Source organism: Papaver somniferum, unplaced genomic scaffold (genome assembly GCF_003573695.1).
Source record: "Papaver somniferum cultivar HN1 unplaced genomic scaffold, ASM357369v1 unplaced-scaffold_10, whole genome shotgun sequence".
In the NCBI taxonomy this organism is placed as follows: domain Eukaryota; kingdom Viridiplantae; phylum Streptophyta; class Magnoliopsida; order Ranunculales; family Papaveraceae; genus Papaver; species Papaver somniferum.
The window spans coordinates 2,715,529-2,776,476 of NW_020618825.1; the positions used below are offsets into that span (position 1 = coordinate 2,715,529).

At 36.6% G+C, this 60,948-nt stretch overlaps 3 protein-coding genes and 2 pseudogenes across 3 annotated transcripts; 2 read left to right on the top strand and 3 right to left on the bottom strand.

Moving 5' to 3' along the window:
- Positions 1-10,154: 10,154 nt before the first annotated feature.
- Positions 10,155-12,154, bottom strand: LOC113326881 (probable monogalactosyldiacylglycerol synthase 3, chloroplastic). The gene is made up of 5 exons (XM_026574547.1): positions 12,016-12,154; positions 11,035-11,113; positions 10,689-10,870; positions 10,421-10,527; positions 10,155-10,307 (listed from the first exon to the last, which is right to left on the bottom strand). The coding sequence occupies exons 1-5, from the start codon at positions 12,152-12,154 to the stop codon at positions 10,155-10,157; spliced, it is 660 nt and encodes a 219-aa protein (XP_026430332.1).
- Positions 12,155-16,586: 4,432 nt separating this feature from the next.
- Positions 16,587-17,584, bottom strand: LOC113326882. The gene is made up of 3 exons (XM_026574548.1): positions 17,348-17,584; positions 16,937-17,165; positions 16,587-16,846 (listed from the first exon to the last, which is right to left on the bottom strand). The coding sequence occupies exons 1-3, from the start codon at positions 17,582-17,584 to the stop codon at positions 16,587-16,589; spliced, it is 726 nt and encodes a 241-aa protein (XP_026430333.1).
- Positions 17,585-34,568: 16,984 nt separating this feature from the next.
- Positions 34,569-38,667, top strand: LOC113326883 (annotated as a pseudogene).
- Positions 38,668-46,547: 7,880 nt separating this feature from the next.
- LOC113326884 (probable S-adenosylmethionine-dependent methyltransferase At5g38780) lies at positions 46,548-48,401 on the bottom strand. Its single transcript, XM_026574549.1, has 3 exons — positions 48,147-48,401; positions 46,973-47,635; positions 46,548-46,895 (listed from the first exon to the last, which is right to left on the bottom strand). Exons 1-3 carry the CDS (start codon positions 48,399-48,401, stop codon positions 46,548-46,550), a joined length of 1,266 nt encoding a protein of 421 aa, XP_026430334.1.
- Positions 48,402-50,126: 1,725 nt separating this feature from the next.
- LOC113326885 lies at positions 50,127-51,939 on the top strand (annotated as a pseudogene).
- The last annotated feature ends 9,009 nt before the right edge of the window (positions 51,940-60,948 follow it).

Sequence of the window (60,948 nt, forward strand, 5' to 3'; positions counted from 1 at the left end):
TCCAAAAATACCTACAAAGACATAAAATAATCAAATAAATACAAAAATGGGTACTAACAATATAGAAAATCGAGATGAAAATAGAAACATAAATGCGTCTATCAACCACCGAGCCGGTAAGTCTCCCAAGCTCAACTTGCCAGAAAACAACAACGTGCTATATGTTTTCCACGAAAACACTCGAGACATCAACGCATGTCACAAACTGGGGGATGATCATTGGGTATTGATTTGGCGGTTTACAGCGTGCGGCGTACACTACGCCCATTATAAGAAAGTGTCATAAGTATGAGGCGGTTAGTAAATACAGGGAGTAATGGTGAGAAGATTTCTTTTATGGAACATCAATTCCAGGCGTTACCGGTTACCACCTCCTCCCATTTACTCACCCGTTTTCCATTTCTTAATGAGACCAGAGTACGTTTCACTTCGACTTGTATAAATAGGCATTACGTATTTCCACCGAAAACAAGTTTTTTGGTCAGGAGCATACAACACTCAGAAATCACCTGTTAGATTTCCCATATGTTAGCTTACGCTTTCTGATACAAGTCAAAACAACTACTCTTCCAGAATCAACTATTATGGTCTCAACACTCTCTTTGCTTCCCTCCCCAAAACCAACCCTTCTCCTCCACTTTGTGACCGAAGCAAGTCTGGAACGACCATTTCTTGGTTTAGGCCGGACTTGTACAGATTGATCTCTCGAACCTAAAGTACTCCCTTGTAGTAAATTGTTTAGGGTTTAGACTTGTTCCTCACCCAGATCACACGAAATTACCGAAACCAGCAGAAACTGTTTTCACCCTCAAACAGAGACATTACAAGTATTGGAAAGTCTTGAAGATGTGAAGAAGCAAGGATCTACAACGACAACAATCATCCTTCCACTTGAGGTTAGTGATATTTGACTTGAACTGTTTCATTCCCTAACGTATCTTTCAAGTCGTGCATAATGAAAACATAACTGCGAAGCATATATGAACTCTAAATAGACATAGTATTAAAGAATACAATACGAGGTTTATTTCTTAACCATTAAACTTTGTAGATAAGACATCGCCATAATCATTTGAATGCTACTGTGATTATGTATGGGTATGAGGAGAATATTTCATCCTAGGGAACAATACTTACATTTGTTCTAAGGAAGTAAGTTCATAAACTTGTTTGTGAACCGAAAAGGAAATTTCCAGGAGTTATTGGTTTTGTTATTCATTGCATGTATTATGAACAACCAATATGTGTGATAGAGCATAACCGCTCACAAATTGTTGTGTTCTTGGTAGAACTATTCACAAAGTCCTGACTTATGTATTGGTATAACTTTTATTAGTAAAACCAATCTTAAGTAATCACCTGTGGTATGATCAGATTATGTCTGACCTTGGGGAAAGGGAACCGATCCTAGTAAAGGAAAGGGAACCGATCCTTGTAAGGGAAAGGGAACCGATCCTAGTAAGGGAAAGGGAACCGATCCTTGTAAGGGGTGCAGTACATCAAGGGGAAGCGATCCTTGTATGGGGTGCAGCAAGGTTTATAGCAGAAAGGGGAACCGATCCTATGGACATGTGCAACACATATAAGTTAGATACCATATATATGTGGGGAACCGATCCTAGTACCTAGTCAACCGAATCTTTGGGAAGCTAGTGTGACTATGCGTAGTACTCACATGGAGGTAGAACCGAAACTTTTTTTAGTAGAACCGTTAAACCCATGATTGTGATTGAATGTTGGTTTGATCAATCACATAGTTCTTGAAAGTCATATGAACCAATTATAAACTTGTTTGGAAGTGTGTCAAATCGGTTTCAAGGTTGTAAGTGTGAAAGAGAACTTACAAAGTAAGATGTCGACAAACTTTGAACACGTGTTGTGAATATTTATTTTTATAATTATTCAAAGATATTCCTTAACGGATAAGGGAAGAGAATCCCAGGATCAAAACATAAGTAAGTTAAGAATCTTTTAATTAAGGTTATTAATTTCATTTTGTAGGGAAATTACAAAATTAGTAATATGCATTTACTAATTAGATTTTCCGAGAGATATCAATCGTTATTTTTGGATAGAGCATTTCCAGGAATTATGGAAACCGAATTTGTGCTTCAATGAATATCTTGAGAATATTTTCGGTTTTGGAAATTCCATGGTGTTCAAACTTCCTTGTCTATGAATACACGAAGTTTTCTTTTCTAGCAAACTAATCCTTCGTAACAACAGATTTACTCTTTTGTTGTTGTTACTGGTGTAGCCTCCTATCGGAGAGGAAAGTGATCTAATTAGGTGAAATCTCTTACGGCCGCTCAGTTTAAAGTCTTCTTTGGGATTGAGAAGCTCTAGCGCGACCTGTTGGTGGGAAACTAGATAATTGCGGTTTATCTTTGTTTTCGATTGATTTGATTGATTGATTGTGGTTGAAATATGATTGCACCTAGTTTGTTTATTCTTGAGAATATTCTCTTATGATATAAGATTCACTCAAACTAGTTCAGAGTTTCGACAGGGATCTTTAGATTGTTGTTAGTTCTAAAGAGGATCTTGTGATAATCCATTGTTAACAGACTCTGATATGTGCGTGATTTTGTGCAGGTTTTTATTGAAGATTTAAGAATATTTGAAGACAAAAAAGATATTGAAGATGTAACCTGGGTTTTACAATATTTGGTGTGCACAATACTTGTTTCGGTAAAAGAGGATCCAATTAATAATCGGTTTATCCTTGTGGTAGATTGGATTGATTAATTGAGTATATCGACATCAACAGGGTTCTTCGGATTAAAGGTGTTGTTGGCTTAATCTTAATCGATTACCTTTGGGCGATTGAACATAAGATAGATCTAGACCTGACGAAAGAGTTTATGTTGAGATAAACGGAAGAGCCTTTGTCTGACTCATATCACTTGGTTGAATAGAGTTGATACCAAACAAATTTCTTGTTCCTTTACTGTTTGGAATACGAACCAAAGGCATTAATCCAAGTACATGACTTATTTATAAGTTGGAGGCGTGGGAATACAGACGGAACTAGGTGAACTATAGGGTTATTTACTTGGTCTCAACTATACAAAGTTAGTGTAATTTTGTGTAGCGTCTTAATCCTGAGAGTATTCAATTCTGGACTAGGTCCCGGGATTTTTCTGCATTTGCAGTTTTTATCGTCAACAAAATCTTGCTGTGTCATTTACTTTTATTTTCCACATTATAATTGTTTTATTATAATTAAAATAAATTACACAAACGTTAATTTGTATTTACTTGATAAGCAATCCTATTGTGTTTGGTTAAGTTCGAAACTTTGTATCAAGTAAACATACTTCGTTGTTGTATTGTCTCGATCTCGTATCCATAGACGATCACGGGAAGTGTGAACCGATTAGTTGGTTTGTCTCGACTCAATCCATAGACCATCACTTTCGGAGAAAGGACTTATAGATAGGAAAAGTTTTAGATTGAGGTATATTTGGGTACCCTCGCCTTTTCACCTAGGTTGAGATCATATTTATTATTCAATACACAATTCTCTGTTAGGGTTCCTCCTAACCATCTTCCGCGCGATTTCAGCTAACGTTAATTATCCTCTTTATTATTCGACACTCGACCGCTCGGTGTAAAAAAAAAAACGGTAGGTGTAGTTTCCACCGCCAGCGGTCTAGACTCGACCGCTTATATCATCTCATCTAACGGTCATCATCTCATCATCCTATAAATACAATATCAAAATTCATTTCAAATCATATCGTTTCTTCAATCTCCATTCTCTCACTCCACAAATCCAACATGTCAGGTCGATTTCGAGGTCGCAGATTTAGCATAGTTGAAGATGAATCCATTTGCAGGAGTTATGTTTCTGTTATGCAAGATATGGTCACAACATCCCCTTATTGTATGGAGTCGCTAATTTCATAGATTTCAAGAAGAAATATTGAACCTCAATAATCGAGATGTAAATGGGTTGAATCATTGCTTTCGAATAATCAACAAGGATGTGAAGTTGTTTATTGCTGCACTTACTGAAGGCTATCGAAACTGACAAAATGGCCAAAACACATTTGATGTGGATCAAATGTGTCGGATTGAATGGCGCAATAGAGTGGGAAAATATTTTCAATTTCATGGTTGTTATCTTATCTTGAGGGTGTTGCCCATATATGATGAGTTTAGATTAGCCCAAATATGATGCATCTTTCATTTGTATCAAATTTTAATTTTAAGATATTATTAATATAAAACTAGTGCATCTTTCATTAAAAGTTTAGAATTTTAATTTACGTTAGTGCTCTTTCATTCATCTAGATAATGACATAACTTACAATAAAGACTTTAAAAGTAAAAATTTGGGACAATGTTCTTCATCTTGTTTATCTTCTTCATTTCACCAAACTGCCAATCAATGCGCTCATGAAAGGAGATTCCTTTGTTTATCTTCTTATTTGCCTTCAAATTTTCCTTCCCTTGAACTTTTCTTTGTCTTTTATTATTAGGAGGTTTGATTTGGTTCATATCCAAAACCTGTAGACTTCTTTGGTTTTTAACTATTTCTTTATAACCTTCACATATCTTACTAACGGCGGCTTCAAGCACCACTCCAGAAAAATAAAGTTGGGTTTCCAAGTCAAGTTGGGAAGCAAACTTTTCCATTTTGAAAGATAAGATAGATAAAGATCGAAATTTTTTGTGTAAAAAATTTGGTGTAATTTTTTGAGTGTGAATGTCACATTTTTATAGCGGTGGAGAAAGAGCCTTTGGAGACTGCAGTCTCCACCGTTCGGTTGAGACTCGATCGCTTAACATTTTTAGGCTAAGTTATATGGTCTTTTAATCTAGCAGCTAGATTAGTAGTCAACGTCAGCAGATAGTCGCTGAATGGAACAGCGCCGAACGCTGAACAATATAGCGCCCAGGTGAATGCTGAATAGTTTAGATGATTAGTTTAGAGGTAAAATTTGTAAGTAAATTTGTATGATAATTTGATTATTTGTATGAATGATAATGAATTATTTTTGACAATTTAGTTTGTATGATTGATATTTTTTTCATGTATGTTATTGATTGTAGTATGAGTATGGATGAATTGCTAGATCGGTTGGATATGGTTTCATCAAAGAATTGTGATAAACATGTATGTCAAGATTTTATGAAAGATCATCGCAAACTAAGCTTTAGAGGTAGTTTGAAAGATATTGAAGTGTATTAAAAAATTATAGTGAAAGATAATCCGGTAGCACAACGATTTTGTGACAATTGTGGCTTTTCTTCTATTTTTGAGTTTGATTTCGCCAATGGGGATAGAGGCTTAGTTGAAGCCATATAGCTGAGAGATGGTGGTAAAAAACGAAGAGCTTTCATTTTCAGGAGTTTGAAATTGGCCTCCTTCCTTAGATTGGTACATGTTAACGGGAATTCTCACTGGTGACCCTAGTAAACGACCAGTAGTTATGCCGTCGTTGGGTAGTGATCTAACATATCCTGCTCTAGATGATTTATATTTTGGATATCAAAAATAATGCTGCATGGGATTCTAAGAAAAATTCATTATCCTTATCTATCTTGAAAGAGTACATTGAAAGTAGAAAAGACCATGATAATATTGGGTGTGCAGAGACATTGACACGAGCATTCTTTATGTGGTGTTTTGCTCATTTTCTTCTAGTGCATTCTACTGGAAGAGTAGATAAACATTGAGTTCTGTTGTTGGCTGGCTTAGATAGAGTTGGGGAATATGATTGGGGTTTAGCTTCGTTGGGTAATACCTATAAATATCTCGATGATTGGTCAACCAAGGGTACGAATTTAGCTGGCATGGTTATGGTACTTGAGTATTGGTACTACTATTACTTCCACAACGTACAACCCTTTCTTTGTCATACACCTGGAGGACATTATGATGTTTTCCCAAATATTTGTATTTTCAAGAAGATTAGGATTATATCAAGGAAGAGAGGACATCAAGGAGGCCAAAAGGATACTAGGACACACTCAGTCACAAGCGCAAGAATACAGATTGACACTAGAAGAAGTGCATCATGTATTTCGAAACCATGGGAAGATAATGAGTATTATGTGGGAGAACAATATGAAAATGTACTAAAGGTATCCAAAAGGAGAGTTCTGTTTTTTGACCTAAAAAAACACACAAGAGTTAGTTGTTACTTGGCAGAGAGATTCTAGAGGAAGATTACAGGTGAGATTGTAGTCCCAGCAAATCCTCCAAATTTGGAATCAATTGATGACAGAGAGATTGTACAGGTCACCGACTATTATGCAGTCACGGAGGATCAATATAACACTTGGTGGAAGAAGAAGAGTGTTGGACCTTATATTACTGAGTCATACCATGCACAGAACGTCGTTGAGAAAGCATTGGGTAGCTCAGCTGTTCCTCGCCGTGTTTTTCCTAGTCATTCACCTCCTGACATGATGTCGCAAACATATACTTATGACACACAGAATGAGCCCCCATCACAACTTCCGGAGATAGATTTCAGTTTACCATTTTCCAATGAAGTCGGCGTAGCACATCAATTACAAGTTCCAAGGGTTGCTTGTCCGTATAACTTTCGGGAAATGAATTTGACATTGGTAAGTACATTTACATTTGTACTCATTTTCATTTTAAGTTTCTTGAATATTTGACTAAATTATCTAATTTATATACTTGTAGGATGATTGCTTTAGGTTTATGGAACAACAATGTTCATTCCATCTTGGAGCTCGTCAACTCGTATGGGACGAGATATACAAAATGGATACAACTTCATGTTCCTTATCTTATAGATCTACATCTTCTTCAGTACCATCTATCAAATCCCAAATACCAAACAATCCAAATGAAGTTATTATATCACAAGACCTCACATTAGGTGGTACATATGAATGGGATACAAGTCAACAATTTTAAACCCCTACGGTCGAAGATGGAGCTACTACATCACACTATCAATAACAAGGAAATGAATTTACCGATGCGTTGTTGGCAGAAAGAGATACTAACATTGTTTATGATACTCAGTTCATCCAACAACAACCCCATAATTTCTTTGACCTGAATTAAATTACTTGTCGTAGTGTTTAAAGTACTTGTCGTAATGTTTATGAAACCATATGGAGTGTTATACTTTTAAGTTCTATTTATTTTATGGATTGTTATTTGTTTTTTATGGCGTATTTTAAGTTTTTTTTTTATGGGGTGATATAAAAGCTTTATGTTTTTGTTGTATTAGGTACATTATGCAGGGATCTTTGAGAAGAATTTTGTTCGGCATTCCAGATGATGAAGATGATATTGAGACGAATTTTCTCGCAGTGGTTACGCTTTTGGAGACACAGAGGAGGCATGGAATACATCAATCCGCCCCGAATGAAGTCAAGACCCGTCAGAGGGTGGACAGAAAACGTGTAGATGTCGATACTCGTATGATGCAACATTACTTCAACTTTAATTGTATGTATGTGCCAAAGAAGTTCAAAGGTCGGTTTGGTTTACCTCGTCCCTTTTTTCTGAGAATCTTAGAGAAAGTTTGTGAACATGACCATGATTTTCTCCAAAAAACGGATGCTTGCGGTATTCCTGGTCATACTCCATATATGAAAAGGGTTGCCGTCATGAAATATTTTTCCAAAGGTGTTGCACCCGATTCCTTAGATGATTACACCCAAATGGGAGCGACCACTATCTACTATTATCCTATGAAGTTTATGGATGCAATTATTTGGATTTATAATGGTCGATACATGCGTCAGCCTATCGCTCAAGATACAAAAAGGATTTTGGCAGAGAATGAAGCTTGAGTATTTCCTGGGCTTGGTAGTATCGATTTTTTTCACTGGGCATGGAGAGCATGTCTAATGGATCAAGCAGGATCCCGCTGCTGCTATAAGTTATATCCCTCGGTTGTTTTACAGGCGGTATCTATATATGATAGATGGATTTGACATTCCTCTTTTGGGTTGGATGGGTAGAACAATGATCTTAATGTCTTGCATGCTTCGGGTTTTTTCGATAGACAACTTATTGGTATATCACCTCCTTGTCATTATCAAATCAATGGAAGGAATGAAGACAAGGGGTACTACCTAGGAGATGGTGCATACCATATGTATGGTTAGCATCGGGCAAGGGTACGAACCCGCCTCAAACAATAGAGAATCTCTTTTTAATCAATACCAAGAAGCCAAAAGGAATGACATAGAACGTGATTTGGTGGTCTAAAAGGTAAGTTTGGCATTATATTGAAACCTTGTCGTTATTATAAAAAATCGGATATGAAGGCAATTATGAGGGGGTGCTTGATAATGCACAACATGTGTGTTGAGATGGAATACTGAAATGTGGATTGGGGGAGGATCACGGGAGATAAACCTCAACCACCAATTCAAGGAAACGTAAGGATAGATCCTCATATATTGTACAACCATGTGATTTGGGGGAACTTCGCTTGGAACTCACTACACACATTTGGAACCGACACGGAGAAGGTTTGTGAGATGGTGGTATTCCAAACATGCTTATGGATGATTCCTTGTGGGAAGTGCACGAGGCTACAACCGACGTGGACACCGATGAAGACCAATAAGACCCTCAAGGAGATGGAGCATTTCATGAGAATGAAGAGTAAATTTCATATTCACCAATTTATTTAACCATAATACTCATTTTTTCAATCAAGCACGTTTTCATTAATAAGTAAACATTTTAATTAGCTCTTGTAAACTCCATAATACTCTTTTTTTCACTTAAGTACGTCTACAATTACATTACATATTTAACTAAAACTTCATAATACTTCTTCATGCATATACTTCATTCAAATGAACTTTGAGCTCCACCAAATATATCTAAAGCGGTGATATGAATGAACGGCATTCCATGATCCGGTTGGTATAAATCCATAGCATCTTCACGATTACCATTTGATGCCCTTAATGAAATGAAAAAAAACTTGCAATAACGCTTGATGCTTGCTAACCGACATTTTAGTTGTTTTTGGCATCTTCCTTTAGCATTACCATTGATTTTCACAAATTCTTCAACAACTTGTTCCAAAAAGATGTTGGTTGTTAGAGACTTTTCGAAAGGATTTGTGTTGTTAATTTTGCGAAAACTTCTCACCAAGTCATTGTTTTCGGCAATTGAGAATGTAACCATGCTTGAATTTTGAATTGAGAATTTAGGAGAAGAATAAGAGAGTGAAACTTCATAAGTTTGGGGAGGGGATTTTGAGTTCATGCGTTGAGTTTATATATAGAGAAAAAATGATCTGAGTTTGGGCTGAAAATGTAGCCGTTAGACAAAACACTGAACCTAAAAGCGCCCAGCGCCGAACAAAACAACGCTTTGCCTAACAGACGCAAGATCAAAAACTAGCCGTTATTTTCAATGGCAGGGAAGGCAGCGTTGTACCATTTCGCGCTGTACCATTCAGCGCTGAGCAATCTTATCCATCAGATCAAATTTGACCCACTACGGGAAAAACATCGATCAACTACACCAGAAAAGAGTTGTCATACGATATACGACAACGGATATCCATGGGTTGCACAAGTAGGGGGTTGTAGAAAGTCTTCAATTCTTTGCAACTCTTCAATACTAGTCGTAAACAAGGGTCGTCGTTCCATTGTATACCACACTTTTTTCAGTTGTGAAAGTGAATCCAAATTACTGGGCAATGTCTCACACAACTTTTCAAGTAGTTTTCATCATTAGTTTCACAACTGAGTTATATATATGTCTAAGAAATTTCTAACGCAACTCCATTAACAGTTGTGTATACACTCTTTTCCCAACCCTTATTTTAGTTGTATGACATACTCAACTCTTGTTTCACAACCAAAGGTATGTGTAGCGGAAACTCGCATCACAACCTTTGCTAGTGTAGTATAACCTCTTTTCACAATTATAATCTTAGTTGTAATTATTTATTTCACAATTATGGGAAGAGTTGCATGTCACTTCTTTGACAACTCTAATTCTGAGTTGTGGTACATATTTGATTTGAAAAAAATAATTGAGAATTTAAATACAAAATTAAATCTATAATACTTTAATAACCATGTATTTGAAAACAAAATCAGATTTCCAATGATAATCACTATTGTTTGTTACTACATAAAATCAGTTTTACAGAACTTCAACACCAAAAAAAAATAATCTAATAACACTTCTGTTTTAGTAAAACCCTGCTAGCCCTTGGACACACCGACTGCACCAACACAACACCAGAACCTGCAATACAACTGCCTATCCATTGCTTCATGATTGGAAGGCCCCTTATCAATGCCTCCGCAATTTTTCCACGTCCAGCCTACAAAAAATAATAATCATAAGAACTAAAAACAAGACAATGCAAGTAAAGATGGATAAAGTAACCAATGGGTTTCCAGGAAAATACTAATAAGAAGAAATGTGTCTCCATACTTTGGTTATGATGCAGTCACAAGCACCCATAAATTTCTCCATTTGGGTCTCGAATCCTCTGACCTGTGGTGAACAAAGAAAACTGTTATCGACTCCAGTAAAAGCATCTAAAAGTGATTTTGTCAAAAACAAACCCACTTGACTACATAGTTAGATATACAGAACAAGTGAATTACCTTTACTGGGACTTTTCATGGAGCAGTTTCTAGTGTAGAAGCTAAGATTTTGTTCCGGTCACATATGATGATGATCTGTCCAATTGATTTACCAAGTTCTGCATTGAATAGTGCTTCGCCGAGAGCTCTTGCAGTTTTCTTTACAGGCCGACAAAATGAGGGCCTGACTGGCAAACCAAACACGCGAATCTGGGAAGACTCTAGGCCATCAACCAATGCACTCTTAGCAACCTCGTCCGAAGGGCAGTAGCATCGGTTGACACCAATGTTGAACCTGAAACAAAAAAGAATGGTTGTATAAGCTCACAGATCATCCTTAGGCAAACTATGGTTCGTTCGTATTATGAATAAACTGATCCCATACATCAAAGGCATGGTCTAAAATATTCTTCTGATAAAATTATTCACTCATTTGAAAGGCAAGTTTGAACAATTTACCTGATAATGTGAAAGCAACATATGCAAGTCAAGTAGGTGAGAGTTTCAAGAATACTTCGAGACACCAAGGGAGAAACTCCTGAAAAGATAGTCCAAAAAAGAAATTATATATTATGAAGTACATAAAAGTTTATCCAGAAATTAGTAACTAAAGCCAGACAAGAACTCATGCCAATCAACTTTGCCTTTCTCCGAACCATGTATACATAGATGTAAATTGCACACCATAAACCACATAGAAACAATGATTCGCATAATTATAGTCAGGAGAGACTGGATATATTTAACAATACACATAGAACTGCATATTTCAATAATTTGGAAGAGATCCAAACAGTATTACGCTCGGCAGTATCTCCCCAACCCTTCTCCAAACCAATATCTTGAAACTTGTGATAGAACTCTGGCACATGGAGTAGTTGAGGGTATAGCTGAGAGATAGTCATAGGCCTTCCTTCAACCGATTATTCGCTATTGAGGTTTTGTATTTTTTCATTCATCATCATCGCCTGAAAAATAAAACACAGTAAACATCAACATTTTGGAATTCAACAAGATCTAAAGTTGCATTCATCTCAATCTACACTAAAACTTATTCGCCATGCAGGCTTTCTTAAGGCATAAAAACACACATACATACAACTATGACCTTCCCAGTGTAGTTGTGTGCCATGATAAATTCAAGTAACGGGCGCATGCTACCTCTGGCATGGAACATTACGTAGAAGCTGTCGGTTATGAAATTCCATTTCCAATAGATTTTGATATCCCTGGCAAAGAAATGAAGCATTGGACGGCTCAAAGTCCAACTCAAGCATGAAATTTTATTAGTCCTGCAATACAAATAATACACATCTTAGCGAAAAATCGAGAAAATGCACGCATAAGAAAATGATACACCGAATGTAAGTGGTAAATGTATCCACATTCCTCTTTACTCTTTACCTCTCATCCATAAGTTATTCTTTTAATTGTAAATACTCAGACAAAACTCAACAATGAACACCACCAGAACCACAGCCATATACTGCAACATAACCAGCACAATCTCCTTCATCTTGAATTCACACAAACCCATCTTAACATACAGTTCCAGCTCAACCCACACTGCAATTCCCATACACACTGTCACATCTCTGTCAGTCCCATAAGCAGCTCACAACCAGAAACTTCAATTCATTTTAGACCCATCTTATATTCCTTCCCGGACTTTCATTAAATAACAAAACACAACAACATCATCTCCATCTCAGACCTGAGAAACAATTTTAGTATCAGCAAATAGCCAAGTAACACAGAATAATTACAGAACTAAGAATTAATCAATACCAAATACAATTATACCATGTAATCAGTAGTAATGAATAGGGCTGAACATGGTTTCGGTTTTCCGCTGGAACCGGACCGAACCAGACCAATTAGGAAGAAACCAAACCGAACCATTTACTAATGGATTGGTTATGGTGTAGAAAGTGGAAAACCGATAGTGTTGGTTTTGGTTTGGTTTGACCTCTAAAATCGAACCAAAAACCATTGGAAAACCGATTAATTTTTAAACTTAGTTTATAACTTGATTAACAAGTATTAGATTCTACCCATTGATTTAGAGGATATATAGAAACCCTAAATCTAATATTTCAGTATGATATTCTCCCTCTTTCTCTTTCTCCTTCTCTCAGTCGCCTCCCTTCTCCACCCCTAACTATAGCAGTCACTGCTGCTACTCGACTTTCTTCTTCCTTTCTTCATTCTTTTTTGTTTATCAGTAACTAAATTAAGATATATTATATATCTTCTTTTGATCTCTAGATTTAGAGTAAACTTTAACTATTCTTGATATTTTTTTATTTATTTTTTTTGTCTGTAAATTTGTGTAAACCAATACTATTGGCAGCTACGATTTTTTTATCTGTAAATTTGTGTATCTTTTTTTTTTGTTTGAATCGTTTGACATAACTATTGGTTAACCAAAAACCACTGGGACAAACCGAAACCGGCTGGAACCATTTAGAAACCGAACCAATGGTTAATGGATTGGCTTGGTTTAGATTTTTAGAAACCGATAGTATTGGTTTCGGTTTCGGTTTGGCTAGAAACCGAACCAAAACCGACCATGAACAGCCCTAGTAATGAATGAATCGTTAACAACAAGTTCAACATCATCTCTCTGCAGGGCTAGCATTGCCGACCACTGCCAACTTATGCTCCAACCATGTTAATCTTTGAAGCTCAACTTCTATATACATCTGATCATCAGGGTCGCCTCTGAACAACAAGCAGAATTGTGTACGATGTACTACTGAGTCATGGCACAGATGCCACAACATGATAATCTGTTTTCTTTGATCCTCAAAAACAAATCTCCACGACATTGGAGACTGAGATGATACACCTGATTCCGAAGCTGATGTCTCAATTTCTTCAAGTTGTAATACCTAACATCAGCATAACTAACAACAATGAGTAACTTACAGAATCAAAGGGGCTATAAACTCCAAACAGAGGTCCATAACAGCAGTATTATGACATAGTATAACATGATTATAACAGTTACTAAGCAGATGAAGAAGCAGCAAGAACAAACCTGCATCTCAGTTGGAAAGGTGGCACTGAAGAGCATTTTCAGCGGCTGACCAAGGGGGGAATGTCTTTGTAATAACACAATCTCTGGAGGTTTTACCATTCTTCAATTCAATCAAACCCTAACTTCCTTGTTTAACTCTGTCAGTTCAAACCCATCTCTGTCACATCACAGCTTCACTTCAGTCCATAAATGCAACTCATACCCATTCTCTGAAGCTCTCAACACCCCAAGTTCAACATTTAACCTAGCCATTTCAACTGCTAAACAACAGCATCAACCTAGTCATTTCAATCACCACCAGCACTTCATATCCTTAACCATTCATATCACCTGCAATAATCCACCATTTCAATTCAACAGAAGCACCCGTTTCTTCTTAATTTCTTCTCGAGAACTGACAATACCCATTTCCTTCTCCGCCAGCTCCAACATGAACTCAGTTCAGAACCCTAATTCCTATTAAATCTATTATCTAGTTCATCTTCAATAAGATTAGAGATGAGTTTTACTGAAATATAGAGATGGAAGAATCGAGTTCTGTGATGAAGATTTGAAGAAATTGAAGCTAACGAAAGCGAGAAGAGAAATTTGGAGTTCGATTTTGACTTTTAAGAGACATTTTGAAGAGATCTTGAGATTTGGTTTTGTTTCTTCAGATGTAGGATTTCTGATTTGCTTCATACTGAAACTGATTCCTTTGTTAAATCACTGGTTAAACAAATCATTGAGTGAGGGTTTTTTTTTTCCTGAGGGAGGCGCAACTTGAGTTAGGGTTTTTTTTCTGACGGAGGGGAAGATGAGAGACGAGGGAAAAGTGAGTGAATGAAGATAGGTGAGAGAACAAAATTTCGTTTTATCTAAAAGAATTTGAACGGATAAGATGTGGTAGGATGGGATCATACGGATTATGAAAATATTTGTACGGTATAGATTTAAGTTAAGAGTGTCATACGGATCAAGGTAAGTGTGTTTTCTTTGTGCTTTCTCTTTGGGTCTGTTTGGTAACTTGGAAATGGGATACCATATGCTGGATTAGGTTATCATAATTTAATTTATGATAATCTGGAAAATGATTAGTTTTAGCGATGTTTGTCTTAAATTTTATCCTATCCTGGGTTAACTTAAATAGTGTTTGTTTGACATGATGTCTAGCAGTAGGTTAATATAAATAATGTTTGTTTCAAACACCCAAATCCATATAAATTAATGTTGGACATTTTAAAATAAAAATATCTAAAATTATAAATATTAAAATAAAAATTCGATAAAAAATAAAAATATCCAAAAATTAAAAATAAAAATTGATAAAAATTAATAATAAAAAACTAAATAGTACAACGACGTCGTCGATAATTATTCCATATTGCATCAGCAATCGAAGTACGAAGTTCTGACACTAAATCTCGGTCTCTATTTCTCCCGAGTCTGGCACCTTCGTTATTGTCTCCTGGTATCCCAGGATCAGTTTCTGGTACAGTGGTAACATCTTCACCATCAAGAAACAAATCATTTATACACTCCCTGCGAATATGGTTATGGATGATGCAACAAGCTAGCACAATTTTCACTTGTGATTCATACGGATATTGAGGTTGTGCTTGCAAAATAATCAATCGCCTTTTAAGTATTCCAATAATACGTTCAACTGCATTTCGTAATGATGAGTGTCGAAGATTAAATAATTCTTTGGCATCTTTTGGGCGATTTCTCCCATACTCTTTCAAGTGATAACGAACCCCTCGAATCGGAGTAATAAAACTTGGCGTAAGAGCAAAACCTGCATCTCCAAGATAAAATTTTCCTACACAAGTAAAAATTTAAGATTATATTACCCCAATAGTAAAGGAAAGAAATATTTACCCCAATAGTAAAATAAAAAAATAATGATATATATCATACCTTCTGGTACTATTAATTTATCGGATCTTGTTAAGGCTGAATCTAGTACACGCCCGTCATGAGCTGAACCTTCCCAACCCGCAAGAACATAATGAAATTGCAAATCGAATGAGCATGCTACTAAAACGTTTTGAGAAATAAATCCTTTTATGTTCCGATAAAGAGGTTGTTCTTCCTCACTAACCATTGCCGGTATGTGAGTTCCGTCTATTGCTCGAACACAGTTCTATGTCGAATACATACAGTTTTTAATTAATAAAAATAACAAAAATTAATTTTAATTAATGAAATAACGATAAAATTTGTGTACCTTAAAGTATGGATAAAACCTCGGATTGTCTTTTATCTCATCAGGAGTACAAGGCCCTGCCGGTTGCAAGAAATCATCTGCAAGTTGAACAATAGCATCCAAAACAGCATTAAAGTGTCGACTGATTGTCTCACCAGAATGTTGAAAGCATTCTTGGAGTACTCTATTGCGTTCATTATGACCAACGGCAAGCATAAATATCGCCACCTTCTCCTCAACTCTAACTCCTTTGCTATGGCGAAGCAACTGTTTTTCTTGTAACAATTCACATAATAGCAAAAAAACATGCTTTTCCATTCGAAAATTGTTTTGACATCGCGCATCATGTCCATTTAGAACTTCATCTACGTGAGCTGAGCCACTAAGAATTGAATCATAACATACGGTCTTCTCCACAAAGTATTGATAATAACATGCTATCAATGACGTTGTCGCTGCTGTGACAGCTACTATGGCATCCTCGTCATCTTCGGAACTAGCCATAAATAAATTATATTATGAATCTAATCATGAAAAAGAAATACAAACAATCAAAACCAAATAAATAATAAATTTGAATTTATTGAAAAATTTAAATAAGTAATCATAACAAAGTTTCATAATCCATAAATAATTAAAAATCCGATACCGTGTTGTCGACTTAAATTTGAACCTAAACATAACCAGACAAAAACTCAAAATATCCACATAATTAATTGGAAACCAAACCATATAAATGCAAACTAAACTCAAATCATCAACCTAATCACTTATGCCACTTTAATAGTAATCGGAATAGTTAAGCTTTGACAATAACCAACATCGTCTCCTATCCCCACTCAACGCTATGAAAATCTTTGCTTTTTTCTCATCTTCCAATAACTCTAAACCTTGCATGAATAAAAAATCATCCGGTTCTGGTACAATTTCCTCAAGTGCAGCAACTACACTTTTCTCCAGAGAAGAGTTTCTATTTTCCTCTTTTTTGGTCGATATATTGATAACAGCACTTGCCATCAAACTAATTGCTTCCACCATCCCTTCACCAGTACTCTTTTTTGTCTTTATAAATGAACGATAACTAGATCCTATTTATGTTCTCAGCTTTTTTTGCGGTTCAGATGTATTACCATCGCTGACATTGCCGTTTCCATACGTATTCTCGTTATGGTCTTCAGGATTCTCATTCTGGTCTTCAGTATTATCATCACGATCCTCATCGACCTCATTATTATCCCGATTATTATCATCCCTAAACCTGCTATACTTTCCAGTGGCCCTACTGTCACCAAATATCATAGCTAGTTCATTATATTGTGGAAGAGACCTTGTCCTCCACTGTTTGCATTCCGGATGTTTCTACAAGTTCAAATTTATAATTTAGTTACTTAGTAATATGATGATTATATAATAAAGCTTTATAAAAGAAATTAAATAAAATCACAAACCTCGATATGATTACTCCATACAACATCAGGTGCGGTCACAATTTATTTTCCATCATTCCAACCAAAACCACTTTGACCTCTAAGACTACTTACAACATTAAAATTTTTCTTCAAAGTTTTCATGCGATTTTTCAGCACTTCCTTATTAAAAGAAGGTCCAAATCTTTCTTTGAATTTGGTGACAATGCTCACCCATGCAATTTTGCTAAATTGACCATCAAGTAATTGTTTACCAATGACTTGTTCCACCATAAGTTCTATAAACAGTTGATCCATTGGAGGAGTCCAAGTGGTTCTCCCATTTGCAACACTCGATGATTCACTCTCCATAAGTTCTATAAAGAAAAGCTAACACGTGAAAAATAAAAACAAGAGTCCAATCAATAAAAACAATAGTTGTTCTGTATGCCTGCTCAAGGTTCGTATAAGATGATAAGTGTGGATACATGAATACACTAGAGTATTACCTAAGATCAAACATGTTTCAGATGTTAAGGAACGTAATTGAGGAGTAAGTTTTATCGCCTGGTGTACATGTGGTTGAGGGAGAGCTAGTAAACAAGACAAGTGAGTCTCCATCCCTAACCTAAATTTCAAATGAGTGGATATTGACGGCAACAGATTCACTTGTCAGGTGGATACTTGCATCTATGAACAGAAGTAGAGCACAAAAAACGTATACACGTATAAATACTGACAGTGGTACTAAAACGTACATGATTGATAGTTCGTCAATGTGAAAGCTAAGTCTTCCATCGTACGGATCCGCAAAAGATGCGTTAATAAGTAGCCAGCCATATCCAGCGGAACTGCTGGTTTTAATATACCCACTAGGATGTGAAAAGTAAAATTAGTGATTTGTAAGGATTATATGCTAGCATATGAACTTTCCTATTACTTAATTAGCTTCCAAATAATTATTTATCATTATAATACAGTCAATATGGACGGCATTCTTGACAGATTTCATGTCGTCTAACTTGAACGTAGCAGTATCAAGCTTCATAGGCCATAGTTCAACACCATGTCCACCACTAATCTTGGTTTTAGCATCTTTCATAAACAATCATCTAAGTGACAAACCCACTAAATAAACAATAGTTAACCATATCTTCATTACCAATCCCCATATCATTTCACACATATTTTTGGAGTTGTGTTTAGAGATGCTGGGTAATTCATCAGGCTGGTTAACTTTCCTACATATAGTTAAAAATAAAGACATTATAGATACCCCATCACCTAAAGCATGATTAACTCTCAATACTATACAATGAGTAAGACAATGGGATTCTGGTGCACACACGTTGGTTTCTAAATCCAAACCGAGCCTAGTGTAAATTCAAGATAACGGACTATTCACTAACAAAAGTAACAAAATAGGATGCATATATCGGAAAAAATAAACTGAAGCATTCTAAAGTTGAATGAACAATAATGACAAGCCAAACACATTTCTCAAAACTAATGGGAAAAAAAAACATAAAATTCCCATTGAGGAATTTTATCAAACACCTATGGACTAGTGACCGTACTTTCGAGTTTCCAATCAAATTTTGACATAGTAACACGTGAAATCATACCATTCTCGTAAATCATAGATATCAACGATTAACATATTGCAATTTTCATGGAAAAAATCAAAAAAAAAAAAAATTGATAATGGCTTCAACAGAGGAAGAGAGATATTGTACCTGGTGCGATAGAGGAAAAGAAGAACCACTGTAAACAGAAACGAAAAAATAAATAATCAATTCCGTAATGAAATATTGTAATCAGTAATAATAATAAAAAGATTTAACTGATATTTCTATGGAGGAAGAAATGGGAAGCTTGAAGAAGTAAGTAGAAGAGAAAGATACTTATAAACCCTTCGTGAGTTTAACAGTGGAGTCTGTTACACTATTCCTGGCTAGGAAAAGGGGAGAACAAGTATACAGGAGAATAGTATAATCCTGCTTTTTTGGCGTTCGAAAATCACGGAAGGTTTTGATATCCCAATCCATGGCAAAAATATGCGGGAAACAAACACAAAATAACCGTTTTTATAGGGATAACCCAACCTAGGTTGGGATATCTTGGTTGCCAAACTCGCCCGTTGTGTTGATACGAACTCATGTTTTCGGTTTCATTATCAACCTTCGACATGAAATAAATCCAAGAAAAAAATATTAATAAATTTAGGACATTGTTATTGACATTATGATATAAAAAAATCCAAAAAATGTATAAGAATGAATGGGAAAATGAAAAATGAAAAATGAAAAATGAAATTGATAATTGGTGTGTTTATTTGTGCTTTCTCTTTGTGTTTTTGTGCTTTCTCTTTGTGCTTCCGGTTTGAATTTCCACTAGTCGCGTAGGTCATGAAGTAATTTTTACGAGTCATATAGGTTATGAAGTAGCTTTAGTTCACACTGGTAAACTCAGGTTATAAGATTACTAGAGATGGACCACGAAATTCAGGATGGTTCTGACTTCAAACTTAGCTGGATACATCATCAAAATCGATAAATATGAAGCTCATTGTTGATTCGAACTTAAATGTGGTATAACGACATACAAATTATGAACTTAGAATCTTCGGGAGGGTTCTGACTTCAAACTTAGCATGATACATCATCGAAATCGATAAATATGAAGCTCAATGTTGATTCGAACTTCAAATGGGGTATAACGACATACAAACTGTGAACCAAGAAGCTTAGGGAGGGTTCTGACTTCAACTTAGCACGATACATCATCGAAATCGATAAATATGAAACTCAATGTCGATTAGAACTTCAAATTCGGTATAACGGCATACAAACTATGAACCAGGAAGCTCCGAGTGGGTTCTGACTTCAAACTTAGCATGATACATCATCGAAATTGATAAATATGAAAATCAGTGTTGATTCGAACTTGAAATGTGGTATAACTGCATACAACTATGAACCAAGAAGCTTCGGGAGGGTTATGACTTCAAACTTAGCAAGATACCTCATCGAAATCGATAAATATGAAGCTCAGTGTCGATTTGAACTTCAAACGTGGTATAACGGCATACAAACTATGAACCAAGAAGCTCCGTGAGGGTTCATACTTCATACTTAGTCGGAAGCTTCGTAAGAACGATGAATTCAACCATTCATAGGTAAGATTCCATCGAAATATTCTCAGAAACCTTAAACAAACCCTTTTTTGGCGACTTCGAGAAAGAAAGTGGCTCCGAGCTCGAAACCTGGCCGGGAGTTGACTACTGTAAGTCGGAAACTTCGTAAGATCGATGAATCCACCCATTCATAGGTAAGATTCCATGAAATATTCTCTGAAACCTTAAACAAACCCTTTTCTGACGACTTCAAGAAAGAAGTGGCTCAGAGCTCGAAACTTAGCCGCGACTTGAATACTATAAGTCGGAAACTTCGTAAGAACAATGAATCCAACTATTAATAGGTAAGATTCCATGGAATATTCTCTGAACCTTAAACAAACCCTTTTTTGGCGACTTTGCGAAAGAAAGTGGCTCTGATATCGAAACTTGGCCGCGAATTGACTACTATAAGTCGGAAATTTCGTAAGAACGATGAATCCAACCATTCATAGGTAAGATTCTATGGAATATTCTCTGAAACCTTAAACAAACCCTTTTCTGGCAACTTCGAGAAAGAAAGTGGTTCTGAGCTCGAAACTTGGCCACGAGTTGACTGCTATAAGTCGGAAACTTCGTAAGAACGATTAATTCATCCATTTACAGGTAGGATTCCTTCAGAGTATTCTCTGAAACCTAAAAAAAACATATTCTAGCATATTGTATGCATACCTTGGATCCGAGATCGAAACCTGGCCGTGAGTGGACTACTATAAGTCGGGAACTTGGTAAGAACGATGAATCCATCCATTTACAGGTAAGATTCCTTCAGAATATTCTCCGAATCCTTAAACAAACCCTATTCTAGCATATTGTATGCGTACCATGGCTCCGAGATCGAAACCTGGCCGGGATTGGACTACTGTAAGTTGGAAACTTGGTAAGAACGACGAATCCATCCATTTACAGGTAAGATTCCTTCAGAATATCCTCTGAAACCTTAAACAAACCCTAATCTAGCATATTGTATGCATACCATGGATCCGAGATCGAAACCTGGCCGGGATTGGACTACTATAAGTCTGAAACGTGGTATTAACGATGAATCCATCCATTCACATGTAAGATTCCTTCGGAATATTCTCTGAAACCTTAAACGAACCCTATTCTGGCATATTGTATGCATAACCTGGCTGTGAGATCGAAACCTGGTCGGGAGTGGACTACTATAAGTCGGAAACTTGGTATGAACGATGAATCCATCCATTTACAGGTAAGATTCCTTCAGAATATTCCCCGATACCTTAAACAAACCCTATTCTGGCATATTGTATGCATACCCTGGCTCCGAGATCGAAACCTGGCCGTGAGTGGATTATTATAAGTCGAAAACTTCATAAGAACGATGAATATATCCATTTAAAGGTAAGATTCCTTCGAAATATTCCCCAAAACCTTAAAAAAACCCTATTCTGGCATATTTTATGCATACCTTGGCCGCGAGATCGAAGTATGTCGGAAACTTCGTAAGAACGATGAATCCATCCATCTAAAGGTAAGATTCCTTCGGAATATTCCCTTAAACCTCAAACAAACCATATTCTGGCATATTGTATGCATACCCTGTCCCCAAGATCGAAACCTGACCGTGAGTGGACTACTATAAGTCGGAAACTTGGTATGAATACATCTATTTAAAAGTGGAACTCAGTTGTCATTTCTAGCTTCAAATGTGGTTCAAGGGCATACGAACCATGAACCCTCAGTGTCCGAAGTGGTTCTCACTCCAAAATTAGCAAGAAAGTTGATAAAAAATTGTAAAGATGAACCCTTTACATGTAAGATTCCATCAGAATATTCTCTGAAACCTTAAACAAACCTTCTTTTGGATATTTCTACCCAATCTCAAAAGGCCTAAATTTCTAAAATTTAGTGGGGGTTATTTGAGAAAATAGTTTTTAGCAGAAGTGAGAAAAATTTAGCATAAGTGAGAAAAATTTAGCAAAACCGGAGACCAAAATAATTTTTAGCAGAAGTGAGAATTTTTTTGTAGAAGTGAATAAAATTTAGCAGAAGTGACAAAAATTTAGTAGAAGTGTTTATAACTCTACGACAACTCTTAAGGTGGGTTGTAGAAGGTATATTTATCTTTTTCTTCTTATCTTTTCAAGCTCGCATCATAACCATCTGAAAAAGCGGGGGTCTAATAACACCATCCAATATTTTGTTTAACAATCTGTATGGACTAACACGAATATAATTTTAAGAGAATCAACAAGACTCAATCAATTAAAAATACATCAACGAGTTTATATCTCTCTCTCTTGATTTGATTTCCTCAAACAGAAACTACGAGTACTAATCAAATACAAGGAATAACTTGGATGGTACCAAAGACCGATATCACAGGATCAATCAATGACAATCAACAACCAAAGGTTGAATTACTCTAATTGATGATCTAACACACAACATGTATTATTTCAATTATAAAGATAAAACAATATAATGCGGAAACTGAAATAACACAGACACCAGAAATTTTGTTAACGAGGAAACCGCAAATGCAGAAAACCCCCGAAACCTAGTCCAGATTGAACACACACTGTATTAAGCCGCTACACACACTATCCTAATCCAAGATAACTTCGGAATGGACTGTAGTTGAACCCAATCAGTCTCCCACTGATCCAAGGTACAGTTGTACTCCCTACGCCTCTGATCCCAGCAGGATACTGCGCACTTGATTCCCTTAGCTGATCTCACCCACAACTAAGAGTTGCTACGACCCAAAATCGCAGGCTTTGACAATAAACAAATCAGTCTCACACAGACAAGTCTATCAAAGGATCAATCTATCTCCCATAGAAAAACCCTAAATTTTTTGTTCCGTCTTTTGATAATAATCAAGGTGAACAAAAACCAATTGATAATCCAGTCTTATATTCCCGAAGAACAGCCTAGATAAATCAATCACCTCACAATAATCTTAATTGTATGGTAGCGAAACAAGGTGTTGCGGAATCACAAACAATGAGACGAATATGTTTGTGACTACTTTTTATATCTTGCCTATCGGAGATATTAATATCAATCCAATCAATCTGATTGTACTCGTACGATAGAAGTTGCAAGATCAGATCACACAACTACGATAAAAGTAGTATCCGTCTGTCTTCACAATCCCAATGAATTCTTTAAGTCGTTAACCTGGTTTTAGAAGAAGAAAACCAAAGGTTAAAGGATAAACAACTCTAGCACGCAAACTAGTATCACACGTGAAATGTGGGGATTAGTTTTGCAGAGTTGCTAGATGTCCCCTTATATAGTCTTTCAAATCAGGGTTTCGCCTTGGTCACAAAGCAAACAATATCCACCGTTAGATGAAAACCTGATTTAGATTCAAGCTAATATTTATAAACCGTTAGATCGAAAACTTAGCTTGTTATACACAAATGAAATGCACGCTTCTATGTTTGTTAACCGTACCCAAGCGTGGACATTGTTGGTTCGACAATAGTTAACGAAAATGTTAGCCATATGAGCATTTCATACCAACCATATTCTTCTTCACCGTAACCAGTTCAAATAACTCAAATGAACTAGTTAGAGATTTGTTCAATTGTAAGGAAATCTTATGTACTACACAAGACACAATTGAAGCAAAGATGATTTGATTCGCTCGAATCGGTTCATGAACTTTATAGCCACGGTTTGCAAATTGCATTCCTTAGTCTTTATAAGTTTAAGTTCAGAAATCATCTTCAGATATAAAACCTTCTTAAGTTCGCACACTAGGTTCGTGGACTTAAGCAACCGGGCAGAGTTTACGAACTCCAGCAGAAAATCTCGGCAAATACTTTCCGCCGGTTCGCGGACTGGTACTCACGCAACAAGTTTGTCAACTCCAACAGATCTCGGGATGAGAAGTTCGGCAGTTCGCGGACTTGGAAACAAGCCATTCTTCCGGTTTCTCTTGATCAACAAAGTTCACAAACTTTGGTTCAAGGGATAGTACTTATGCACATATGTGTTTCCACAACAATACTTATGTCTATCATTGGTTATGTAATTTAAACTCTCATTCCAACCATTGAAACATTCTTAGAGGACGTTATACAGTTGTTACACCATTTCTCGTCAAAGAAATTTTCAAAGTGATTGAAATATATCTTGACTTTCGTCACTAGGTAAAGATAAACATGGTCGAAGCGAAATGTTTACCAACATATATTTCGAGATATAGATAGGAGAGGTATACTCGACTCGAATACCAAATGTGCATAATCTAAGTCTATATATAGCATACGACTTTTTGTCTCAAGAAGTAGGAGATAGAGTAGATAGACTTTTGAGTGACAGATAAGTTTAAGGCTTCACATACCTTTTTGTCGAGAAGTTCCACCGCTTCCTTGAGTAGTTCTTCTTCTTGTATGATGAATCGCCATGAAGCCCTTGAGCTCAACTACACTTTCTATCCTAGTCCGAGACTTATCTATAGTAGACTAGAAATCAAGACTTATAGTTTTGATCACTAACATTGACAAACATGCTTGAGATAGCAACGCATGCGAGTTCGACCGAGCAATGCTCTAACAATCTCCCCCTTTGTCAATTTTAGTGACAAAACTATCAATACATATGGAATACAAAAAAGATAAAGAAAATTTAGTAGCTCCTATTCCACATGTCTAATCTTCAACATTCCTCGAAATCTTCGTCACTTCCAAGTACTCCAATGATCCCAAAGGTTGTAAGTTTAGCATCACTGTTGTTGAAGATTTGTAGCTATAACAATGAGAAAGCATCGGTCTCGATCATTGTTATATAGTGTCATAGTATTATTATACAGTGTCAAAGTCCAATTGTATCACAACTTCAACAATAATACTATGGTGATATGTATCACTCCCCTTTAGTCAATACTCCATCTCACATGGAAACCACTCCCCCTTACACAATGATCCGAAAACCATATGTATTTGTAGTGTGAACTACGTATTAATTCTACCCCTTTTTGTCAATAAAATTGGCAAAGGTACAAGAACGGGATCATAATGAAATTTCCATAAGAGACATTTCATGACTAAAATAAAATACATACCATCTAATTTAGATGCAATCATATAGACGAAGCTATTAGCATTCATCAAGGAGTTTAAAGATATAAGATAACCCCTTTAAAATTCCACAGTCGCACACCCCTCAAGATATGACCATTAAGCACAAGTTCAAAAGAACTCTCCCCCATTTGATGTCATTCCCAAGGGAACAACAAGAGCGACCTTAATTTCAAAAAAAAAGAAGGATTTTGATTGGAGACCAAAAACCATAAGAATGATTTTCTATATCCAAAAACTCAATCAAATTAATCACAAGTAAACTCATGATTAATTTAATCAGAATACGCAATCAAATTAAACACAAAAGTGATCAACTTAATTGATTATGCTCGACATAAGAGAACTTACGGAGCATACGACTAACATAACCATTAGAAAATGAATAGGATAGTCGTTCATATACTCAACATAAGAGGAATCTTACGGAGTATGAAAATACTCAACTAGATTAATTACAAGAGAACCTATAATTAATCTAATTGGAATACACAACCAAACTAATTACAAAAGTAATCAATTTAATTGTCATTTGTTTTGCTCGACATAAAAAGACTTATGGAGCAATAACTAAATAACCAAACAAGATGATTAATTTAGTTCAAGAATGCTCAACATAAAGTACCTTACGAACAACCAACAAAGCTAATAAAAAATTAATCAACTTGTTGTATCGTGCTCAACATAAGACACATTACGGAGCCTCAAAGTCTTACATAAAATATGGATCAGTGAAGATCAATACTGTGGAATACAAAAATATTCATTCTATCTTCCATCACTATTTGCATAACGATATTTAATAAACATAATCCTTGAACAAAAAATATTTTAACCTATCTTCCATCAAAGAATTGACAATATAGGCCGAACTTTTGTACATGTCAAAAGTTTATTCATCCTTAAATCAATACATGAATATCGATCATGAACGACTTTACTTTTGACAAAATATGGGACAACATAGTTCATGTACGTAAACACCAATATCCCATAACAAATTGAAATATAACAAATCATAAAGATTAAATACTGCAAACCATCATCCTCCAAATATTTATAGAATTTAAACCAATAAACCTAAAAAAGAACAAGTAGATGAAAAATAATAGCTATGTGTAGTCACAATCATTGGTATTCAAGCACTAGTTATTCTTCCAACTAAACCAAAAAGAAGACAAACTAGGCAACAAATAAAACAAGATAAAGGAAAACAGACTCCAGTGCTATTCTGAACACGAACTAAGATCATATGGACGGTTCAGAATCCTCATGAGACAACTGGTCTTTGAGCTTGTGATTGACAACATCCATTACATCATCGGAGAGGTGATTCTCTTTAAGAAAATAGATGTGAGATTTTATGAGACCAAGGTCAAGGGTAACCTTTTCCAACTCAGTTTTCAGCGCATCAACACTTTTCAGAGTAGCAATGAGATGTTGTTTTGCTTCCCCAAAGTACTTAAGAAAGTGATGAACAACTTCAGCAGAAATCATATCATCCTTTTCAGCATCCTCATGAAGATAGGCAAAATAATATGAAGCATTAGGATGATCTTCATCTACAGGGTTCTTTTCTTCTTGGACTCAACAACACCTTTGTCAAGGAATCCTCTTGCAAAACCACCATAGCAAGATGAAGAAGAAGACATTCTTGACAACCCAGAAACCAACCTAGAGTATGTGTACGTGACTTTTGCAACTCAATAGGTTGATATTTAAGGGTCTCTTAGGGAAGGGATTCTAGGGTTTTCTTAAACAGTTGACTCATCTCAGAACACGGATATCCGTTCTAGTACAACCTGACCCCCAAAAATAAAGCCCAACAGGGATTTTTGCAACAAAAGCCTCGAAAAATTCCATAACTCAGGAAAGCAATTTTGAACAAAGTTATAGCAAAAAATAAAAATCAAAAGACGATTTCCTAACGAAAATGAGAAGACACTTTAGACACAAATAATACTTTAAGCATAGTAAGTTTGCAATTAAAAAGCTTAGCTATGGACGATAAGAAGATAGCTCAACTTAACAGATGCAAATGCCAAAAGTATACCTGAAAATTATCACATATTACTCAACAGGGTTTTTATGAGTAAGCTCTTCAACCCTTGTGATTAATTAGCAAAAGTATGAGCCACAAGCTCATCAAGAGATTTGTGTTTATGGTCAAGTCTCTTTTTCCTCCTGAATCTAGAGAAGGACTCCTTTTTATGTGAGAAATTATCATAAAACTTACTGTCATCAAAATACGAGACATAGTTTGAGTTCTTACCAGGAGGTTTTTGGTTTGAGGAGGAAGACAACCTGTTGACAAATTCTTTATACTCTTCAATTATCTTTTTCATATTATCTCTCATTTTATCAATTTTTCTTCTTTCTTGTGAACTTCCTTTCTCAGCAAGAGCAGCGTTGTTTCCAGAGACCACGAAACGATCTTGTTTTAGACGATGTTTATTAAGACGTCTGTTTTGTTCTTGAGCATTCGAGGAACTCATTGAACTGACTTTGGTAACATACACAGGGTAGGTACGAAAACCGTTTGGTTTAGTCATAGGAATGTCAGTTACACCTTTAAGAATTAAGTCTAAGGTGTGTTGAAGTTGAACCAAAGAGTTTTTCTTCAATTTAGAGGTTCCCTTTCGTTTAACAGAACTCTTTATCTCACAAACAAGACATACTTTCTGATCATCAGAATGATTAGATAGTACAGTATTAATATCATCGTTAGGAGATTTATTCCCTCCATTTGATGTGCAACATCCTTGAGTGATGGTGACTTTAGGCACATCCGTTTTACTAGAAGGGACTTTCGTTTTTACTTCTGAGCATGAACCATATTTAGTTGTGTCAGAAGTACTTGGCATATTAGATTGATTTGAGCATCCTTGAACAGAGAGCTTACTCAGGCGATGTTCAATTTCCAAGGCATCTATTCTAAGGCTAGATTCAAGAGACGTACATGAAGAATGGACTTCAGTATTACCTTTGGATTTGCAATCTCTTATTACACTAAGTAGAACATTGACATGGTGCTTCAACCGATTGAATCTATCATCTTGGATTCTAACAAGATTTAGAATCAATTCACTCTCTTAGGCCGAATCCCGTTCATTAATGGAGAGGCTCACATATGAAGGGTAATCGAAAGTACACATGTCAGTGTTAGTCTGTCTCGTCAGTACAGAAGGGTCATCTATATTCGAGATTGTAGAACCCTTCTCTTTAGTAGAGTTAGACGAGATAGAAATTTTATTTCTGGTAAAGCGTTTATAAGAGATAGTACTCTTGTCCATAGAGTCAGATCGCTACAAACACATACTTTTGAGGTCTTGAACGTGTTTGCCTGCTCTGATACCAATTGAAAAGGCGGGGGTCTAACAACAACACCCAATATTTCGCTTAGCAATCTGTATGGACTAACTCGAATATACTTTTAAGAGAATCAACAAGGCTCAATCAATTAAAAATACATCAACGAGTTTTATCTCTCTCTCTTGATTTGATTTCCTCAAACAGAAACTGCAAGTACTAATCAAATACAAGGAATAACTTGGATGGTACGAAAGACCAATATCCAAGGATCAATCAATGACAATCAACAACCAAAGGTTGGATTACTCTAATTGATGATCTAACACACAACCTGTATTATTTCAATTATAAAGATAAAACAACATAATGCGGAAACTGAAATAACACAAACACCAGAAATTTTGTTAACGAGGAAACCGCAAATGCAGAAAAACTCCGGGACCTAGTCCAGATTGAACACACACTGTATTAAGCCGCTACACACACTAGCCTACTCCAAGATAATTTCGGACTGGACTGTAGTTGAACCCCAATCAGTCTCCCACTGATCCAAGGTACAGTTATACTCCCTACGCCTCTGATCCCAGCAGGATACTGCGCACTTGATTCGCCTAGGTGATCTCACCCACAACTAAGATTTTCTACGACCCAAAATCACAGGCTTTGACAATAAACAAATCTGTCTCACTCAGACAAGTCTATCAAAGGATCAATCTGTCTCCCACAGAAAAACCCTAAAGTTTTTGTTCCGTCTTTTTATAATAATCAAGGTGAACAGGAACCAATTGATAATCCGGTCTTATATTCCCGAAGAACAGCCTAGATAAATCAATCACCTCACAACAATATTAATCGTATGGTAGCGAAACAAGATGTTGCGGAATCACAAACAATGAGACGAAGATGTTTGTGACTACTTGTTATATCTTGCCTATCTGAGATATTAATCTCAAGCCAATCAATCTGATTGTACTCGTACGATAGAAGATGCAAAATCAGATCACACAACTACGATAAAAGTAGTATCTGTCTGGCTTCACAATCCCAATGAAGTCTTTAAGTCGTTAACCTGGTTTTAGAAGAAGAAAACCAAAGGTTAAAGGAGAAATGACTCTCGCACGCAAACTAGTATCACACGTGAAGTGTGTGGATTAGTTTTGCAGAGTTGCTAGATGTCCCCTTATATAGTCTTTCAAATCAGGGTTTCGCTTTGGTCACAAAGAAAACAATATCCACCGTTAGAAAAAAACCTGATTTAGATTCAAGCTAATATTTCTCAACCGTTAGATCGAAAACTTAACTTGTCATACACAAATGAAATGCACGGTTCTAGGTTTTTTAACCGTACCCAAACGTGTACATTGTTGGTTCAACAATAGTTAACCAAAAGGTTATCCATATGAGCATTTCATACCAACCATATTCTTCTTCACCATAACTAGTTCAAATGACTCAAATGAACTAGTTAGAGAGTTGTTCAATTGCAAGGAAATCTTATGTACTACATAAGACACAATTGAAGCAAAGATGATTTGATTCACTCGAATCGGTTCATGAACTTTATAGCCACGGTTTGCAAATTGCATTCCTTAGTCTTTATAAGTTTAAGTTCAGAAATCATCTTCAGATATATAACCTTCTTAAGTTCGCACACTAGGTTCGTGGATTTAAGCAACCGGGTAGAGTTTACAAAATCCAGCAAAAAATCTCGGCAAAGACTTTCTGCCGGCTCGCGGACTGGGTTCGCGGACTGGTACTCACGCAACAAGTTTCTCAACTCCAGCAGAATTTCTCGGGATGAGAAGTTCGGCAGTTCGCGTACTTGGAAACAAACCATTCTTCTGTTTTCTCTTGATCAACAAAGTTCGCAAACCTTGGTTCAAGGGATAGGAATTATGCACATATGTGTTTCCACAACAATACCTATGTCCATCATTGGTTATGTAATCTAAACTCTCATTCCAACCATTGAAACATTCTTAGAGGACGTTATATAGTTGTTACACCATTTCTCGTCAAAGCAATTTTCAAAGTGATTGAAACATATCATGACTTTCTTCACTAGGTAAAGATAAACATGGTCGAAGCGAAACTCTTACCAACACATATTTCGAGATATAGATAGGCGAGGTATACTCGGCTCGAAATACCAAATGTGTATAATCTAATTCTATATATAGCATACGACTTTTTGTCTCAAGAAGTAGGAGATAGAGTAGATAGACTTTTGAGTGACAGATAAGTTCAAGTCTTCACATACCTTTTTGTCGAAAAGTTCCACCGGTTCCTTGAGTAGTTCTTATTCTTGTATGATGAATCGCCATGAAGTCCTTGAGCTCAACTACACTTTCTATCCTAGTCCGAGACTTAGCTATAGTAGACTAGAAATCAAGACTTATAGTTTTGATCACTAACATTGACAAACATGCTTGAGATAGCAACGCATGCGAGTTCTACCGATCAATGCTCTAACACCATCCATTTACATCATAACCGTCCATTTATTTTTTTTCTTAACATTTTTTTCCTTATAAATTTTTTATAAAAGTAAATATAAAAAATAAGCAGACATGTGAATGTGGAAGGGTGGTTGGAATCCCAGTATCAGACAGAGGAGGTTCAGGTTGGATTCACCTTAGCCTCATTTTTCTTTTTCAAAGTCAAGTTCTCATTTTACAACACTTGTAAAGGTTGTGAATACTGTTCAGAAAAAAATTCACAAATCTACCAATATTGTGAAGCCAGAAGGATGGTTGATGTCCTGTGCTAACACACAGTAGGCTTAGGTTCGAATCTCTACAAAAACATTTTTCTAAATCAATTTTTTTTTATCTTCAACAACCCTTATGTGTGTTGTTATACAGTTATTCACTACCTTTAAGATATGAGTTGTAAATTCTAAAGGTGGTCACTTCTCTTCGCAACCCTTTTCACACAAAACGTTGTGGTTTTTCGTTCTCGTCACTACTCTTTGGACCTCTTTCGCCCTAAGAGTTGGACGGTTTTTACTTTGACAACTTTTTCTTTGGAAAAAGTTGTAAAACATGCTACCTTTTACAACTTTAAAATTACGAGTTGTCAATCTACAGTTGTAGATTACTATTTTTCCCGTAGTGACCGTTGAGTCTCAACGGTTCTGATTTAGTGGACGTTTGAAACCTCAACAACTATATTTTCAGGCTACCCTATAACAGAGAACTACTTCTCCGTCATCCCTCATACCAAAATCAATTGATTATCTTCTTCATTGATTTTTTTCTTCTTCTTCACATAATTTTGTTCATACAAAATTATGTCACACTTTACTACAAAAGAAGATGAGGCACTAATTTATGGTTGGGTTATAGCAAGCGACGGTCCGATTAATGAAAAAGATAAAAAAGGTGCAATATTTTGGAGGAAGATTATTGAAGAGTAGAATAAAAGAATAGGCCCTAATGGTACCCAAAGAGATAAAAAGTCATTGCAAACAAGGTGCAACACATTGAGGACCGAAGTGAGAAATATGTTTCACATGTTAGGCCTTACTTCCAAAACAAACCTTCGAGGTTGAATGAACATGATTATGTAAGTACTTGAATTTTTTGTTGATGTTTTTTTTTTCCATTTTGATTTCTTTTTTGGTTTCTTTAAATTTTTCCTTTCATTCTTTGTCTAATACATTTTTTTCCCAGTATCATCGTGGACAACAGAATTATGAAGCAGAGTTGGGAAGACTTTGGAAGCACGAATCGGTTTTCCAGATCCTGAAGACCTATCAACCCGACTACAACCTAGTGGTGAATAATGATGATGGAGCTGGTATTTCCACTCAACCTACTCAACAGACTCAAGCTACTCAAAACAATGAAGCTGATACTAAGGATGAAGATTTGGAAAATATGGCAAGGTTTGGTAGCTCCTCATCTACTCATAATTCTCAAACCTCAGACATACCTCGTAAAAAGACGCTATTTCGAACAAACAGATGACGTTAGAAGTGGAGGGAGAGATCAAGCAAAGAAAAGGGCCCGTGAGGCTAAAACATCACAGAAAACAGATGAAAAGAATGGATAAACTCATCGAACTTCTTAAAAACGCACAAGCACAAAGGGTTGCCAAGTATAAAATAGAGGAAGAGTACCTGACAAAGAACATGGAAAACTCTTCAATATTGTCACAAACACAACAAAAAGAAGCTGACATGAAGATCCTACGCCAAAACTTGAATGAATTAGAGGATTGGGAGAAACCCCTCTACAAAATATGGAAGAACGAGATTTTGGCCCGTCATGATTGCCACTTATCCCCTAAATTAAAGTGATATATTAATAATAATTTAAGTTATTTAAAAATAGGATTTCAATTTTAATGTACTTTTTTATGTTTTAAGTTATTTAAGCTATTTAGAAGTAGGATTTCAATTTCAATGTACTTTTTTATGTTTTAAGTTATTTTAATTTTAATGTTTTTTTTTTAATTTCTTCAAAAAACATTATAACCTTGTGTTTGCAATGTAATGCAAGATTTCCCTTACTTTGGTAAATTTTCAAATTTTGAAACATTGTAACCATTGGAAAAAATTGCCAAACATTTGACGAACATTTAGAAAATCAAATTTTGAAAGAAAAAAAAGCCGTTGGTGATGTGGAGGAGGTGTAAGAAAAAAAAAGGTCAAGCGCTGAATTGTGCAGCGCCAGCCTTTAGCGCTGAACAGAACAGCGCCCAGGCAAGCGCTGAATAGTTCAACGCTGATGCCCTGAATATTCGCCTAGCGTTGAATCGTTCAGCGTAGAGATCACTTTTTCAGCGCTGAATCATTCAGCGTTTCAATCTCGCTGCTAGTTGAACTGCGAGCATATGCTAGGAAAGAAAACTAGTGTTAATTTTTAGACCACACTTTTTTTTTTGAATTACAACACTTCACTGCCAATCTACCAGCTCAATCTAGTTCATAAGACTCAATCTTACCATAATAACGCGGCCAATTTTTAGTACATATTAGCGCGTCCAGTTTGCCAAGCCGGGCATCGCAAATGGGTGGGTTAGCCAACGTTTTACTTTTTGGAGATATACGGCAGTGATGAAAAAATGTCTTACACAAACTTCGAAAAATATGCTTTGTTAAGCGGGAAGAAAGAGAAAACATTACACTACCCAGTCTCTTCATCTCCTCTCTCTCTCTTTTCAAAACCCCAAAACAAAAAGCAGAAGAAAAGAATCCCCCAAGTATTTTCATGGAGATAGACAAGGTCCTGGAGCCTAGTTAGCAATTCGGGATTCGGTAAACGTACGGAACGGCAAACGTACGAGTATTATACGGTTTTGTAAAATCCAAATTCGGTCCAAAATTCGGTCAACGGAACGTGATTCGTCATTAATTCGGAACGGCATACGCACGTGTATAATTCGATTTGTAAATGTGAGTTCGGCTATGAAAATTCGGTATCTATATATAACAAATAATTTGTATTTATAAGGTCATAGACCAATTTTTATGCATGCGTGAGTTATTTAAGGAAAAAATAAACTCAATATGATGATATTAATAATATATACATCATTGGTTATCCAAGAGGACGTCGTATGGTGGTTTAGATGCTTGGTTAGTGAGTTTGAGATCTCTCACCTTCACCTTCAAATTTGTTCAGTCGTTTTTGTTTCATAAAAATTACAACACGTCTAATATTCGGTTGTATATGCTCGGGAGGCAGTAAAGCCCAAAAAATGGAGTCTTTGAAAAGTAAAAGCTAAAGAATTTATGGCGAATTAAGCGGACGTATCATTCGGGATACGTAAAATTCGTGAACGATTCGCGAATAATCCGGGAATGCCACATAATACGCAACTTGGGTTCCGAGTTGCAAACGTACGCGAATAAGACGGTAAAATTCGTGATACGGAAAAATTCGCAAATGATTCGAGAATCATTCGCGAACTTACTAACTAGGTCCTGGAGGTGGCACAATTAGTTCATCATCAGTCGATCAGCAAAAAACAAAAACGAGCTCATCATCCAAGAGTTGGGCTGGTTTACGATGATGGAATGTGTCAGCATTCTGACCCTAAATTTGAGATTCATCCTGAGAAACCAGATAGGATCAAAGCTGTTTGGGCATACCTGCAATCTCAGGGAATTACTCAGAGGTATATGAAAATGAAACCCTAGCTAGTTAATTTCTTTATGACATTTGTTTTTGCATGTGCTAATTTATCGAATTGTACTCGATATAAGTTTGATGATTATCTGATTGGGTCGAATGTTAGAATCTAGGGTTCAACGGGTTCAACTATAATGATTCCTGGGCTTATTATTGTCTTTCCAATTCTCAATTTTTACAGATGTCTGGTAATGAAAGCTAAAGAAGCTGAAGATAGAAAAATTACATTAGTTCATAAACAGAAATATGTTGATTTGATAAAGAAATTAAATTCTAAGTCTGATTCTCGAAAGAGAAAGATCGCTTCGAGGTTTGACGGTATATATCTCAACAAAGGATCTTCACAATCGGCTTATCTCGCTGCTGGTGCCGTTATTGAGGCAATTCTTTTTTTTTTATTTACATTAATGAGTTTTTGAACTTTTTGTTGCAAAGTTTGGGTTCCTTCAGGAGTGATTGAGTGATTGATTGTCTCTCACATAGGATTCATTTGTAAAAAACTGACTTGCTATATAATTTTAAATAGGTTTCTGAGAAAATTGCTAAAGGAGAGTTGGATTATGCTGTTGCTATTGTTCGACCTCCTGGGCATCATGCAGAAGCAGATAAAGCCATGGGGTTTTGTATCTTCAACAATGTGGCTATTGCAGCGAGTGTTCTCGTAAATGATAAAGTATGGAATAGGTTTCATATATAGTTACAGTTATACCTACCTTTCAGTATAAATTCCTCCTTAGTCAGATGAATCTAGTTTCATTTTTTGCTTATTTAGTCAGTTTGATTATTTTGTTTATTTGCAGCCAGAATTGGGTATTTCCAAGATATTAATTGTTGATTGGGATGTCCATCATGGTAATGGTACTCAGAAAATGTTCTGGCAAGATCCTCGGGTGTTGGTATTTAATGTTCATAGGTATAGAGAATTTAGGGGCAGTTTTTATTCATATTCTCAGACACCGTTTTTGAACCTCATTAGCTTCTGCTGGCTTGTGCAGGCACGACTTTGGAAAATTTTATCCATTCACGAATGATGGTTCTCATTCTATGATTGGTGAAGGATCAGGTACAGGGTATAATGTTAATGTACCGTGGGAGCAAGGAGAGTGTGGTGATGCTGATTACTTTGCTGTTTGGGATCATATCTTAATTCCAATTACTAAGGCTTTCAATCCAGATATGATCCTAATTTCTGGTGGATTTGATGCTGGTGATGTGCTGGGCTATGTCTCTTGCCTCTTACCTGACTGCATTTTTAAATTTCTAATCTCCTCTTATGTTGTTTACTACCCTTTCCGTGAATCTATTGAGGAAGTGTATGTTCTTCGCAAGATCATTAGTATCTTAAAATAGCGTCGCAGAACAATCTGACCTTCACCGTTTACATTTTATTTAGGTCATTTCACCCTGCAAGCTTGCGTTATAATTCGTTGGTTTTGAGGACATATATCTACATATGAAATTATTAGTATTATACGTAATGAATGGCTTGCTAGTTACTTTCTTTTTTACTTTGTACCAACTTTTGACTTGTGATCCACTCCACAGAACAGCTGCTGGTGATACCATGGGGGGTTGTTCTGTTACACCAAACGGCTATTCTGTGCTGATGAAAAAGGTTGAAATTTTAAAAGACACAACGCTCGTTCTAATGAATGTTGTGCTTTAGCTCTGTTAAATGTACTCCATCTTCATTTTGAACACTAGTTACGGAATTAACTTTAAAAAACTGCTCTTGTCCACTTTATCCAGTTGATGCCATTTGCTCGTGGAAGAATTATGATGGCCTTGGAGGGAGGATACAATTTTAGAATCTTTGTCGAATTCTGTCCTTGCTTGTGTGGAAGCCTTACTAGAGAACAAACCTATAATTGGATCTACTAAGGCTGAGGCCTCCCCGTTGGAGTCGACTAGGCGTGTAATAGAAGCTGTAAAATATTTTTGGACCCTTTGGCTTCCTTATTCTTCTGTGTTTTTTCAGTTTATTTTTATTTCCATTTCATTATGTCTTTTCCCCCTTGGTTATTTCTTTGCAGCTCACTGTATTTACTTGCTGATTTTTGGATGTTCTGTTTTTAGGTTTGTAGAGAAGTGAGCAGACACTGGCCAATGCTTAGTGATGAGCTGCCAAATATCATTAAGAATAAGAGGACATTTTTATCTGAGGTAGTTTATTTTTTCTATCTAGTTGTCTATTCATTGTTTTTAGATAAGAACAATGTAGTTACTGAGAAACCTAGTACCTAATTATCCCAACAAGATCGAACAGCCCAAAATAGAAGAGCATGAAGAATAATGAACATGCTAATGTAAAATGTGAAGAACATGCTAACAGTTATACCCTAAAAATGGAAAAGGTATAGGCTCTCCTTTAGAACGTAGTACACAGATCAGCATACAAATAACCCATGCATCTGTCAGGCACAACAGACTATCTATAGTATTCGTCAACCCTTTGATGGCAAACACGTGTACTTTCCTGTCTTCCCTTCCAAGTTCGTATGTACAACCCGTAAAATGTTCATAAAGACGCTTTCTTCTTCGTGCCAAATTCTAGGTACTTTGCTAGTTATACATTTTTCTGCTTGTAGATATATTTCTGACGCCTGTTAATGTTCATTCTTCTCTCCTCTTTCCCCTTCTCTTTTTTATTTTTAGGAAATGGGCAAGCATGGGCGTCTCAGATCCAAGGATGGTACCAACAACGCCAAGTTAAAGGGCAACAACACTGCTGTGTCATCCAGTAACTTAGGTATTTCCCTTTGTCCTGGGGATCAGAGTGCTGAAATTTTGGAAGATTTGTGCGCTGTGATTTCTCCTCGTCTTGTCAGTTCAGTCCCCGACTTTCAACCCTTTCTCGAACGTAGTGCCATCCACGGTAATGAGCCGTATGTTCTGGTTCGTGGCTTTTGGGTTCCGCCATCACATAGTGAGTTGTAGGCCACAATAGCTTACGATCATGGTCACATGCCGAACTATGCCGTTTGTCATGACATCAACATTTTGCTTGTCTCTACTCATAGTTTGTTGGACACTGCTGCCGCTATGTCCGAGGTTAATATCATTCCTTCAGTGGAAGAAATGAGGGAGTGGAAGCAGCTGATAGATGTTTCTAAGCTCATGGGTTTCAACATAGATTGGATGGAGGACCTCTGGGAGGAGATCGGCGCTAAAACTAATACTCGGGTAACCCAGTTTCTTCAGATTATTGCAAATTCTCGTGAACAGATCAAACAGTGTGAAGCACACCTCAAATCCCGTGTCGCGGCCCATCAACAAGCTGTGAAGGAAGCCGCTGACATCTATGAGAAAATTCAGCAGGTAAAAAATAACATGGCCACTGAGGAGCTCCTGATACTTGATTTGGAAGAGGAACTCCACTCTGTACCATGAAGACATCCTTGGCTACTTTTTTCTTCTCAGGGTTTGGTGGTGATGTGGTTTGGAATTTTAGTTGTATCCCGTTGATCTTGTTCTAGTATAGTATCAAATTTCATCATGAATCCCTCTTCTCAGGAAGGAAATTTCCTCACATTTTTGGTCTGAATCAGTTTGAGAGCCTTGAAGATGAAGTGATCGAATTCTCAACTGTCTGGATTGAAGCAAAAAAAAAAGAGTGTTTGTGAATTTCTCAAAAACATTTATTCTATGCTAAGCCGTACTCTTTGAATTTCTTAGCTATTCAGCTACCCCAAAACATCTTATTAGCTTTTGATGGAGTGTAATTCTTCCTTCCCATCAGAAAATGCGAGCTTTGCTGTGTCAGCTGATCTCATCTCTTGCACTGTGAACTTTTCATATAATATACTAGTATATTTTGATTAGGTGATTTTTGTGGCTGAATTGGAGTTTTAACTCTCACTGTCCTGGCTATCCTCCCAAATCTTGTCCCTATTTGCTTGAAGGGTTCCGTTCCCGATGCTTTTACCTGGAGGGAGGAAGTCTAACTGTCCGGTATTGAAGCAAAAAGAAGTGTGTGAATTTCTCAAAGGGATATTTAGATTTTGGGTCTCAACTTTGTGACCAGCTTTGAGTTTGGGTCCTGTGAAAATTTTAATTAGAGTTTGGGTCTCAGGACTATCATTGACCGCGTTGACAGTTATGAAACTGGTTAAAAGAGGAAAAGACCAACTAAATCTAACGTTTCTTTTTATTTACTAACTATATCTACCGTTTACACGTGTGTGGAGGAGAACTGCCCAAGAATCGACGGTTCAAGATAAATTTTTTTTTTTGACCCAACTATATATCGATTCATTGTTTTTTCTAGGGTTTTTTTGCTACGCTCAACACGATTTCTGGAGGAGATTCATTGTTTGATTAATCTGATTTTTTTGCTACGCTCAACACGATTTCTGCAGTGTGGTCTTATTATTGTCGTTGTACAAGATTTCTGCAGTTGATTTATTGTTTGATTAATCTGATTTGAGGTAAGTTAAAAAGTTTCATTTTTGGGGTTTTGTAGACCCATTGATTTGGGTTTTTTTCTGGGTTGTTCTGATTGATGTCTATGAATTTTAGGACAGGAATACTAATTTAAACGATGAATTTTGTTTTTCACTTTGTCTTTTAGGGTTTTGTTCTGTTCAAGTATTTCTTTAGATTTTCCTTTTGATTATTTTTCTGCTTTTGTCGAGTGATGTTTAAATAAAGAAAGGGTACATGGAATAGTTAATTCACTGATGGAAGAGTTTTATTGTGGTCCTTGTTTTGCCTTTAATAATTTCTGTGAACTGTAAAGAAAGGAAAAGGATTTTTTCCTGTGTTGTTGTACAGTGGTTGTTTATCAATTACTGAAAATTGACTTCACGGTAGAAAGAAAAAAAACTGTTCCAGTAACAGGGCTAAACTATTGTGGTTGTAGTTATTGTGTGTTGTTGAGTCATTGTTGGGTAACTAATGCAAGTATGTGTGGGTATTAAAATGCAGGTACCATGGATGACTTGTTTAGATATTATCCCACTAGAGGTGGATATCTTGTTGGAAAATATAAAAGAGCCGAGCATCCTAATTTGGAGAAAATGCCTGACTATAAACCAGAACAGGACTTGGACTTCCTTCCTATTTTGTACCCCAATAAAACTGCAACACAAGGCAGCTGTCAAGTTGAGTCAAGCAAAACTGGAAGTCAAGCATCTGGTGTTGTAGACCCATTGCAAAGTAATGAAGTTTTTTCACAGGTTGATGATGATGAACTATTTGCTAGTACATACAATACTAGTGAGACAGTCAATATAGAGGAACAAGATATACCTGATGAAGACTACGATAGTGAAGATGTGGAACTCTTACATGAACCAGAGATAAATGATGATGAAGAGATTGATCTCACTGGTAAAATTCAAGAAACGTTAAATTCAACCCTTGAATTCAAGGAGTTCGTTGAAGATACACAGAAGATTGATGGCGACTTCAAGTTATCTGAAAAGCAAGAATTTGTGGAGAAGCTATTTGTTGGGCAGCAATGGTTGAGCAAACAACATTGCAGGGATTATTTGAAGGATCTAGCAGTTGACATGAATTATTGTATGGTACAAAAAAAGAACAAGGAAAAGATTCAATCATACAGATGCAAGGATGAAACTTGTGAATGGAAGATTTACTGCTCTGTACTACCTGATGGGCAAACATTTGAATGCAAAGCAGGTTAGTAACTCGAATTTGCTTCTATTTTACATTTATAAGCTTGACATACTTCTTTATTTCATGTTATCTTGTTGTTTTTGAATTTCATGAGTATCCTGTATTGACTTGTAGAGATGGTCCTACTTTTGAGATTGACTTTGTGGTGTTCAAAATTTCAGGTCATTTCATTCACACCTGTGAGTCTATACATGGGCTCAATCATCCATTAGCCAATGCAAGATGGGTGGCCAAGGTGATGTTGGAATGCTACAAGGCCCATCCTAACTACAAGCCCAGGGACTTTATAACTGAGGTGCAGAAAAATCATAAAGTTGATATTTCTTATTTTACTGCATGGCATGCTTTCCATTTGTGTAATGAGAAAATTATGGGTAGTTACGAAGAAGGTTATTCTTTATTTCCTGCTCTATGTGATCAAATTAAGAGAGAGAATAGCAGGAACATAGTTAAATTGAAAACAGACCCTGTAACCGGGAGATTTGTGTCATTATGTATTTCATACAGGGTGTCTTTAGATGGGTTTTTGAAAAATAGACCTATACTAGGACTAGATGGATGTCATCTAAATGGTAAATATGGTGGTGTATTGTTGGCAATCACATCTCTTGATGGCAACAATGGTTTATTTCCCATTGCGATATACATTTGTCAGTCAGAGTGTAAAGAAAGTTGGATAGATTTTCTGAGTATAATGGCTGAAGAGTTAAAGCAACATCCAATGGCTCTGACTTTCATTAGTGATAGACAAAAGGGGCTGATTGAAGGTGTTTCAAGAAATTTTAGTGATGTAAATCACAGTCATAGGTACTGTTTTAGACATCTTTACAAGAATTTTAAGAAATCACATCCTGGTAAGAACCTAGAGTTTATTGTATGGAGAGCAGCAAGGTCATTCTCTGAAGTAGGTCATAAAATTTGGATGGACAGACTTAAAGAGGCAAAGCCTTCTGCACCAGAGTGGTTTGACAGAGAACCAGTTGAGACATGGGCAAGATGTTATTTTGATAGGTCATCAAAGTGTGAGCATGTTACGTCTAACTTCTGCGAAGCCTTCAACTCATGGATTCTGGATTACAGGAAGATGTCTGTATGTAAGTTGGTGCAAAAATTTCATTTACTTATGATGCGAATATTCTTTGATAGAGAAAAAGTGGGTGAGGAGAGGTGGTGCAAATTCACCAACACCAGCTACTGCATCAAATTCTGCATCAAATTCAACTACGACATCAGCTCGAGGTGGTGGTACCAGAAAGAGGAGAGGTGGTGCAACAACATCAGCTCCAACATCAACTACTGTTGCACCTTCTTCAGTTGTCACTGCATCAACTTCAACTACACTAGCAGAACAAGGTCATGCAAAAAGAGGAAGAGGTGGTAGGGGTAGCAGAGGCGGAAGAGGAGTTTCTACTGCACCAGTTGAACCTGTTGTTCAAGTTCAAGCATCTACAACTGTTGCCTTTGGAAGAGGAGTTGCTACTACCAATGCAAGAGGTGGTATACCAAGAGGAAGGGGATCTAGATCCAATGCAAGGGTAAGGCTTGTGCATAGAAGACATGGCGAGATTGTTGGTTTTGGTATATTACAAGCTGAACCGCCAACACTGCGTAGAGAACCAACATTAGCTCAGGTAACATTTAGGCTCAATTTATTCCCGTTTGTCATTCTTTACAACTTGTAGTTTCTTGTTGCTTGTCATTTTTTTGTAATTTACAATTTCTTGTTACTCAATGTTTTAGGTATTCAATACTGGCAGAGGGGGTGGCAGAGTGGGTCGCGGAGGAGGTGGCCTAGTGACAAGGGGTGGAGGTATATTTTCATCATCATATGGAAGGGGAAGTAGGAGGTTCATGGACTGGTTTGGCACACCAGAGCAGTGGTCCAATGATGAAAACTAAATGCATCAGGCTTGTTTAAGCTCTTCGTAGTCTTTTATTTAGCATACAAGTTAGTTTCTTTTGCAGACATCTTACTATGGGATAAAGGCGAAACATTGTCATCTTTCTTTTGAGAATATGAACAAGTTGTAGTGACAAACAAGTTGGGTACTATTGAATCTGATAACTCTTGGTTTATGAATGCAACTTACCTCTGGTTCTTGTATTCATGTGTTCTTCATTTTATATTTGTGGACATATATGTTGATGTGTGAAATTGTGAGCTTAAATCTGTCCGCAGGTGTAAAGTTGATGTGTGAAAAATGGTTGAAACCTGGTTTGTGCAGAGGTTTGAGGTTGGGTGCAACAGTCAGGTAACAGATGAATAATCCAGACCGTTGGTGTACATCTATTCTGCACCGTCAGATGCGTTTCAGGAGATACTAAATAACACGTGTGTTTCACATGTTTGACGGCAACTTACGCCGTTAAGTAAATATAAATTAATTTTAATTATAATAATTTTTTTAACTGTCAAGACGGTCAATGACGGTCCTGAGACCCAAACTCTAATTAAAATTTTCACAAGACCCAAAACTCAAAGTTGGTCACAAAGTTGAGACCCAAAGTTTAGTTGTCCCTTTCTCAAAAACATTTATTTTATGCATGAGGAGGGATCCGTAACATCCGTTGACAGCGTCCTTTTTAACAAGTTTTGACAGGCCCACACCAGTCGTTGGATGACCAAACAAACCTCACGCATAGACGGCCGACAATTTTCGATTTAGATTCGGGTTACCGGGTACTGCCATGTGATTAGATGTCCTTTTTCTTCTTTTAGACGTAGATCAAGTTTCTTTCTCTTATCCAACTCCCAAACACAGAAGATTCAAGATTGATCCATATGCATTCCTTATGCTTGAATGATATTGTGATCAATCATCCAGTTAAAGTAAGGATGTGAATTGAATAGATAATCATTAAACTACAATTCCTACAAGATTGCCATTAACGGAAAAGGGGTATTTTTGTTACTCATATGATATAAACGCCGATCAGCAAAAGAACAGAGGAGGTATGGTCTACCAGTAATCAATCAACCCACTGAATATTTCATTTTGAGGTTTCGTTGTCACTTATTAAACAGGAACGCGGTGAATTTCAATCAAAATCGCTTAGATCTCATTTAAGATATATACCATGGTCCATGGTTTCACGAAGAACAGTCGAAACATGGCTGCAACGTAATCGAAAAATATTTGATTATCTACCGTGATTTTTACTGTGATTGTAAAACAATTTATTCTTACCAAAACATAAAAAACAGTCTACATGCCCAACCTTTATTCGATTTGAAACTACGGAGAACAGTGAGAGAAGAAGCAGACCAGTGAGAGAAAAAGAGGAGAGAAACGAACTTACGATATGAAAATTCAAAACCATCAGATTTCATTACGTATACCCGATGATCCATATTTAGGTGAAACTTTTTTGACCGTCTATGAACGAGATTTGTTTGGTCATCCAACGGCTGGCATGAGCCTGTCAAAACTTGTTAAAAAGGAGGCTGTCAAGGGATCGCTCCTCTTTATGCAGTAAGCGATACTCTTTGAATTTTCTTAGCTATTCAAGGCGAACCTTTCTTTTGAATCAACCTCGGTATGGCGATAGTTATCCTTGATCTAAGCTCAAACGTTCCGAGGCCGAGTATGGCATGGCTGTGCTGTGTGCCACGGTAAGCTCTTTCTCTCTTTTAGCTTTGGCATAACCAAGTTTTAAGGATTTAAAGAAAAATAAAAAAGTAGATAAGCTCTTTCTGCAGGCCAGAAGCTAAAACCGCAAAAGCAAAGAACAAAAATTAATGAGAATTTTGAATCTGACGTGAATCGAAAATGCAACCTTCGGATCTGGAGTCAGCCGCGTTACCATTGAGCCACGGATCCAATTGTATTGTTCTTCCTATAACTTACTACCTCACAGTTCTCTCATTACATGAAAGATTGGATTATGATCCAGAAATAGGTTTGTGAAGGTTTTTGACAAGTCTTGCTAACATTCAAAGGGAGATGGAACAAGATAAGTTGCGAGAGCAAAATAGTCTAATGGAGATGTTATCTTTAAGTTAAGACGCAAGTGGTCTGTCTGTAAGCGGCTTACCTTACATTTAAGTGGCTCACTGTATACCTTGTTTTTTTTTTGGTAAAACAAGAAGCACAACCGATTAACCCTACACAGCTAGGGATGAAAATTTTGATTCTTCACAAATTGAATGGCGACAATTCTGAAAGACGTTTTTTTTTTCTTTTTTGGGGACTAGGCTAATTAATTTGGGCCTACATTGCGGGACAATTTTTTTTTCTATTAAGAGATGAAACTACCAATTTACCCTCTATCAAATACTAATACTATAAATGTATCCCCATTAAATCCTAATAATTAATAAAACTAAAAACTAAAATCAAAATCGTTAAAGTAAAAACTTAAATCAAAATCAAATTCATAATTTCCATCTCCATCTCCAACTAAAAACTTTAATCAAAATCAAATGGCACGAATCAAGTACTTTTCTAGCAACCCAATCCCCTAAATTAGGTTTTAACAACATGCAATCACTCAAAATTCGATTTTTTTGAAATCAAAGTGTTCTGGGTTTACCAGAATCGGCCTATGTTAATGTCCACATAGCCCAATTCTGGTATGGAAGAGATAATTTTTTTTTCTGTATATTTCTTGGGTTAGAATCGGATTACATGTATGTCCACATAACCCGATTGTGCCAACAATCGGATTATTTAAGGGTCCACATAAACCGATAGTTATTGATCTTCCCCAAAATAGGTAGATATGGTACACCTACATAATCCGATTCATTAACCATGTTTGAATTGTTTGCACAAATCTTGAAATTTTTATATTTATATTGTAGAGCATGAAATTTTGAAATGAACGCAAAAAGAATGAGGTCATTCCGACATCGGACGAAGAAGTTATCAGCAAAACAGTCGAAGAAATTAATGCCCAGATTTACAATCGGTTTACTGGGTATTTATGTAAACCGATTCTGGCGAAAAAAATGACAGAAAAACAAAATCTTGAATTTTACAGCCGGTCTAGGTTCTAAGTATTATAAACCGATTCTTACAATCAGTTTATGTGAGCATGAACATCCACCGATTTTGGGCAAGTTATTAGAATTTTTTTTTTTTTTTTCATGTTTTGATGAAAATTAAGATTAGTTAATTTGTAGTTTAATTTGATTGAAAATCAATTAATCATCCAGTTGACATTAATTAATCAAGGGGTAAATTAATCATTTTTTACTATTAGTATTTTTTTTGTTTCATCTGTATCTGATACATATCCAACACCCTCTTCGAATATCAAAATGATGTTGTAAAAGATGTGTAATAATATACTAACTATTAGTTTTGGTTTTATGCGGTGAAAGTTAACAGCCCAATCAACCTACCATCGGCAGTTTGCAACTCTAGAAAATCTCTTAAAAACTACTAAAAGATACCCATTCTGTTTCTGAAAGAAAAAAGATACTTTCATTTTTTTCGATTTGGCCTATTTTTAGGCTAAAATAAAAAAAATGAAAGTATCTCTTTTCCAAAAGCAGAGGGAGTATATTCAATATGGAGGCCTAAAAAGAGTTGTTCTTTTTTTTTTACAAGAAATACAGACAGATGTTTGTTTGATATAATCATCTCCAGTGATACAGATGTCAGTTGATTGTAATGTGAGGTAAATAGCGGAGACGAATGAATAAACTTAAACATGATTGCTAATGGAAATGGAGTGTACCGGTTTGCCGTGAAGCTTTTAGCCTCATGATATCATAGTAACAGAAATGGGAAATCTTTAAGAAAGGGAATCTCGCATTAAGAAAGCTTACAGCAACACACTATTAATACACACTTACAAGGACATCGCAAACAACACACTCACTCATTCGCACATAAACGTGCCCAGAGAACACTTGCTCAACACAAATTGAAAATACACACCAGTGTTGAGCACACACTTACACGGTTATACCTGTCAGCAGACTCACTGCATCTTTTTGAACTGGCACAAATAAATAACGCCCAGATTATTAGATTGTGCCAATTGAGCCAGCGATCCTTCTAATTAACTACCTTGCGTTTGAGAAGAACAAACAACATAATACTTTTGGGAGATCGTAAGATGTGGTTGACCTCTTCTAGTTTGTTAAGGTAGTGATGCTCAAAAAGTTCATCTTTGATCTCACTTCCGAAGTGCGATTCTATAACCCCTTCAGTCACAGCTCTTACATGATCGTAGTAATATGACGATGTAACAGTACCATTTTTCGCCGGATTGAGAAACGGTATTTCCTCCATTCTTTCCATGCTGAAACTTTCATTTCTCGTGAATAACTTTTCAGCTTCTTCTGGGAATGCTGTGTGCATTGGCAAGTTGAACGAATCAATTTTAGCTTCACTAACTTTACTCTGAAAATATTTAAGGTTAGAACGTCAGATACATGACTCTTATAAAAACAATTTTTAGCAATATTATTGCTTCTTACCAATTTAGCCATGTCCATGAGACAAGATCCCAGAAGATCAAAGAGTATCCCAATTGTACAGAGAGAAGGTGAGGTCCCATTTGGAATGGCCGGAAATACCAGCATGAGTAACCCGCCACCCACAATCTCTTCAGCACGTGCTTCCAGGAAGATTTCCATGTCCTTGGCATACTGAGCTGAATAGGCTTTTACAACCTCCATTCCAGAGTCTCTGTAATGAATCCTACCTTTATTATAAGCTGTAGAATTGATATTAATTACCTCACTAGGTACTTCAGACAGCCAATGTAGCGCGTATGAGCTGTGAATGACATGAACGGAATCTCGAGGAAATAAACGGGTATAAAAAGAACCAGGTACACCCGCAGCCAAGTACTGCCTTTCTGGTGGGAGAGATGTAAAGAGGGTGTTGAAATCATTTGTTGCATGGTCATTGAAGAAGACATGATATTCATGAGGGGTACTTTCCCCATTTGTGAATGACTTGCAAGAATATTTGAGATTGACGGCTTGGATTATGTTTTGACTTGCTGTGAAAGTATTGGGGCCGACGGAACACCCCAAATCTGCTACAAGAAAAGCTTTTGGTGCTGAGGCATGGATATCTAGTTTATGGTCAATACCTTCCTCGATCATAACTTGGCATGCATCGAGAACAAATTTCTGCCAAAAGGTAATCATGAATTAGTTTCAAAAATGGCCCAGTTCTTTAATTACAACTACTTCAAGAAATAAGGAATATAGCATTATATACAAGTATAAAACAACCGCTGCATGATGTATTAGAAGAACAGAAAAGAGATCCACCAAATATCTCTGGGTGTTGTTTGCAACATTTTGACTTGTACAATGTACATGATGAACTTCTAGTCGAATTATTCTACAAGTTGCAAGATTTCCTTCGAGTCCAAGGCCAAGCTAGCAAAATCTTGTCGTAATGTCGTTTATGTTAAAAACCATTCGAAATCTTGTCTACACAGCAAAAAAAAAAAAAAGTCCGTTTAAGAGGCAAACTTCGAGGAATCGGGGTCATGTAGCATTTTCGCAACCCAAAGCTGCAAGGAAGAAAGATATTGGCAGTACAGTACTAAAGACTACTGTCATACTAAAACATACAAATAAAAGAAATTACTAGAAATTAAATTCAGCTAAGATAAATGAATAATTTTGATACCTGTATATCACAGTTCTTAGTGTAGCTGTAAAGACCATCTCCACCATTCATTGGGATGGCCATTATAGCTGCAGCACTTGTTTGGGTTCTTTGGAGGGAACCAAACCGTAAAAGTTTTGAAGCAAAATACAACTTCAAGACTGATGAGGACCTGGTAATTGAGATTAAGTCTTTAGTTCTTAGTTGGGCAGCAGCTGCGGGGAAGAAGGTGCATCTGAACCTTGCAAGTTCAGTGCGTAACACTTGGGAATCCATTTTTATGTAACGGTCTTTGTTTTTCTGTTTTCTGTTTGCCACCCCTTGTAGCTTCTTGTAATTTTTCCTTATCTAATAATATCTTCCTTTTCGATCAAAAAAAAGAAAGTATGTAATATGATATACATACATTATCAGATAGATGACAATGTCGTGGACTCGTGGTCTATTTATAAAGATGATAATGTACTTAGGTTAATTGAAAATATTTCTTTGGGAAACTGTATTTGAAAATATAGTAATAAAAAATGGTGAAAGAAATTTGGGTAGGTCGAAATTTGTAATAGGAAAGTTGATTCTGGGTGGTCGCACTACTATGAAGGTAATTAGTGCGGATATCGACGCAAACTGATCTACGAGATGGGCATGTTGCGGCGCGCGTGAATAAGTGGTATGGAAACAACTCCCATTTTCCACAAACATTTGCGTACGTCACAATAAAAAAATGTCAAAATCTACCTACCTAGGAAAGTAGAATCAGGGTGGTCACACTCACAGAGAAAAAATTTGAATGGTGCCTGTTGGATATTGTTGGCAAGTTTCATAGTGAGTATGTTAAAGTCTTCGGGCGTCCAACTCAAAACGAGTTGGTAATGACTGGAGTGGTCCTTCCATATTATATTTTAAGTTAATTAAGTGGATTATAGTGATGTGGGATTATTGTCCTTTCACACGCTCCCTCACGTGTAAGGCCAGTCACTGGGCCTCACACGTGGACCTACATACGAGTTACCAAAGCGGATTATAACGATGTGGGACTATTATCCTTTCACATGCCCCCTCACGTGTAAGGCCAGTCACTAGGCCTCACACGTGGACCTACGTACGAGTTACCAGTCCATCGGTAACAAGTGTACACAGATGAGTGACTAAATCAGGGGATAACACCTCGGCCAGTATCGGCACTGGCCTACACCCCGGGTGTACAAGTGACTAAACAGGTTAAACACTTCGACCAGTAACTCGGCCTACATTCGGTGTACGCAGATCTGGGTCTGGGATTTGGCTCTGATACTATGTTAAAGTCTTCGGGCGTCCAACTCAAAACCAATTAACAATGAGTGGAGCTGCCTTTCCATATTATATTTTAAGTTAATTAAGCGGATTATAGCGGCGTGGGACTATTGTCCTTTCACAGAGTGTGACCACCTCATTCTTTCCTAGCTAAGTAGATTTTGAATTTTTAATTGTGACCTAATCAAATTTCTCTATTCCCATGCTGGCATATCTGTGGAAAATTGGAGCTGTTTCCATACCACTTGCTTCCCGTCGAAACACGCCCATCTCGTTAATCAAGATGCCGCTTAGTACCCATATCCTCCCTAGCTAATTAAGGGTGAACTTCATAGTGCTCTCAATGTGATGGTGAGCGTGCCCATCCGGAATCTACTTTCCTAGCACGTAGGTGGGTTTTGACATTTTTGATTGTGACCTACCCAAATTTCTTTATCCCCATTTGCATGTCTGTGGGAAATTTGAGTTGCCTTTTGGAATTGTAGAGACTCTTGGAGTTGTCATTTAGATAGAATTTGACATGGCGATGACATGGGTTACAGATAATGAGAACGAATGAACCTAAATTCGGCCTATAAAAGGAGGTCTTTGTAACACGATTCTTATCACCAAACAAACAGTCTTTTGCTTCTCGAAACTAGTCGATAAGTTCATTATTAGTTACTACAGTCCTCACCATTCTATCCTTCTCTTGTTCATCTCCACCATTCCATGGATCTGACGATCTTCAACCACCAACCCTTTCACCACCCATTAGCGAGTATTGCAAGCATCTTAGCTTTGCTCTCCTTCTTCTATTATCTATGGGTCGTTATTATAAGGCCAAGGAATAACATAATCAACAGAGTTAATTCTGACAAACCGGAAGTATTACCAGCTTCGGTGCCTGAAGTTGCAGGTGCATGGCCCGTAGTAGGTCACCTTCCTCAGTAGGATCCGTACCTCTATTCAAAACCCTTGCAGACATGTCTGATAATTACGGACCAATTTTCATGGTACGATTTGGTATGCATCCAACCCTAGTTGTGAGCAGTTGGGAGATGTGTAAAGAATGCTTCACAACCAACGACAGATTCCTCGCAGGTCGTCCATCTGGTGCTGCAGGCAAGTACCTCACCGACGGCTTGTTTGGTTTTTCTACCTATGGTTCATACTGGCGAGAGATGCGTAAGATCTCTACCCTCCAGCTACTCTCGCACAGGCGTCTCGAGTTGCTCAACATGTCCCTTACTTGGAGATCAGCAACTACATGAAACAGCTACACGGACGCTGCATGAAAAGCCAAAACCAAAACAAAGAAGGTTCGGTTAAAGTTGACATGTCCCAAGTATTTGGAGAGCTAACCTTGAACGTTGTCATGAAGTTAATTATAGGAAAATCCCTATTTGCCAACAACGCCGGCGACCATGAAGAGGAACAAGAAGGTCAAAAGCTGTACGAGACTATCTTAGAGTTCTTCCAACTAGGAGGGGTTTCGGTTGCATCTGACGTTCTTCCATTTCTTGGGTGGCTGGATGTAGATGGAAAAAAGAAACAAATGAAGAGGGTAGCGAAAGAGATGGACTTAATTGCTTCAAGATGGCTCGAAGAGCATCGACAGAAGAAAAGGCTACAAACACAAACAGTACTACTATCCAGTGCAGAAGGAGGAGGCAATGATCATGATGATGCGAATGACTTCATGGACGTGCTGATATCAATTCTTGATGAAGGAAACGATGATTTGTTCTTCGGTTACAATCGGGACACCGTCATCAAAGCCAACTGTCTGGTATGTAATTAACTCTTATGTATAAGCCATTAATTATTTCATATAGATTGCACAAATAGTACATCTCTTTTCATTGGATAATTCTTTTTAAAAGACGGTAATGTTAATTTCCAGAACCTAATCCTTGGGGGATCAGACACCACATCAATTACGTTGACATGGATTCTCTCATTACTACTCACCCATCCGAATGTCCTAAGAAAGGCGCAAGATGAGCTTGACAACGTAGTTGGCAAGGAAAGAAACGTGGAGGCGCGAGACATAAAAAACCTCATTTACCTCCAGGCAATTCTCAAGGAAACACTCCGGTTATACCCCTCTGCTCCACTCTCTGTAATGCATGAAGCTATTGAAGACTGCACTATAGGCGGGTATAAAGTGAGTACTGGCACCCGTCTATCGGTCCACTCGTGGAAACTGCACCGTGACCCTCGAGTGTGGTCTAACCCGTTAGAGTTTAATCCGGAAAGATTTCTTCCACAGCCTGACGGTGGTGCAGGTGAAAAAGCGAGCAAGGACTTTTGGGGTCAAGATTTTGAGTATCTACCATTTGGATCAGGAAGAAGGATGTGCCCAGGATTCAACTTCGCCTGCCAGATAGTTCACATGGTGCTTGCTCGTCTACTTCATGCATTCGTTTTCAACACAATTGGATTGGCAATAAACATGACGGAAAGTCCAGGGTTAACCATGCCCAAACTAACACCACTTGAAGTTCACCTTCACCCACGTCTTCCTATCACATTGTACTAGATTTAGTAAAGGGTGTGTTTGGATATGCGGAAACGCCCGATTAAGTTCTGCAGAAAAGAAAAGTAATTAAGTTTTGAATGAATTGTATTACAGTACGAGTACTAGATGATTATAACGTGAAATGTTCTTTCTGTATTTCAGTCAACTTTCAGTTTTTAATATTTTGTTTCCAGCTCTTGACCCATATCTTGAGGGTTTATTCATTCAATCTCAACCCATTAATCACGGGTTTCCTTAAAATCTTTGGAAATCAGTATTCAGTAAAAAAAAAAAGTCTTTTTAATAATCTAATATATCTACATTTAGATCATAATCCAGGATCTCCAAGATCTTGTTGTCCGCATCTTGCTCTGATCTTATGAGCATATATTCTTTAAATAGTTAGTTAATCATTATACTACCAACTAAATCAACTTTGCATCTTTATGAAAGATGTACGTGTTATCATGTCTCATCTTTTTTGGGATATATTCATCTTAATCACAATCCATTCTCTATGGATTTTCTCGGAACTTTTCCGAAATCAGTTTTTTTTCCAGAAAACCCTCTTCAACAGTTACACGTCTATCACTATATGTCAGTGACTAACTGTTATTTCTTCTAAACAAACACTTTCTCTGAGTTTTTAACCATCTGTTGGGGATTTATTTATACATCACAATCCATTCACAATGGGGTTTCCTGAAAATCTTTTCGAAACTAGTTTTGATTCACGAAAACTCTTTTAACGTCCATCTGTGTTCCTCAACTGGACGTATCTTATACTAGTTGTAACTGGTTCATTATGCCTTGTTCATTCGACATTATCATTTGAACAATCAAATTAATTTTATTAGTTTGAGCAACTAATAATTAATGTACTACATCAAGTATTTCTTTCCTGCTCTCAAGTTGATGGTTTTCCATCTCTAACCATTTTGGTTTCACCTTAGGGTTTGTGTTATTAAAAAATGTCTACACCCACAGGCTTAATACTGATCAGTTTGTGATCATATTCAAAACAAGTCTCTCCCTGAGGAATAGGAGATGCAAAATAAAACGGATGATTGATCAACTTTTCACATCCTAGCTCCTATGTTTATGAGCTAATTCATTCTCCAAAATTTTAATTGATCACCTTCTGTTAATTAACACGGTAGATCATGCCTGTGTTTTAACATGTCATTATTATATCATCTGAATCAAGGCCAAGTAGCCGATCTGATAGCTATGACATATTCGTTCTTTGGATTTTTATTCAAAAATGTAGTAGTTCAACTGCTGATTCATCATCTACCATTCTCGTACACGATCTGTGGAAGAATTTGAATTTTCCATATTTCTCATCATCCGATCTCAAGGGCTGTTACATGGGTCATTTCAAGTCCAAGTTCCATGGCTAATAATCATCGACGGTTCACGGATACAGAGTTCTGTTCAACAATTTTCAAGTTGCACACTTCAAAACATTCCGTGTCCAACTTGAGGGGGTATTGGAATATTAGAGTTTGACACACAAGTAGCCGAGGTTAAAGTCCAGTGAAGGTCCGAGGCAACACAAGCAGTCAAGACACGTACTGAAAAAGAGGATAAAGCAATCTAACTACCGTGGACTTAATCAAGAAGTGGACTTAATCAAGATAAGTGAAGAGAAGCTTCCAAGATACGCTGTAATCCAAGTTGTTATCTACATATGCTTCTTATCGTGTAATTAGTCAACATCACTTATATTTTACCACTCTATAAATATGAGTGTATGAGTGTTCTAATGTAACAGAGATTATCCCAGAATGATCAAACATATGGAGATCAATAATAATTCTCCCTTCGGGGATTTGTCCGTGGATGTAGGCGTTAGTGCCGAACCACGTTAAGATCTTGTGTTCTTATTGTCTTTAATCAGTCTCTCTGATCGATCTATGAACCCTCGATACCCATATTTATTAGAATACGAGAGATCTCAAAATAGTTAGCTCATTGAAAATCTTGCCAACACCATTAATGATCTCAACTGAAGTCATAGGCGAGGAGGTAACATCGATTAGAAGCTATTAAGGTCATGGTGGAACGGTTCTACTTGAGTCCGAACCCATAAAGTTAAATATAGTGGACTTGTTCCAGCCCTTGTTTCATTCAAAACCCTAGTTTTTCACTACACCAGATATTAGAAGCTGAAAAGGAAGAACAAGAGGAGAAAGCATTTCATGAGAAGAGCTCTACCTCACGAAATCAACCAGCATCTTTATGTAAGTGTATTTGCAAGATTTGGTTTGCCCAAATTTTCAAGCCTTTGATTTGATAAAATTGCACCTTCAATTACTCCATCGGACTCTAATGTGATTCACTAGCATTATCATTGTATACATCGCATCACTAGAAGTTGATTCTGTGTTGAAATGGATTATTCATCTAAATCATTAGATTTTTCTGTTCAATTTTTTGGTTATTGCTATGGTTCTATGAGGTTTCTTAGTTCATTGAAACCCATCCACTGAAGAATACAAAATAAATGATTTCTCCACTGCTTGTCAAAGAACATTTACATAAGCTTGTCAAAGAACGTTTTGATGGTCTTGAAATAAGTATCAAGTATAACACACTAACAAGATTAAAAGGGATGAATAAAAAATGGGTCGGCAAAGGAAAGTATCACCCTGTTGTGTTGGGGACAGTAATGAATGTAGAATTGAAACAAAAGGGGTTCAAAAATGAAGAAGGTTGTATTCACTACTAGATCAGAGTGGGTGTGTGTGACAATAGAAGCCTATAAGAAGATCAAAGTTGACTACTTGACATCCAGGTGTACTTAACGTTACCACTTGCTCTCATCAATGTTGTTTAAACTGTGCTCATCACAAGGACTCTCTGAAAGTGGAAACGTCTACTCAGTTTCAGGTATGGCTGGTCCAGTAATCTCCATCATAGTAAATTCAGTTTCAAACCTCCACCTGAATTTTGCATCTCTTTAAGTGCTGTTAATTAATTGTATTTGTTGCAGAGCTACTGATGTTTGGGTATTTTTTGACTTTTTGGAAAATTCCTCTTTAGTTGAGTTCTCGCCGTTTTATGTATTGGTAGTGATATAAACAATAGAACCTGTAAATTTCCTAACCCTTTCCTCATCTCAAATACGAACGATTTTGTTATTGATCATTTTAAAACCACTTTTTAGAATTGATTCGTCTTTTGGCCTGAAATTTTATTCAAATAGGTGTTTAGAACAAAGTGTTAGCGTCTAGAATTGAGAGTTTTGGTGCTCCGCGTAGTTTCTTTCGATTTATTTATGTTACTGTTGTATCTTGGCTAAACTTCCATTTTCTCTTGCACCATTGACCGGATGTTAAAGTTTTCAGGAAAGAGGAGTACTTCGCCTTAATACATTTGTGGCATTAGTTTTGTTGTTGTCTGTAATTTTCTTGTGCAAATCTCATTAAATGGGAAGATTATCATTCACATAAATTGTGTATAAGTGGGGTTATACATAAAGTGTTTGCCAAGTTGTCCTAAACCAGTTCTGTGTATAACTTGGAGAATATAAAAGATGGGGGTTGTATGCTATATCGGAATCAGTATTTGAGTAATTTGTTACCGATTGCTTTACACTTTAGATGATTGATGTTGCCGTAGACAATCTTTAATTGTTAAGTGTCATGGTGCAATATTGGTTATATCTAACTTACAATTTGATTATCTAATTGTTACTGTTGTGGTGTAGTCTGTAAACACTGTGTTCAATGCTTGAGTGTTGTTTTAATCATGAATCAGTAATCTTTTCATCAATTGGTTGTCTTACTGATTTCATCTTTTTTCAGAAAAAACAATGACGGACGAAAGCAGCACCAATGTTGAGAGCTTCACCAACCCTCCGAATGTTCCTAACAATGGTAGAATCAACACCAAGTGTGCCAGTGATTCAAACATTGATCCTGGTTCCTGCAAGACAGTTACTTCCTCTCATCCTCATCTAGAGAAGCCTGAGAAGTTTAATGGACTTGTTGATTGTTGGAAAACGATTAATAAATTCTTTTCTTTTTTTAAAGTTTTGATAAAAAATTATAATTTATTGTTTTATTTTGTGAATGAAACTTTTTAGTCCCACATTGTGGAGTTTCCAATTTTTAGTAGTTTTAAGAAACTATGTAAACTTTTTAGTCCTACATCGGGGAGTTTTTCTTCGTAAGTTGTATTTGTCAATTATATAAACAAATTCACTACTTTTGTAAAATCTATGAGAAAGGGGTTGGTCTATATTTAGAGGGACCCCCAAGGGAAACAAATATTTTATATTGTTTTCTCAAGCGTTCGAGATTTTCCTTTATGGTTTTTTCGGAGTTGCCAAGCTCAAGTTGAGCATCTATTACATATGCTAGTAGTAGGTGTATTAGGGTGTTTTATCCTGGAGATATCCGTCCTGTGAGGGCTATAGCATCACTCTTGAGTGTAGCCGGACGCTAATGTCTTAAGGGCAACGTGTTGAACACGTGACTCACTCTGTTTTTTCCAAAGTTTTGCCTTGTTTTTGTTGCGGAGATATGGGTAGCTCATTCGTTTCATCAAATCAATCACTTCCATTATAACGGAGCTAAGTATCAATAACTTTTGCTTGTTTGATTTTTTCCTTGTTTTTGATTATTGCACCCAACAATCTTAAGACATTAGCGTCTGTAATAATCAAAAATGGTTGGTTGGTTTGTGAATCATGGATGTTAATTGTGGAGTGAAAAACAAAAACGAATTTTTGGTCAGCCGTAGAGTTTCGAGTTTATCTCTTAACCTAAAAGGAATTTCGATGAACCTTTTTGAGATAGTTACCCACGTAAAATTTCAGAATTTTTGGAGTTGTAAAAGTATTTTTTTGATATTTTACAAAACTGAGAAACGTTCCTGAAAAATTCTGATGGGCAGAATTTTGTTGTTAACTAAAGTAGTTTTTATGGGGTAACCATGAGTTTTTTGATATGGTGGTTCAAACGAAGTTTATAAATCTAGATATTATCTTCAAAATTCATATTTTATCTAAACTAAGGTTTGTGAGATATGGTGTATTAGGTGATTGGGAAATTACCGTGTCCGTGGTCAGAGTATAAACAAAGTTTGTGACATGAAATTGAAAAGGAACATGGCTACCAGGCGCATGTGGATGAACACAAGTCTTCAAAAGCTGACAAAGGCGAGAACATCAAACACAATTCTAAGCATAGTCTTTATAATAAAGGTATGTTTCGTAAAACTGAATCCGGCATTACTTTAATTAAGGGTGATTGTTATGTTTGTAAAATTCCTGGACATACGGCAGTAAAGTGTAGACAACATAAAACCTTAATAAGTAGAAAGTTAATGCTAATTTAGTTGAAACAATTTAGAACGAGTTCATTGACATGATGTCGGAAGTTATTTTAATAACCAATGTGAGAGACTGGTGGGTGGACTCTGGAGCCACTAAGTATGTTTGTTAAAACAGAGACCTGTTCACCTCTTATCAGAGGATAACGGATGTCGAGAAACTCTATATGAGTAACTCATCTGCAACAGAGGTTGCATAAAAGGGAAAGATCGAGCATAAGCTCATATCTGTAATATTCTCTCACTGAATGAAGTTTTCATGTTTCGAGCATATGAAAGAATCTTGTATCTTGTTCTCTTGAAGATGGTAAAAGATTGAAGATCTTAATTAAATGTGGAAAACTTGTTATAACTAAGGGTATTGATTTTTTAGGCAACAGTTATAGGACTTAGGGTCTATATATGTTTAAAGGAAAATTTGATGAAGTGAACATAGTTGATTCTTGTGCTTTCTTTTGTGTGTCTTTGAATGTTTTGCATGGTAGACTTGGAACCGTAAACTTATAAGTCAATGCATAAACTGCCTAGCATAGGCTTCGTACCCAAATTTAGTTTGGATCTTGAACACAAAAGTGAAATGAATTTGCAATAAAATCTTTTAGCACAAATGTTCATAGTAATTCTAATCCCTTAGAATTAATTCAGTTAGGCCTAGTTGACATGAGTTCAACCCAAAACCACTATGGTAAAAGATGGTTTATAACTTTCGTAGATGATTGTACGAGGTACTATCTTGTATACTTACTTAGGGATAAGGATGATGCCTTATAAGCCTTAAGATGTATAAACTTGAAGTTGAAAACCAATTAGAAGACTTGAACATAATAATTGTATCCTTAAGGAGATAATAATTGCCATGTTGATTAGTTCAGGATTACCTGCGGTCTTGTGGGAGGAGGAAGTCCTCTTAACTAGTATATCCTGAATATAGTACCCTTAAGGATCAGATGAAACTCCATATGATTTATGGAAAGGTAGATGACCTTCTTATGAATATGTCAAAGTGTGGGGGTGTTTGACTAAGATTTTCATTCCTCTTCCTAAAAGAACTAGATAGAAACCAAAAATGTTGATTGTGTCTTCATATAAGGTATGCTGAGTATACTTCTACATATAGATTTTTGGTTGTGTGTTCTGATTTTTCATACTTTGGTGTGATTTTTTTGACTTTATTGTGAATACTATTACATAATCTAGGGATGCTGAGTTCTTTGAACATGTTTATTCTTAAACTTGTACCTCATTAGAGATGTGTTGTTGATCCCCTAGATTTATTTTCAAATAGTCAGAACTTATCTTAAAGGAAGATGAAGTTACGGTTGAGCCTAAGAGAAGTAAAACAATTAGACTTGAGACTTCTTATGAAGCCGACTTCATAACATGCCTAGCTTAGTCTAAGCCCTGGACTTGTAAAGAAGCCTTGATATCTACTGAAACCCCATTCTGGTAAGAAGCTTCATTTAGTGAAATGGACTCAGTCCGTCGGAACCTGACTTGGGAGGTTTATAGTTTACCTCCAGAGAGTAAGACCATGAGATGTAGATGAGTCTTTAAGAGGAAACATTAGGTATATGGAACTGTAGAAAAATATTAGGCTAAGTTGGTAGCTAAAGGCTATAAACTAAAAGAAGGTGTATATTTCCTTGATTCTTATTCACATGTGATGAGATTTACTTCCGTTGAGATGCTAATTGTTATTGCTGTCATAAACAAATTAGAGATACATCAGATGGATGTTAAGACAGCTTTTCTAAAATCGTGAATTAGATAAAGAAATTTACATAGACCAACCTGAGGACTTTGTAGTGAAAGGTTATGATGACAAAGTTTGTAAGTTGAACAAAATTTTGTATGGTTTATAAAATAAGCACGTAAACAGTGACATGGAAAATTTTATCATGTGATAATGTGTAGTGGATTTAAGTTAATGAATCTGACAAATATATTTACAAGTAACTTGTTAAGGATGCTTGTGTGATTGTATGCTTGTATGTTGATGATATGCTTATACTTGATACAAACATAGATGTGATTAATTCCACTAAAAACATGCGCTGAATGAGAACGTTGACTTGAAAGACTTAGGCCCTGTTGATGTAATCTTAGGGATGAGGATTAGAAAATAATCTAACGTATGTAGTCTTAGTCATTCTCATTATTTTGAATTTGTGCTTAAGAGATACAATCAGTGTGATTGTAAGCCTGCTTGTATTCCGTACAATTATTCTTGTAGACTCAAGAAAAAAGGGTAATGGATTATCTTAACTTGAATACTTAAGAGTTATAAGATGTCTGATGAATTTAATGAACTGTAAGAGTCCAGACATTGCCTATATTGTGAGTAAGTTAAGTAGATATAATTGTAGTCCAGGGCAATAACATTCAGATGCGCTGAGTAGAGTATTATGGTACCTAAAATACTCTATTACCTTTTATTTGATTTATCAAAGGTATCTTGCTGTCCTTGAGGTTTGTGATGTAAACTGGATAGTTGACTCAAAGGAGTCTAAGCCTACGAGTGGATATGTTTTACTCTAGCATCAGGGTTTGTTTTTGGAAGATTTACAAACAAACATATATTTCTCAATTCATTATGGAATCTGAGAGTATTGAGTTAGATAAAGCACGAGAGGGGGCCGAGCGCCTAAGATGATTTTTAGAAGACATTCCTCTATGGAATAGGCCTGTGCCAGCTATATCTATACATTGTCTTAGCCAAGCTATAATAGCTAAAGATGAAAATAACTAATCTCAATCGACATTATTTCCATTGATTGGATAAAGTCCAAGGAGAATATCGCGCAATCTTTGACGAAAGGCTTATCCCAAGAGATAGTTAGAAATGCATCGAGGGGGAAGGGGCTTAAGCTCATAAATTAAACATGCCATGAAGGATACTCAACCTTGCTGACTGGAGATCCCAAGATCAAGGTTTCGAATGAGACAACTAATTTGTGGTGGGTAAGGATAAACACTATCAGAGAATTTTATTCTCTGTCCCTTCCCTATGGTGTAGACGTGATAGTGTGACTGCATGTGAAGGATGACTTTTAAGAAGTCTTAATGAGTTCTATAGTTTCAATTTAAGATTGAAGTGGGGTGTAGCAGTAACACTCTTTATGGAAACTCAGCTATCTGAATGTGGAAGTGGGCCGCTTCCTATGAGAATATGAGCTTTGATTCTCTAGAGCATTCTGAGAAACAGGATATGTCCAGGGCCAAATTGGACAAAACGGCACGAGCTTGGCAGCAATCTTGGAGATATCACCCGTGGTTGTTATCACGAATTACATCAAATGCTAGCAGTTCAAGACATAGTTCACTGTCTCTAGCAAGTAATTCCGGTAATATCTCACTAAGCAAAGGTTCAAGATCTTATGGACACCTCTGCCTAAAATGGTATTTCCTGCGCTTTTTATGTGATTTTCGTTTTGATGGTTTTGGTATTAATGGAACTTAGGACCTAAAGGTCACTAAGGGTTCACTAGTTCATGCTTTTTCACTTTGGTGAAAGATACCTATAGTCTCACCATGTGAGAACTAAATATGAAAGCTCTCAATACTATTATGATTTATGCAATCCATAGTATGACCCTGGGGTCAACACACTTTTGTGTGAGGGAGAGGACGTAGAAATGACTAGTATGATTTCAACACTTGCACGATCAGTCTGTTTGGATCGTGAGG

Coding starts and splice junctions, on each gene's coding strand:
- LOC113326881 (XM_026574547.1), bottom strand. CDS start 12,154: ATGGGAATTGCAGTGTGGGTTGAGCTGGAACTGTATGTTAAGATGGGT. Junction 11,114..12,015: donor CATTGTTGAGTTTTGTCTGA/GTATTTACAATT, acceptor CTATCTTTTCAG/GAGTTTCTCCCTTGGTGTCT. Junction 10,308..10,420: donor GTGACTGCATCATAACCAAA/GTATGGAGACAC, acceptor TATTTTTTGTAG/GCTGGACGTGGAAAAATTGC.
- LOC113326882 (XM_026574548.1), bottom strand. CDS start 17,584: ATGGAGAGTGAATCATCGAGTGTTGCAAATGGGAGAACCACTTGGACT. Junction 17,166..17,347: donor TGAAGAAAAATTTTAATGTT/GTAAGTAGTCTT, acceptor TTGAACTTGTAG/AAACATCCGGAATGCAAACA. Junction 16,847..16,936: donor AAACGGCAATGTCAGCGATG/GTAATACATCTG, acceptor GTACTGGTGAAG/GGATGGTGGAAGCAATTAGT.
- LOC113326884 (XM_026574549.1), bottom strand. CDS start 48,401: ATGGATTCCCAAGTGTTACGCACTGAACTTGCAAGGTTCAGATGCACC. Junction 47,636..48,146: donor CTAAGAACTGTGATATACAG/GTATCAAAATTA, acceptor ACCTTTTGGCAG/AAATTTGTTCTCGATGCATG. Junction 46,896..46,972: donor TCATGGACATGGCTAAATTG/GTAAGAAGCAAT, acceptor AAATATTTTCAG/AGTAAAGTTAGTGAAGCTAA.